General features: G+C 40.4%; 2 protein-coding genes across 11 annotated transcripts; one reads left to right on the plus strand and one right to left on the minus strand.

Moving 5' to 3' along the window:
- Positions 1-14,068: 14,068 nt before the first annotated feature.
- LOC120719116 (rho GTPase-activating protein 40) lies at positions 14,069-40,052 on the minus strand. 10 transcript variants are annotated; one of them, XM_040008060.1, is made up of 17 exons: positions 39,977-40,052; positions 39,789-39,884; positions 35,056-37,465; positions 29,791-30,017; positions 28,678-28,883; positions 27,995-28,073; positions 27,092-27,240; positions 25,902-26,067; positions 25,311-25,402; positions 24,941-25,018; positions 23,492-23,651; positions 22,653-22,735; positions 17,807-18,013; positions 16,910-17,050; positions 16,354-16,505; positions 16,162-16,217; positions 14,069-15,665 (listed from the first exon to the last, which is right to left on the minus strand). In XM_040008060.1, the coding sequence occupies exons 3-17, from the start codon at positions 35,127-35,129 to the stop codon at positions 15,559-15,561; spliced, it is 1,977 nt and encodes a 658-aa protein (XP_039863994.1). In that variant the 5' UTR covers positions 35,130-37,465; positions 39,789-39,884; positions 39,977-40,052; the 3' UTR covers positions 14,069-15,558. The 10 variants fall into 10 exon arrangements, with proteins under 10 accessions (XP_039863994.1, XP_039864022.1, XP_039864003.1 ...); XM_040008088.1 differs by lacking the exon at positions 39,977-40,052 and having other exon boundaries at positions 35,056-36,688; positions 37,385-37,462; positions 39,789-39,957; XM_040008069.1 differs by lacking the exon at positions 39,977-40,052 and having other exon boundaries at positions 35,056-36,688; positions 37,385-37,465; positions 39,789-39,957.
- LOC120719154 (piggyBac transposable element-derived protein 3-like) lies at positions 18,061-19,879 on the plus strand. Its single transcript, XM_040008141.1, has 2 exons — positions 18,061-19,216; positions 19,456-19,879. Exons 1-2 carry the CDS (start codon positions 18,645-18,647, stop codon positions 19,736-19,738), a joined length of 855 nt encoding a protein of 284 aa, XP_039864075.1. The 5' UTR covers positions 18,061-18,644; the 3' UTR covers positions 19,739-19,879.
- Positions 40,053-56,018: the final 15,966 nt, after the last annotated feature.

The following is a 56,018-nucleotide window of genomic DNA, read 5'->3' on the forward strand; positions in this document are numbered from 1 at the left end:
ACACGGTGTACCCTGCCTCTCACCTATGGCACCTGGGACAAACTTCAGTCCTTCAGTTCTGCACAATTTGTTTATTATAAAATGCTCCCAGATAAACTACAGTATCATTTGTGTCTCTTTTTCTCTAAAACACACAAAAGTTACAGTATAATTATTTCTTCGTGTCGTGTAAAAATGACTTGTTACTTCCTCGTGTGCATACCTTTAAGAATTTAAAGGTACATATAATACAATACATTCAAATTCCATTTAATTAGAGGAGTCACAGACTGCATCACAAGGTGCTACCTTTGAAGTAAATGTATCAAGATATAGGGTCAATATTCTCCCACGTCTTGTCCTCAATAGTAATAAAAGTATTATAATTACTTGTAACATTGGAGCATTATAATTGAATCTTTGACTCAAAATGTCTAATGCTCTCTGGTTATATGAAAGTTCAAATCATCACTTTCAAATTTAGCTGATGTTTTTGGACCAAATTGTTTGGTGGTTCATTTGGAAATTGGGTTTCTTATTAGCCACTAACACAATAATAATTGTTTAAAGCTCTGAAATTGTTGAGTATGTTTGACTGTGTCTGTCTCTTTGTTATTGGTCGTCATTAACAGTTCTGCCTTCTCTTTGTTTCCTTCATATCTCCTGCTTTCCTCTCTACAAGCCTTTCTTTTTCCTCGTTCATTGTCTTATTATTTAATCTTTATCCTCCCTTATCCCTCACTTGCCCTTGCTCCTGTCCCTCTCCTCCCTTCGTGCAAGCGCTCTCTTTCTCTTTCTTTGTTGTGATCATACCTCCATCCAGGCACCTGACTGCAGATAATCACCCAAGAAGAAGAAAGAGAAAAGCTCAGTTTTTATCTGCAGCCACAGCTGCAATTCATTGTAGAATTGTGAATGACAGAGATTAATAGCACCCCCTCACTCTCTCCATCTCTCCCTTTTTTCCCCTCCTTTCCTCCACTTTCAGTCAGTGCTTTCTCCTACAGCTGGTGCTTTCTGAAGGGTGAAAAGACCCAGCTTCATTTGAATGCCCCATTTTGAATTTGCTGCACAGCAGCTGTAAATTATGGGCTTTTGTAGGAGGAGATGATGATCATGTCACACATGAAGTTGCACATTATGAAAGTAGAAGTATCCCCTCCTCGTCTTTTACATATAGGAACACATTTCGTAACATTTTAACCTCTATTAACTATTTAGTTTAAATAAGTTTGTTTACAGGAAAATTAAAGTGACTTATCATCAAAGCCAGTTTAGATGATGGAGGGAGAAGGGAGGTGCTATTAAAAGACTCGTTTGCTCTTGCAATTAGAAAAAGGACAATTTTGACCCAAGGCAGCATAGCCCAGTGTGATTTAAATGGCAGAGGGGAGGAGTGGTTTGCAGAGCTCTGTGTAAATGGCACACTGGCAGGTTGAACAAAAACACTTTTCTGTGGCCGAGACAAGAGGGGAGACGGAACAGATCCGGGCTACAACCTGCACTGACTCCCTGTCCTTTTCTATAAACGTCATACTGGAACTTCATCTTTTTGATTTTTCCTCTTCTAAACCCTAAAAACAATGCAAATTTCTTTAAAAACGTATTTATTTTTTGCCAAAGCTTGGTATACGAAAATCGCAGCACCCTGATGAAAATCTGCCATCAGTGTGTTACGTTGTACCTCAATCGTTTCCTTTTAGGAAAATTTAAATAAATTCATTTTATTCTCCTGTCCTAAGTGTACATGCTTAAAGACCCTCTTTACTCAAAAATGAAACTAATAATTAATCAGTGTTGTTGCTCCTCACCGAGACCGTTTGAATGATGGCTTCTTCCTGTTTAAATGGAGTTCCTTCTCCAAACCCGCCATCAAATGATTGCTTTTAACCTTAGTGGGTTTCTAAATGTTTGATTCTACAAAACTGGACTGCATAAAATCCTTGTTTTCAGATAACTTTCTCTGGTTGAAAGTGGATAAAGCTGAAGTCCTTATTTGTGTCCCAGCCCGCTTCAAATCTGGGTTTGCGCTCTTCTATATCAAAACAACTTTTAGAAACCTGGGAGAGAAACTTCACGGGGGAACTGTTACTCTGTTTTGCATATCAAAGAACTGCTTCTGTTCTGTTTTCATCAGTTGAGAAAAATCAGTAAAATCTCATCTGGACATTTTTGTTCAGGCTTTTATCTCATCTCACCTGGGCTGTTGTAACTCAGTCTTCACCTGGCTCAGTAATCCTGCCCTATATCATCTACAACTTTTACAAAATGCTGCTGCAAATATTTCCTGCCTCACATCTCTGTTGATCTCACTGAAACAGCTTCCCACTAAATAGAAAATTCAATTTAAAGTTTTCAGATCACAGTCTGCATGGTGAATCACATGCCTACATCAGTGAACTTTTGCTGCATTATGCCATCAGCAGGAATCTTAGATGTTCAGATCCCAAAATCCAAAACATATTCGCTCTCTGGCCTTCAGTGTGAAATCTCAGTGGAAGACTCACCTTTTCAAACTCAGATTCATGTAGCATTTTATTTTGTTTCTGTCTTATTTCACCTGTATTTTGCTGTCCTGGTGTCATTTAAATCTTGGTCTTATGTCTGTAAAGCTCCTTGTGATTTGGATACTGAAAGGATGCAAACAGATATTTACTTATGAAATAAACCAGATAAAAGTTATATTCAAGAAGCAAAAAATTGTAAGATTTTAGTCTTAAAATGTAGGTGCTGATTATTCTCTCTGTGTGTAGGCTAATTATTTATTCAACTAATAATTGAATAATGGTCTGTGTAGCATATGCCCCGCAGTTTTTTGCTTTTCTCCTCAAAGTACGTTAAATGTGTCAGTCCTCATCCAACAACACAGTGCCTCTCATTGTGTTCAGATTACAGTGCTGTCGCTCCTGTCTGCAGTCAGAGGGGGGGAAAAACAGCAGATGACTCACTGATGTGAAATGATTACACAACTGTTGTGTGGTTTTCTTCTGCTCCTGACTAAATGTGTAACATCTGATGGTTGAATTCGTGCTCATGGGAATCAGTTTGCCCTCCATATTGCACCTGCATCACTCAACAAGAGAGCGGGAGGAGGTGTGAATGAGGTCTGTTTGCAGTGTGCACACAGTCTAAAGCTGCCAGTTATTCTCTTCTCACTCAGTCACAGAAACTGAGTCAGTGTGGCAGATTTATTTCACAGGTTTGGTTTCATAAATGAGAAAAAAAAACCCAGTTGCTGCCCAATTTTAAGAGACAAAGCTAACTGAGATTTTTCCTTGACAGAAAGTTGCAAAAATATAACTCGGCCTCGTAAATTGATTTGATGACATTGATTTTAGGAAATGAAGTCATACACAAGACATCACATGCATTAATGGTCAGATGGTGGTTCAGCCTGATATCTTGAAGCAATCTGTGCTGAGTTTATCCTTTTTCTGTGTCGTGGTTTGGATATTTATGCGTAAAGCACAGAAAACTCAGTTAATAGAATTGTTAAAAGGTCGAACAGGCTGATTGGTGAGTCACAGCTGAATCCAGTTACAGAGGCTTGCTGTAAGTAACCTGAACCTGAACTAATAAAGGCAGCATGTCTTTGAAACCATGTCAGACAAATACGCACAAAAAAATTCCCTTGCAGCCTTCAATTTTTTTTCTGCATAATCTCACTGATATTTACTCTCCAATATTTCCAGAATTCTGAACTTTTCTTTTATTTCCCACAAAGGAATCACGTACCATGAAAAACCCCAAACCAAAATGCTTTTTTAAGATTAATAAATAACTTCCATGTCTGGTTAAGTAAAATTTATCTCAGTTACACTGCCGTGCTGCTCTTTGCATCATCTGAGATCTGTTCTGTTCTCAAACACTCTGAGATTATTTCCGCCCCATGAAGTGGCGTGGCTCTCCACTCCACTGTGTGAAGGGGCGTCTGGGGACGTGGACACGGGTCGCAGGCAGCACCACATCAGGGCATCGAGCTCCAGCCGAGTGGGAATTCATGTTGATTTTCATGCTTGGCTAAGCCTGTTTTGCCAGCTGCCATTTATGTTCAGACATTCATTCTGTATGAGTGACTGTGTGTGTGTGTGTGTGTGTGTGTGTGTGTGTGTCCTATTTTGGCCAGTATAATGTAGCATCCAGATTAAAATAGAAACAGTGTCATCATCACAGCAGAGCGTTATCGTCAGACCGTCTCTGAAAACAAATTAAAACTCGTTTTTTCAAATAAAGCTGCAACTGTACAAACACGGCCTCTGCAGCATCTTCTTATTCCTATTGCTTCAAAAGAAGAGCTGAGAGCTTTTTCTTTCCTCCCCGACATAATTCAGCCTGGCGTCTAATTCATATTATTACTGAAATTGCCTCAAATTTGTTGCCATGGTTATTTTTCTCTCCTCTCTCTTTTAAGCTTTGTGCCTCCTCGGTGGCCAATGATTGGAGCCGACAGCAGCTAGAAGGAGTTTGTGTGTGTGTGTGTGTGTGTGTGTCTGAGTGTGTCTGAGTGTGTCAATAGGACGGCAGATAGGCTGCAAGGCAGTGACCTGGTAATAGTGAATGTATCCACAGGCCATATTCCAAGATAGTTGCCATGGTCACAATAATTGGGAAGCAGAGCAACGAGAGAGAGGAGGACCGTGTGTGTGTGTGTGTGTGTGTGTGATGTTTTCGTTATATCTTCAGACAGAGGGAAAGACAAAGAAAAAAAAAGAGAGCGACAACAATTGACTTTAAGAAAAAGAGGCTTGAGGCAACACTGCAGACTAGCAGCAAGACATGGTACTACATTAGCTGCTGATGAGTGCTGATAAAGACACACTGTACAGTTATACAATACAATATTATTGTATTGTAATTCAGTAGAAGTCCACCGGTTATAGACTAAATCTGCCCTGACAGCCAGGAAGATGACAAACTTCAAAAAGATTTAAAAATGTGCTGTTGGTTTTCAAGTCCTGTCTATGTTGATATTAGAACTGATTAAAGTTCAAATCCCAAAAAGATTAGAAACCTGTGACTCTTGTATCTATTAATAATTATTGTTTGTTGCCTCAAAATAAGCAGGAACGAGCCAGAAAATTCACATTTAGGCCAAGAACTGGAAAGTTTAAATATTAATTTGGCCTCATGGTGATGATGTCATGTAAATGCATCAAATAGACCACGCCCTTCACCCAATGAGTCTGACTGACTCTAAATTTAACACATATATCCAGCTCGATGTACGGATGCTTGTTTCTTAATCCCCGTAAGTCAAAACTTTAGGTTAATTTTTTTAAAAATTTGACACAAAATGCTGAAAAAATGACACAAAATTAGCAATTGTGACAATTTTTTTTCACTACTAAGCACAGCATGGTGGCGTGGTGGTTAGCACTGTTGCCTCACAGCAAGAAGGTCCTGGATTAAAATCCAGCATCTGGCCAGGCTGTGTGTTTCTTTTACATGTTCTTCCTTTGTCTGCGTGGGTCTCTCTGTGTTAGTCCTCGGCAACAGACTGGTGACCTGTCCGGGTGTACTCTGACTCCAACACTATGGCAGCTGGGATAGGCTCTAGTTCTTCTGCCACTGTGAATCAGAGAAATGAAGAAAAATGGACAGCTGGAGTTATTAAGCTAAAATTTAAATATGGAAATAGCAAAAAAAATTGTTTTCAGTCTCACAATGGTTACGTCAGTTTTTAAAACTGTGTATGATAAGATTATTAAAAGATTACATGTTTTAATACTGCTCACCGGGATACAGTGTTCTCACATTTATGTGGTGCTTTTCTAATCTCATCACAATCACCTTTGACAAGTCACATTTTAATAGCATTTAAAAAACACTTTATTAAATACATTTCAAGCACTTTATCTACCTTAAATCCTCAGCCAATTTGAAATTGCCAGTTAGCCTAGCAGAAACTGGAGGACCTGGAAAGAACACGCCAACTCCATGCAGAAACACTCCACCCTTGTACCACCTGAAAACCAAAAGTCTCTCAGGACCTCCTTGCTGATGCTCCCACAGAGCTGTGGAGTAGAGACTGATGCTGCCACAATGTGTATAAGCTGAACATTAATACACATATGTCTTGAGCTGCCTGACTCTGAAGCTAAAATATCTTTGAAACGGTGGCTGATTTTTTTTTTTTTGTCTAAGTTTCTTCCAGTGTGTGTGAAACATCGCACTACAATGTGGTCCTGAGGATGCCTGCTGCTACAGGAGCTGCCACAAACAGCTTTGTTGACAGGTGTTTATATGTCTGTCTGTCTGATTTGGTTAACCCAGTAGTGCAAGTTAAAACCTTTGGATTGTGGATGACACCAGCATGAAGGTTGAAACCAAAGAGGGGTGGAGTCTGACCCATGAGTAGAGAGTATAGAGCCCAGACGTTACACCCACCCTTGGGCCCTGTATTCTTTATTGGTGTCTGTATCTGGTGTATAAACATCATATTTTTAAATATGTGTGCTCCAAGTCCTCATTGGTGTTTTGGCCTCTCGCTACTTTTGCGTTAGCTTGAGATTGTGTAAAAACTGAAATCCTCCAGCTGTGTTTTCTGGCTGTGCCTCTCAGCATTGTGTGTAACCCTCTCTGTATGGTTGTTATCAGGCTTGCCACAGTCAGTCTGCAGCTGAATGAAGCGCTCTGTCCCGTCTCTCTGTCATAACAGAACAGCACAACATCATCCTCTCACACACTGTCATCACAGGGGTGTTCCCCACCCTGACTCATGCACACATACACACACGCACACACACACACACACATTTGAGACTGGTTTGTTAACCTCCGGCATCCAGCTGTCATCATTACTACTGTCCACCCACATGTCTTCCCCTCTCCCCTCCTTCCCCATGCCGTGGCCAGGAAAAGCCCCCTGGAGGGAGTCGTGCAGCGTGGGTGCTTCTCTACTCTACACATGCAGCATAAAGTGAAGTGACAGCCGGGACAATGAGGCGATGACGTGGTAGGTGCGTGTTGAGGTTGTGGTTTTTCATTGGATGACGGATTTGCGTTGCACGATCACGACTGTGGTGCAAGGAGGTGCTGGACATTTGAGGGCAAACCTGAAGGACAGAGCTGCATGTTCAGCTGTTCCACTTCTGCTTACTTTTAAAACTTGTATTTTCTTTAATTTCTACAGTCTATTCATCCATTTTCCTAAATGCTCTTTCCTTTCCTTTCCTTTCCTTTCAATGTCAAGGGTACAGTATTTGAAGTGTGGGGGCATTTGATGTGTATATTTATATGTGATGGTAGTGACACATTGTGTGTGTGTGTGTGTGTGTCGGGGGTGGAGGGTGTGGTGGTCATGAGTCATGTTGAGGAGGAGAAGCACAGCCCCCCTCCTCTCTCGTGGGGTTTTGGAAATGAGGAACGATGCACCAACATCATGCTTCAGGGTGAAAGCTCTCTATTGTTACTGTGCTGTACCGATAAGGTGTGTGTGTGTGTGTGTGTGTGTGTGTGTGTGTGTGTGTGTGTGTGTGTGTGTGTGTGTGTGCCAGCCTATGCAAAGACATGCAGAAGCCCTCCTTTTATTCTTTGAAGTGTGAATGCATGAGCTCATGTATACATACAGTCAGATTTGTTCAGATTGAGAACTGCTGCCAGTCTGAAGTGTCACTGTGTGTCTCCCTGTGTGTGGTGTGTGTGTGTGTGTGTGTGTGTGTGGTGTGTACATGTTTAGACATCTTTGTGAGGACAGAAAATTGGCATGCTACTTTACCAGACCAGCAGTCACTTATAGGGACAAAATGCCTGTCCCCACGAGTTTGAAGGCATTTTTGAGGCTAAAAATGTGGTTTGTGGTGTACATGTGTTTGTGTGTGTGTCCATTGGAGGCAGTGAAAGGTTATCAGATGTGTAAAAATGGCCCCAGTAACCCCAGTAAAGGCCACAAACTGAAACACACTGATCTGTAAATTAAGCTGTTTTATAAACCCCTTTTTATGTTTTGGCCATTTTAACACAGATGAGCTGTAATGTGAAAACAGATATATGAGGCATTAACCTCTATTCAAAAAAAATTGTCTGTTCAACACACTTTTTTTAGACCTGGGACTTCAATCAATTCATCCCAGTGTACTCTTGTCCTTTCTACGGCTCAAGATGGTAGAATGGGTTGGAGTGGGTCCATCCCCGGCTTCTCTAATCTGCATATCAAAGATACTTAATACTCAACTCTGAGTTTGTGCATCCATCTGAGTGGGAATGTGTGAATGTTAAGCTAAAAGCACTTAGACATCGTGAAAAAAAGCGCTTATGTGAATGTGTGTGTGAGTGGGTGAATGAGGGTTGTAGTAAGAAAGCACTTTGGGTGCTCAGAGTAGAAAAGCGCTATGTAAGTACCAGTCTGTTTATCTTTATTTAACACACGCTGGGGAGCCCGGAGTGATGTGCTGACTCTTCTCCAAACTATTTTACTTGCTTTGGAGTCTTCTGGATAATTTCAACTGGACATGTTGATGGTGTTGTGACATTTGCAAAAGACTCAAATTGTCCAGTCTTGGTCTAGAAAAAAAAAACCTCCTTCAAAAAATTCATAGATCTGGGATTGACTTCAAAAGATGAGCCAAGCTCCAGGTTAAACAAACAGCTAATGGAGGTAATTATGGCATCTATGAATCACAGGCTATATGAGCGATAAACATTCAGCTGATGTAAATAATTCAACTCTATTTGTTTTATTTTTCAAGTCAAATTCTTCTTGGTTCATTTTCCTTTCATTATAGCATGTAATTATTCTCCCCATGCAACATTTGCCATTTACCTCACAACGTTTCCTTGCTTTCACATATAGTTGCAAAGTGGGAGGGAAGATTTATTGTGCCCCTGTTTCTGCTAATAAAACTCCCATTTATTTTCTTTGTGGGCCATGTTCTGTGACTTAAAGCTGGAAGACTTTTATGTCCCAAATCGGCTTGAAACTGAATCTGACTCATCAGTACAAAGGCTCAACAACTGCAACATGGCACATTGCAGGTTTATGTATTTACTTAGTTTGGGGTCTGTGCTTTTGCATTACTTATGGTGCAAAGATGAAAACATCTGACCCCACTCAGAGTTGTTATATAGGGGAAATCTATGCATCAAGTCTAAAAATGTTTTTAGTGCCAGGGTGGAAATACGCGCTTCAATGCTATAAAGTTGGACAGTCTATGGGGATTTACTCCCTTTTGGAGCCAGCCTCAAGAGGCCAGTAGAGGAACTGCAGTTTTCAGAGGTTTCTCTGCAAACCACATTTTTCTTCTCTATCTGAACAGAGATCTTGGAAAAGCTTCCTTTGTTTAATTAAATGTATTATTTTTTATGTGAATGTAATTTGAAAATCATAATCTTGGCCTATTTTCTAACCTTTTGCTATTTTGTAGTGCCTCACCTGTTATTCTATTAATATTGTGGGTTTTTTATTTTAAATTTTTTAAAACTTGAATATATTCCCACAGAAGAACACGTTTCAAACAGAATGAACTCACATTCCTGTCTGCCTGAATAAATCAGTCAGCATTATCTTCACCGGAGGCAGCCTCCTTTAAGCATATTTGCACTGATGAATATTGAAAGATAAAAATGGGCTTTTCCATGTAATCATTTCATCTTTAATTATGTGTTTTATTAATGGCACTTTTTATATGGAAATGCGATTATATTACCACTGCATACATAGTGCAGGTTTATTTAAAGCCGCTCTTCTTTTAATTTGGCACATTTCCTTCAAAAAATAAGGGCCAAAGTGTCCATTTGAATATCTTTGATGTTCCTTTCAGTGCGTCTTCCTGATGCAGATTCACAATCAGCCTTCCGCCTGTCTGTCGGCTGTCTGCAGGAGTGATAGCACTCTCTTCATTACGCGCTTCATTAATTTAAATGCTAATTGATTCTGCGAGGGCCTTTCAGACCGAGGGCCAAGCCCTGTCTTCTCACATTGATTGTGCATGTGTGTGTGTGTGTGTGTGTGTGTGTGTGTGTGTGTGTGTATGTGTGTGTGTGTGTGTGTGTGTGCACCTGCTGGATCCTGGAGTGACACATCCTGACAGAAAAGCCTCTCCTGCCTGTCTGTCTGCCTCAAGTGTGGCACTGATATTGTTCGAGTGCTGCAAACCTGAGAGACGTAGTAGGGGGGGAAAAAGCCTACCAAGAACCTGATGAGAGTTTAAAGGCCTCAGAGGTGGAAAGAAAAGCAGAGAAAATGTGAATAAAGGCAGTTGGCATACTGCATGTAACAACTGGATGGATGAAACACAGGATGCAGGGGCAGTTAAATGATCCATGCTCTGTTGCTAGGAAACATCGGGGCTGGATGGTGGAGATAAACGCTTGGATCCACCCCTGGCAGCGAGCGGAGGGGTGGGATAGAGTCGGGGGAGGCAGAGGGTAAGAAAGAGAGAGTGGAGGGTGTGAGTCGTGTGATAGAGACAGAGGCATTTTTGTTCACGGCAGATAAGCTTCCCTGTTCTCCCTCCATTACCCCCCTTTATTACCTCTCTTGTTTTCTTGTCTTCTTGTTTGTTAATCAGTAAAAACTCATCCCCTCCACTCAGACACCTAGAAACCTAATCGTCTGTGCCAGATACAGTTTTCCTCCCCCAAAAACATATTGTATCTACTCCATCTTCCTTATTAAAAAAACTCAGAATCTTTAAATCAGCAAATTCATTCTTTCAAAGATTTAATTTAGTCTCCATTACTCAGCATTTATTTCCCATAAAGTTTTAGTGCAATAATGTAGCAGCACCTCTCGAGGGAGCCTTCAGGTGCTCACTGCAGAGCCAAATACCCGACCTGGTCCAGCTGCACCTAACTTGTACACTGCACTTTGTATTAATGCAAGCTTGAACACTATGACGTCACCCAGCAATTTGGCAAATCCTGTTTAGAACCCTTGTTTTAGGCATTTGATCTGAGTGGCATAAGCCCCAATGAAGAAAAATGTTTTAAAAAATATGTATTTCAAAGCTTTTTTTGAAAAAAAAAAAAAAAAGCTACACAGCACAAGTCAACAAACTGGACTCTGCACACGTCATATTGGACATCAAAGCTCAAATATCCGACTGAAGTAACTGCTGTATCAGGTCTAAACTACTGGACTTAATGAAGGCAATCTTGACTTTAAAACCTTCATCTGAGTGCCTTGTTGCACATGCTGGATTTTTCAGAGCTGTAAAATGAAGTGAAGTCTGATTATTGTGGTTCTGGTTTTACCAAAATAAAATTTGTTCAGTCATTTTTTGAAAAAAAGCTCTGCTGTTGAAGGCTAAACATGCTGCCATGCAAATATATGACATATAGGAGAAATACTGGCTTCAATATAATAATAATATTTGCTTTTCTCTTTGGGAGTCATTTGAGTAACATCTGTTCTTTGCTTTTGTTTGTTTAAATATAGAAATGATTAAAAGGCCTTAATTTGAGCTCCAGAAATCTTTCAGCTGTGTTTTTTAAATGTGTAATTTGTCACATAAAACATCCTCCTCAATTCAATAAAGCCCCCGCATTACCGAAGGCAACACAGTGGTGTTTAAGGCCCTGACTCACAGCGAGCAATACTTGACTCTAACTCAGCCGGTTTAAACCTGTAATCAGGACCGTGAGGTTTTCTTCTGGCTCAAACTCTCCGCTCGCTCATCCTGTTCCAATCAGGATGAGCTGCAGTCCCGTAAACCTGTTAATTTTAGAGCAATGCTGTTTCCTGCTTCACTTGAACTCATCATTAGCAGGAATTTGAAAAAAACTTTTACTTTTTTGTGCAAATTGTCAGCTGTCATTGGTGGTGGCTCCTCTACAGCCAGTGCCAGGAGGGAAACCGTGGCTGCCACCACGTAAGCACAGGAAGGAGCTTCATTTAAAACTGTCATCCCCTCTTCAATCCGGTCAACCTGACACAAAAAGATAAAAAGGAGGAGAAGAGCGCTTCCTCCATCAACTGTGAGGGAAGTGGCGAGCTCTGAGCGCACGTCATGATTAGATGTGAATGGGATGCGGCGGTCTGATTGGTGCAGAGAGCCGGGGGTCAGGCGTTCTGCCAGCAGCTCATACAAGGCTGCTGATTGCTATTCATCCGCTGATTACAGTAATTTAGATCTGGAGAAGGCCAAAGGGGCCTACGTCTGGCAGGCTGGCTGCTGTGTCTGATTTTTTTTCTTCTTGTTGTCAGAAATGAGTGAATGGGGCTTGAAAAGGAACCAAACACACAGCACATTCTCAGAAAAGTAGGGTCTGAAGGGATTATGTGTGAAATATTTGTCATTTTCTTTTAGATTTTGTTTTAAAAATCACAATTGTCAAGATATATTCTACACACTTACATTGGCATTACAAACTTATACAATAATAAGACAACGAACTCCATCTGCTGTTGCGGAAACTTAATACTTATCTCTAAAAATATCAAATGCATCTCTAAAATCAAATTTTCTGCAAACCAAAACTGAAAGAATGAATGATCGAACAGTATATGATACATCAGTTTTGCTCTTTTTGTCTTCCAAGCGCCCTTTTGGACACGCTGAGACCTTGAATAATTGAAGTTGATGAGGCACTTAGTCGTAAATGGTTTTTCTAGGCGAGCTGGTGATGATTAATCAAGGAACAGAGCAGCTCTGGCCTCTTCGCGCGCCCACATTACCAGGTTAATCTCTCTATTGATTATTGCAGCAGATTAAACTAATGCTTCACCACCAGATTTTCTCTGTTTTCACACACGTGTCTATGGTTTCCGTTTTCTGCTGGTGCATAAGCACACAGGGAATGGATGAGAGGTGGCAGTTGTAACTGTAGTGCTGATGAATGATGCGTTTGTTGATGCAATCTTTCCAACAGCCATTAACTCATATTGAAAAAATAAATCATGCTTCACACAACATGAGATTCACATTTATTGACAAAAAAAAGGGAACATTTTTCAAAAGTTTTTCTTTCTACAGAAAAGAAATATTTTCACAGATATATTAAAAACTGTAAATGTCCTTCATGTAGTTGTGTGAGAGTCCCTGGGTAATCACACAGATAACACTGTTTCAGAGAGGAAACGTCCTCTCTCTCTCTCTCACACACACACACACACACACACACACACAAATACATTCACATACAAACATAGATCATAGAAAGCTGCTGCAGTGTGAACCTGTGCCCCTGTTTACGCTGTTGTTCAGCGTGTGTGTTTAGACAATGCGTGTCCACGTGCTCTGCTCCTCAGGGTGCTCGCCCTCCGGGATGCTGCTTCAGAGGTGACCTAGTTCTCCTGATTGTCAGCAGAAGGCAGTTTCATCAGCTCGCTTTGTGCCGAGGCACTGAACTGTGCCCGGGACCCTGGGACGGGCCAATTGGACTTGTGTAATGAAGCTGATCACACACATGCATGCACGCACACACACACACACACACACACACACACACTGCTGTCATCAGGTCCAGGGCAGCAGAATTCATAACGCCCATTTATTACGTTCTGCTTTATCAAAGAAATGCGATTCCTCCGTGTGCATTTCTGATGCTGCGCTGCCATTATGGTCCATTACAGGGAAGTGACAGAGATGGAGGGGAGGGTGTTGATAGATGTCGGGTGCGGGCCGGCTGTCATTACCCCGTCTATCGAGTGGAGTGTGTGAAACGCTTCCCACAAAATGGCCGCGGCGCACCAACATGGCTCCGTCTGCGAGGAGCAAACGATTCACATCTGGCGATCGGTACAAAATATTAAATACATTCATCTGCTGCTCGACTGCGTTCGGAAAAAGCTTTGAGTAGCCTCACAACAAACAGTCCTACTGCAGAGGGTTATCCTTAAAGTGTGTATGAATGAGCCATATTTATACAACTTCTCCTACTAACAGATGTAAAGAGATCCATTAAAAAAAATGCCAGCATACGAACAATTATGAACACAAACACTGCAAACTCCCACACCGAGTATGGGCAGCTTAACACATCATACTGTTACACTGAGTCTCGCTATCCTACACAATACTCACTGAATAAGAAGCAACAACGGTATTACATTCATATAAATAATAACAATAATAATAATAATAATAATAATCCCGGTACACCCCATGAGTCACTGCTCGTTTTCGCCTTCATTCGTGTGTTTTTTTTAAAAAAAAGACGAGAAGACCAGCTTCACTGTGCGTCCTTTACAACTCCCTTTAGAGGTACAGTCACTGTCCTTGAGGTCACAACACCAAATCTCGTGGTGTCCAAGAGAGTCTCTTTGAGCGCTGCTCTGTGCAGCTCAGGAAGTCCGAGGATTTTTTAAATTTTAATGCCCAGGAGATCGCAGGGTTTCACAGATAAAGGGATATCAGTTCATCAGGGTCTCTTTCCCTCATTGAATGGCACAGGTGAAGAAGGGAGTTGACACCGACAAACCCCAGTCTTTGTTTACTTAAGTCATCAAAGCTGCAGAATCAATCTGGATCGATCTGGATCAACTGTCTGTTTCCAGGTTAGCTTCTGCTCCAGCAGCTTAAGTGCCCAGTGTCTTCTTTCATGCTGCTGTTTTCTCATTATTTTTGTTTCAAAAAAATGATCCAAGGGTTTTATGTTCAAATTTGTTTACACGAGGTTACGAGTAGCTCTAGATGTAAAGAGAATGTGTAAATAGGAAAACTTGCTGCTCAAGTCAGGATAGAAGGATAAGAATCAGCTTTTAAAAGCTGTGTTTCTCCTGATTTATGGTAAAGTAACACTGGTGGGTGAACAAAGAAATCAAGGTATGGAGCACCTCATGTATTACTTCATGGTCAACTATTTTTTTCTGACAAAAGTTGAGAAATCCAGAATTTCATAATAAGACTGAAAGTTGACCTGCTACATGTGTCCTTGTTCACTGAATACTTGAATATCCAGGGTCATCTGTATGAACTGGCTATAAGTGACTGAGCAGTGGTAACACTGGAGACTGATGATGTAATAATAGCTTAATCACTGGAGATGCAGGCGGGCAAATATTTACAAATGAAATCTTGTATTCCGCTGACTTTTAGCATTAGACAATAAATTTTCTTCAAATATGCACATAAAACTCTTGTATCACGTTTGAGCTTTTTACAAAGCCCTGATAAGTCATGATAGAAAAACACTTTTGTGGAGCAGATGCTGGCCTGACAGAGGGCGTGAGCTCTCTATAGCCAGAGGTGCTCTGCATCCCCATCTGCTCGCTCATGGTTGGATACGATTGCTTGAGAGAAAAGATGGCGAAGCAAACTGTCCAGCCGGTCGCTCTCCTCTTTTCTGTGCAGCAGGTTCTCTGTTGGAAGTAATGAGTCGCGTCGGCAGCTTTAGGCTCTCAGCGTTGCAACGCAGGAGAGAAATGATGTAGTGAAGGGAAAAGAAGAAGATGGAGAGAGGCAGGAAGAGAAAGACAGAGGGTAGTGTGTGTTCGTGTGATCGCAGACAGTTTTTAGGCTCTGCTCCAGGCAGATTCTCCATCTATCCGTTCCCGCTTCCTCCATCTGTCTCCCTCTCGCTTGTTGCTCACGGGATGAACAGGATATGAAGAAGTGATGGCTGTGTGGATTTGATTTTTCCGTAGACCTTGATGCCTTTATGTTTAGTCTGAAACTGAGTTTTCGTTCAGTCCATCCATCACAGCCCCCTGCTGCCGCTGGGTCTCCTTTTGATGATCCACTCTCCTCCAGGATTGCTGTTGTACAAATCTAGAAGGTGTGTGTCTGGATCTAGGCAGTGCTCACCTGCAGAAATAACACACAAAAAGTGAACTTCAAGACATATCAATTAATTAATTTACGGATCAAACAATTATGGCAAGGATCATTACAAAAATGTTCATAATGATTTTGTTTTTCCTTTAACAATAAAAGAATATGAACTTGTTTATATCATCTCTATGGTTTCTACCCATTTTTCTGTCAGCTGATTATGAATGTGCTGACTGTTAATCAATTCTAATCCTTGTACTTGTATTAAAGCATAAAGATTAGAGTTTTTCGACCACAAAAGTAGTGCAGATTACGAAAAGTTTCGGTTGTACTGTGTCAGCTCTCATGTGAGCGCGCAGACATGTGTGTAATAAGCATTTGTCTGCTCTGATAACTGCAGATGCACTGCTCGTGTCTCTTTGGCGCTTGTACACTTCATTACGTAAGACCTTGCTACACTCGTGGGCTCAGTGAGCAGAAAGACACGCAAATGTCAGTGCTGCACCGGTCGGAGAACACTTTCACTCACCGATATTCCCGCCCACTTCGTACAGGGCGCAGTCCGAATACGCCACCGAGCCGTTCCTGTTGAGAGACACGCACGCGACACCATGCATCAGGGTCTGTTTTTGTTTTTAACTAATCACATGTATGAGCAGACAGATTCGTGCAACACAGCTGGATGCATTAAAAACGTTTTTTTAATATTGTGATATCGTACCTCCGCATTTTGCCCTTTCCATTTTCAGGGCTTCTGAGGAACTGGCGGTAAAACTGGGCGAGAAGGTCGGAGGCTCTTGAATTTAAGTTAAGCTGATAATCCATCGTGCTGCTTTCCAGTTCTCCAACCTGGATTTTCACTGTACGATGTGGCTGCAGGACACAAAAAGAGCACAATTTATTCTTCCTGTTTGGTCATCATCTGGAATAACTTTGAATATCAAACGCATCGATACTTATATAGTATAAAATCTCACAGTTATTGTATTTGAAATTGATTTCTCAGTAGCTGAACACTTATGCCTTTCTTTCTACAAAGGGAATTTAGGGAACTGCTAAAACAGTTCACTGTAGAAGTTCCCACACACATGGTGCACTTGTTCATCCCAAACCGGCTTATGTCAGAAATCTGTCCGGCTCCACCACCAGCTGAAACCTACTGTGTTGCCTAAAAACCAACTGAAAGTTTCTAATACTTATAAATCAAATGGTCCTTCGGGCCTGGCATGCAGCGTCTCTAGTGAAAGAAGCAGTACAGCGCTGTGACACCAGCTCACCTCGGAGTTTTTCTCCGGTTTTTCCCTGCTGTCCGTGTGAATCTTTCTCAGCAGGTTCTTGAAGCGACGATCGTATAACTGGTAACGCCGGTTACTGTTCTCGTTCAGCCTACGCACCTGGCTCATGAGGAAATTAGGGATCTGGAGAGAGGAGCAACATGACACAATGTTTGTGACGAGTACATTTCTCATGCCAAGAAATGTTCACACACTGTTTGGCAGGAAAAAAAACAAAAACAAAAACACAGCCTCACTCTGGAAGTTTCTATAGTGAAGTAAATACAGCAGGAGTTGGCAACCTATCCCTACAAAAATATCTGCGTGGAGCTTCAAAATACATTTGGGACTTATAAAAGGGACGTAACACGTCTATTACGTACAAATGAGCCCAAAAGGGGCAAATAATTAAACTATTTTACCACATGACTACTCTGCAGGGGGTGAAAATACAAAATACAATAATTTTCTTTAGAAGTTGAGGAAAAATAGCTACTGCTTAAAACTGACCAGCTAGAAAGTTACGTCGGCTCTGAGTCCTGCCTGTGTTTGTGCAGTGATTTAAATTAAAATTAGCCCACAATGATAATGAATACAACACTTTAGAAGTGTACCAGCTGCAAAATCAGATTTTTGGTTGATTCGGACTCCAGTCCAGCAGCAGACCAAGCAGGCCAGTAGGCCAGCAGTAACATAAGCTTTGATGCACATTTTAGTTTGCAGAATACTAGTTTATTACGATACTATTAGCTTATTGGTGTATAGGCTGCATATTACTACATTTTGAGAATGTAAAGAATCACGTGCAACAACAATAAATCAAAAATGTAAATGTTTATGGAGATCGACAAAAGGAGTTGCATGTGGCTCAGGAGCTGCAGGTTCAGATCTCTGTCCTACCGTCCAGAGCAGGTCCTGGTAGCGGATGAGGAGCCTCATAACATCCGCCGCCTTCTCCGCCTGTCCTTTCTCTCCACCCTCAGTTAGTCTGCTTGGGACGGCCTTATGCAGGAACAGGTTGGGCGCCATGATGGTTGCGACGGCCCACAAGTTCATCCTGTTCTTCTTTTCCTTGGAGACCACCTTACTGAGGAACTCCAGCAGAGCCTAAAGCAAACACGGATGCAGATACAGGTTTCCTTTTGTTAAAGCTTGGAGCTTTAACCCGTTTTGCCCCACTGGCAACAATTGTTGCCAAAGTTTATCACTGTCATTTTCGACTCACAATAAAAAATCTCAAAGGTACTAATGCAACTTTTTCCACTTATATGCTAGTAGACAACTTAGACAAAGGTTTTGATTTTTAAAAAATCGTTTCCAAGTGCTTCCTATCGCATGACATCATCTGCTTCCCGCTCTTTCTGGCTGAAGACATGGCGGATGCAAATCATCCTGGAAAGAGGTAATTTTCATAAATTTCTTATGACTTTCCCCCCAAACATATTTATAATTATTTAATCATTCAAGTCTCTAGAGTAACCCTCCCCAAAAAAATTGTACCTAGGATAAATATTTTTTTGTTCATGGGCTTATTTCTGTGAGTGGCAACAAAAGTTGCCAGTGGGCACATAGCATGTCGCTAACTAAAGGAAAACACTGTCTGCAGGATTGCTCCTAATTTACTTATTTGATTGAGTATTTTGGAAGGCATGGGTGCAAACAGTTTATTAGAGGGAAGCCTATTCGTTTTGGGTATAAAATATGGAGCTTAGCATCCTCCTCCGGGTTTGTCCATCAGATGGAGCCATATGTAGGAAGCCACACACATCTGGTGGAAACTGGACTTGGTCAGGGTCCAAGTGTGGTTCTTGGCCTGGCAGAGAAAGCTGAAGTGCCACCTGGAGTCAAGTTTTACCACGACAACCTCTTCACAACCCTGTCCCTGGTGGATGAGATGACCCTGAGAGGCTATGGCAGCTGTGGCACGATGCGACAAACTCAGCTCCATAACGTTCCCTTCACAGCACCCCAGACCTTCAAGAAGACACCCAGAGGAGATGCTGAGTATCTGGTTGAGGCAGAGAAGCTGATTGTAAGGTGGAATGACAACAGCGTGGTCACCGTGGTGTCGAACATGGAGAGGGAGTTCACCGAAACTGAGGCGAAGAGATGGAATAAACAGAAGCGGACTATGGACAAGGTCAGACAGCCCAAGTGTATCCAGGACTACAACACACACATGGGAGGAGTGGACCTGCATGACCAGTTTGTCAGCCGCTACAGAGTCAACATCCGGTCCAAGAAGTGGTGGTGGCCATGCTTCAGCTGGGCCCTGAACAGTGCCATGGTGAACAGCTGGTGCTATTACAGGTACACAAGGCTGTATGTTATTTAGTGATATCACAATCGAGTTGGTGATGTTTGACTCGAGGTCATCGCTAGTGCTCTTCGGTCGACAAGAGCAACAGTGATGATATCCAGACCAACATCACAAACTCAAGTGTGATATTGCTTTTACAGAACATTCTACATATGGGGCATGACGTTGTAGAAAGGATGAAACGATGCACATTCATGCATCTATCATGCTTGTTTTGTCATTCATTTAGGTCCTGGAAAAGCGGGGAGAAGGATCTCCTCTCCTTCCAGAGGCTGGTAGCCCAGACCCTCCTCCTGCGCCATGGAACAAAGCCAAGTAGGCAGGGCAGAAGATCTTCAATGGCGGTGGCGATAACTGATGCCACCAGGTTTGATAATTTGAACCACTGGCCCTGCAACACTGGTAGCAGGTACAAGCGATGCAAGAACTGCGGCGGACGCACATCATTTGCGTGTGGAAAGTGTGATGTGCCACTACATGTGGAGTGCTTCAAGAAGTACCACACTGAGTAGAACATGCATGAAAGATGATGGAATGTATGGGAAGAAATATGTTATATATGTATATATGTTTTTAGAGGTTCTAAGAAAAAAATGTTTGTTGAGTTTTTGAGTATAAAAAAATTGAGAATAAAGAAATCAGTTCAAATTGTTTGATGTTTTGACGTTTCTCCCGGGGGCCCCTGAGGGCTCCACCTTTTTGGTATTATTTATTATGACTATATTATTATTTTTGTTGCTTATATCTATTAGAGTACTCCTCTATAATTATTATTAGGTGACATTTGACCTAGTGACAAGCTGTGTGCTCTGGCAATCAATTGTTGCCAGTCCGAAAATGCTATCTTCTTCAAAAAAAGTACAAAATGGAAAAATCAATGCATAACAGAGTCAGAGGGACCAACTGATAAAATGATATGCCTTACAACTCTGAAAAAAATCTGGGCACAAACGGGTTAATGCACTGATCTATAGCTAAATGTCTTTCAAAAAGAAAAGAGAGCACTTAGATGCAGGACAAAATACGATGAAGTGAATAATTACAGTGAATGAATCATCTGCAACACCTCTGCTGAGAAGTATGCACAGAAAGTTTCAGCTGTGACGCTGGAGTCAAAGTAATTAGTTCAGGTGGCTTTTAAGCTCCTGGTCGCTATAAATGGAGATGACTGCATACTTGTGTTTAGTGAAAATGAGTCATGGTTAATGCAAGCGGTTATATAACAGAGCAGAGTGTTTAAAATGTGGAATAGGAGCAGAGCAATACAGTAATGTGTTATGAAACAGTGCTTTTGGTCAAGTGTCATCCTGGATACATTTGTGGAAAATCTAAGTAGAGTCTGTAGAGTGTGACATCAAACGTGGCAGAGCCTGTTGTTCACAAGTACCGTTTTAACACGTGGGGTCATTCACACATTCTGTAACATTCATGTAGCGTTTTACACTTTGAACTTGGCTCTGAAACTTGGAGATTTTCTTCATGTGCATGCAAGTGAAAGGAACAATGTAACACTACAAAATACTAGAAATTTGACATTAAATTAACATTAAAAGATTAATACAATGCAGAAGGTGGTTTAGTATCATCTTGATAAAAAAAATAAATAAAAAAGGCTTTTCCCGAGAAAGAGAGAATCCTTAAATGTATTTACTGTTCAGTAGAGATGGGCAGTAACGGGTTACAAGTAACGGGTTACAAGTAACGCGTTACTGTAATCCGATTACTTTTATCAAGTAACGAGTAAAAGAAGGGATTACTATTGCAAAAAAGCTAATTAGATTACTGTTACTTTCCTGTAAGCACGCTGCGTTACTGCGTTACTAAAAACTGGAGTTTTTTGCGAGTGTCTCATGACAATGACGTAAGCGAGTGCGACGTTCGTGGCAACAGCTGTGTGCAGATCAACAACGGATTATATATAACGAATGCGGCAGAGAGTATGACGTGCAGCGTTTAAAGCGTGGAAGTACTGACCTTACTTTAAGTTTGATTCCGTAAAAAGTAAAGATTTCGCTGCTCACTGCGTGGGAAGGAAACTTCTTTTTACAGCGAAAAAACCCCCTAAACTTCCGCGCAAGCACCGACAGTACGCTGCCACGGGAATATGAAACTCCCAGATCCTTCCACTGACCGCTAGGACACACCTGCACCAGGGCAAACCTCCGCCTGCCCCACTCCTGCTATACAGGTGAAAATAGTGCAACAGGACCGCTGAGTCTTTGATTTTATTTCTTTTCTGCTGTGTTTTACGTGCATTTATTTGAAAGAGTGTAAACACAAAAAACTATTTTATTTTATATGCTGGAATATGCAGAAAAAAGTTAATGTAAATGTTAAACAAATTTCTTCCAGTCAGAGAATGTTGCATATAATTTAATGTTTGCTTCATGCGTAAATTTAAAAGATTAAAACTAATAAAACTAGTTTCAAAAAGAGACTTTTTCCATTTGATTACATTTTGTATGATGGATTATGCAGAAAAAATAGAATTGGGCTGAAAGATCTATCGCTTTATCACCTATTCAGATAGTTACTTTAAAAAAAATTTACAAAGTACTTTTGAAAATAAGTAATCAGTAAAGTAACGGGATTACTTTTTTGGGGAAGATTGCTTTTTTCAAGTAACTTGACCAACACTGCTGTTCAGCATTAATGAGACAGATGTGAAGCTTTCACACATTCTGGCCTTTGAACTGAGTGCTAATAATAAGCTAGTGTTCTTCCTGATGTTCTTCCAAAGCACAGCTTACATGAGCTCTGATCCAGAGGTTTAACTGGACTTGTTGGATATCAAGTTATCAGACAGCGTTCACTTACTAAGTATTCCTGAGCCCACGCGCCGACTTCCAGGACAGACTTGTGTCTGTTTTTAATGCAGTACTGCATGAAGATTACAGCATTTTATTTTCTTTAAAGCAAGTCACTGAATCTCTAAATGCTTTGATGAAATTTGCTTTGATGAACATTTTCTGTTTAAAATATAGTACCAAATGATTAAATCATTGTTGCTGTTATTTTATTTACATGTTAGGCAGCATTACAACTTTTTGCAAGTATCAAAAAATGTGACTAAAGCATTAAAAGTATGTGAGTCCTTTAGCACAAAACAATATAAAGTTATTAATATTTATGCCGTCAAAAGAACTTTTCTCGTTTTTGAGTAAAGACAAAGTTTGACTTTGACTTAACATGTATCAAATTCAAAATGATCTGTTTTAGCTGTGCTCCTAAACGAAATCATAACAAGTTAAAGTGAGTAAATATAGTAAATAAAAAGCACAAAGGTGGTATGTGAACAGAAAAGTCATATTCCATTATCAAACAAGCCCACAATAAGGAGCTGCACGGATTGCTGCCAGAACAAAAAGGCTTTACTGCGTCTGAGAGCACGACTCACTGTTTGTGTCTGTGTTGTGTTGTCTTTACCTTTAGTGTGTTTCTGTTGGGCTCGGGCAGCAGCAGGATGAGCAGGTTCAGCATGTGGAGTTTCTGTTTCAGCTCTGTGATTTCTAAAAGAAGAAACAAGTAGGTAAGACACACACACGCACACATAATTCATTTCCTCTGTTTGACAAAGAATAATGGTATGTCTAAGGATTAATGACAGTGTGACAGGTGGCCATTAGCTTTGTTAGCTTATGTCTCTGCGGTCGCACATCATTCATCATCGCAGTGATCCTCCTCGCAAGCTACACACCAGCTAGATTCTATTAATATCAATCTGTATTTTTATTAAAGTGAAACTAATGCAAATGCACTGATCTACAGTACAGCTGTGTCACTGCACATGTATTTGTGGCAGTGCAGGGATACTTCTTAAAATGGTATCAACTTGTTCATCTTAATTTTAATTTTTCAGCCAGAGTAGAATAGATAAGTGTCACACGGCGCTGCCGTCGAGGTGAAGAGACTTAGATAATTATGATGTGAATCCTGCTGAGCTGTCTGCGAAAGTGGGCAGCAGATTAGTGCGAAGAGGAGGGGAAGAAGAGCTGATGCTCTGTACAGTAATTTGATACAACCTGGCAACAATGAATGAATGATCCAAAGTTATACTCGGGTACTTTAGCGGTGAAATGCTGATTGACTGTATGGTTGCACTATAAATATAAAGCCTTGTCCTAAAAATGAAAACCTTTAAGGATTAATACAAACATCAGACACAGTTCTCGTCAGCACAGTGTGCTACAACACTGTGCCACAAATATAACACAAATACAAAAGATGTTTTATCCAGCAAGAGCTGTCACTTAGTCTTGACTGACCCCTGACGGCGCTAAAGTTGTTGAGGTACTCCGCGGTGAGCAGAGGAGCGGGCAGCTCCCGGATGAACTTCTTGAGCAGTGCAGCGGCGTCGTTCGGACTCACTTCATCCCATCTGACATGCTGTGAGTAGAAGTTGGCCTCCAAGTTCTGCTGCAGCAGCTGCAGACACAAAAGATGGCGGTTTAAGAGCTACGTGACATAAATGTTGATTCAAACTATCGACCCGGCACAGATAATGTCGAGGATCAGTCATCGTTTAAAATTTTCAGCGTAACTCAGCGTTGACAATTTGAAAGCACATTGACCTGTATGCATTTAAAACCTTTATAGTAATAAATTATGTATTCATGATGATGGACCTCAGGACAAAGGTATCAAAGGTGTTTCATGTACTTTCACACACTTCATCACAAGTGCATCTGTATATGTGCAAATTTAACTGACAACAGTCTTTATTTGTGCCTTGTGTAAGGCTGCAAACATTTTTCTATTATTAGCTCTAACTGTGTTTGAAAAGTCATGCAGAAAATATGTTACAGGACCAACTGGATGACTAGACTTAAACTAAAATCTATTTATAGTTTCAATCAAATTAATTTTGTTAAACTTTCATAGAATAATGTTTGTGCTAATTTTGTTCATCTTAATCTGTGTTCCCCGTCTCTGTCTTCATGTTTCACTGTAAGTTACTCTTTTTGGTTACTTCCTGTTCTACTCTGAAGGTTTCTCATTTCTGTTTTTGTTCCTGTTCCTCCTTTATGACTGTCTGCTTCGCCCTCATTAGTTTCACCTGTTTAATCATTCCCACCTGTGCCTTGTTTCCAGTCATCAAGTATATATTCCTCTCTTCATCTTAGTCAGATGGTCTTTGTTCCTGTACTTTTTGCATTTTGGACTCATGTGTTAGCATTTCAGTCTTCCTTAGCAGAAATCAAAACACCAAATGCCAGTGGATGCCGGTGGGTCACGCTGTGTAAGCATTAAATGCATTAATACATTTTAACTGTTTGATTTGCTGTCAAAACAATAAACTCAACAAATACCAATCCAGCTACATCTCTCTGTGTAATCGCTGTCATCAACCCCAGCATCTGTTCTAGCTGTTTTTCCTTCTTTAGAGCTAACTGGCACCCTCTAGTGGCTGCTGATATTTAATTGATTCACCGTCACCTGAGTGTGTAAGAAATTAAATACTTTATCGTGAGCGCTGCTTTACACCAGCAGCTGCAAAAGCAGTATTGATTTTGTCTCATTGGACCTTGTTTTTCTAAATGTCAGCTGTAGTTAAAGTCGGCAGAAGCCATTTGATTTTCCTCTCTATTGATCTGGAATTTCTGACATTTTACAGTGTCAATATTTTGGCTGGTTTGAATTTTTTTTTTTTTTTTTTGCTTTAAACATCCAGTTATTTATTACAGTAATGAGGTGTGTAGACCCTGCTCTTGTACCTTGATTCTGGACTGAGATCCTGGGACACGCAGGATCCCCTCCGAATCGATTCCCTTTTTCTCCAGAAATGACAACAACTGCAGAGAGAGAGAGAGAAAGACGTCAGCAGAGTTGAGCATCGTTAGATAAGAATCTCTCGATCACCTCTGCTGGTTATACTCAGTAACTGCTGCTACAAACAGGGTGTGGTCAAAGTGTTTCAGATGCAGAGGACACGGGGCCCGTTTTCTGATTTTGATTCGAAGACGTTCGTGAAGTTTGTGCGATCAACAGATTTGAATCATAAACATCATATATAGAACACAATATGCACAAACAGTATGTATGCTGTTTAGGACACATGACACAGATATTTTTCAGAGTTCTTACTTCCTGCAGCAAGAGAGGAATCGAAGCGCTGAGCTTCAGTTTCTGATCGTTCTCCAGCAGCGTGGCCAGTGGGACTCCAAAGAGCGGGCTCTCTGTGAAAGACCAAAGAGTCAGTCATGCCTGCCCTCATATAAACATCTGGCCCGAACAGAATACGGGGCAAAGTCTCAATGTTTTGTGTGAGACGGGTCACTGCTTTTGCTATACTGTTGCTAACCCACATTTTTGAAGGTTATTTATGACTGATTGTTTCTAAAGAATATGTAACCACAGTTTAGTCTAGTTTTTCGTGCTATTCTGTGTGGAGAATACGCATGTAAAAAAGATTTTGAATATACTCAACTCGTCAGTACACCGGACACGACCACTGTTAAACTAGTTAACTATCGGTTAAAGAACAGGAATAGTTGGCGGAAGTGAAAAAGCTGTCAGGTTTATATAGATGGCAAAATCTAAACACACAACATACAGTTAAAATCCATCATTTTCTCTCCAGTGTGTTTATTTTTAAAGCTACTACCCTCACAGTATGCCTCAAACATTTCTATGTGTGCTTTTCCTGTAATGACCTGATGGTGAATGAAATCACACCTGGGTTTTTCCTCTTGCCAGTTTTGTGTCTTTTGACCTCCAGCTCTAGGAGGTCGCACAGCGCCGTCATGTCGATGAGAGCCAACTGACGCACCTTCTTCATGTCAGCGTGGGAGAGATCTTGAATACGAGTCACTCCAAGACGGCACTTGGGGCAGATGACCCGCTGGGGAGACGATAGTGGAAGGAGAGGAAAAGCAGAAGGGGGCCAGAGTGCAGTTGAAAGTTAGAAAGTGGAGGTGAAGAGGGAGAGAATACAGAAAATGTACAAACAGGGAGAAAAAAAGAATGGAAGTGGAAAAATGAAAAGAACAAGCATGACATGCAAATTAATTTCTGTAAATAATACAGTAATTATAATGTACTTTACATAAGTTTATCTCTATGTAGTGTGTTAGTACATGTAACCTCACTAATTAAAACCACTAATTCTGCCCTTTTTCAGAGCAAACTTATTCAGCCTGAAATAGAAAAATAAAGCTGCTGGACTCTGTGACACAACAACTCTCCTTTTGTTTCTGGCTAATTCCATCATTCCTTATCTCCTTAACCCTGTTATCTAAGCAACAGCAGAGCGCTGATTGTTGCAAATGGCTTATAATAACATTTGTGTGTGTGTGTGTGTGTTTGTGCGCATGTGGTTTTACATGAAAGTCTTAATCCAATCAGCGACTGAAACGTACACTGGTTTCTGTTAGTGTGGCCCTCACCCCTTGATTTTTTTCTTATATAGCTGTAATTACTGTTTTTTTTCTGATAACAGCCTGCCGGTTGGTGATGCTGTTGAATATTTGAGGTCTCAAGATGTTGTAAGACTTAAAAGCTTTCGGCAAAACATGCTGTAACATTTAGAAAAAATCTGTTCTTGTCATTTATCTTCATGAAGGTTTGAGTGAAACAAGCCGATCATCAGCGCAGTGACAGTAAGTTCTTTTACAGCTAAGCTTAAATTGAACTAAACTGCCCACTTGATGCGTAAATCACGCTGTTACTAGCACTCTCTTATTCTTTTGAAATCTTTTCTGCCAACAGTTTTTCTTAACAAAAGAAATAAATGTACAAGTAGATATATTTTATCACCAGAACATTTATAAAGCAGAAAGCAACATATTTAAACCCCAGAAGTCTTCTGAAAGCTGCAGCTGTCCTAGAAAATGAGTGTGAGAGGTGAAAACTGTTTGGGTGCTTACGGGCAGGGTGCCGTCCTCCTTCCTGCGCTGGCTGTTATTCTGTGGCAGTTTGGCTTGTTTGATGAGGATGACGGCCTGTTCACAATAAGCCACATCAGTGATGAAGTATTCATCTTTGGGAGTTCCTCGCTGATGCTCTGGGGTCACAGCTGAGCAGAAAACATTTCCATAAACAAACACCGGCCTATTAGTTCAATCAGGCAAGACTACTGTGGAAATGTCACAAAACTAACCTCCAAAATAAAAAGGGAATGTATAATATGAAGAAAAGAACGATAAGGACAAAAATGTACAGGAAGCCCTGATATGAGGAAATGTTCTGTGAACAGACTTTGTGTCTTATCTGCTAAATCAGGGAAACAAATCATTGCATAAGCACATAAAAACAAGAATACTGACGTCACAACACCTTTAACTGTGCCAAAAGTTCATCTGTAAGACAAGTATGCTATTGTGTTAATCATGACTGTTCCTCGCTATCGGATGTCTGCATGTGTTCAATACTTTTGAAAAAATGAAAAATGAGAAACAGGATTGTCAAGTTGGCAAAAAAAATACACACAGGCAGCATTAAGCAGAGGCCAGTGGTTATCCAGGGATTAATATGAACCAATGAGAAAACAGATGACGCAGCCGTGGCCTGAGCTACCTTCATCAGGCCCCCAGAAATCCGAAGCTCACCTGATTTCATCATCTATTGCAGTTAAACATGTGAGTCATTATCAAAATGACACAATGGTGATGGAAAATCCAAACAAAGGGTTGGTTTGAGTCAGGTACTCAAAGAAAAGTTTAGAAAAGATTGAATTATTTTACTGAAATTACTTCAGCCAGCGTTTTAGAATAGACTAAAGAGCGCCTCCACCACTTTGTTATTTCCTTTAGTAGGTGAGCAGCTCTTACCTGATAAAGGTGACTTGGCTACCGATGCCATGCTATTTTGGGCTGGGTCTTCACTATGCTGAGACTCGGACACGAGGGTCTGTAGAGGAAGATCACGGACATGTTAGTTTCCACAATAAGTCACACTAATAAATATCAGCTTTATGTGTGTTCTCTACCCCTGGGAATTAAGTGTGTGTTTAACTGTGTCCACTAAGTGAAGGGACATGGTCTGTGCAGGGTGTTTCCTTTGATACAGCACTGATAAGGATCAGAAGAACAGTGTCTCTGTTCCCCTCTAAGGCTGTCTCTGAGGACAAAGCATGGCCTTTACATGTGATTTGCCTTCATTGTGACAGATCAGTTCTTCCATCAAACAAGACAGCATAATACGCTGGAACAATAGAAGACCCTGAATGTGTCACGACAGTTACCTGGGAACTGAGTCTCTTACATTTTACTGTATAATCTAACGCATGAGAAACAGATATTCTGCACTTGCGTTAACCTTCACACAGTTTCTGCAGCAGTGCTGAAACCGGAAACCCGGGAAACCAGCTGATGTGCGTGTATCAAGAAAAGCTGCATGCAAATTACCTGCTTTCCTTTAATTAGTGGCTGATATTCTACGATGTAAAACAATCATTACCGCACAATTTCCTTCTTCAGATACAGTCAAGGGTTCAGTATTTGAGCATCCTGACCTGTGAGCTGAATATGTCGCGAACGTCACGCGGTGGCGGTTTGTTCCGTTTGCGGAGCGTGTAGGTCTCTACTCGACGCTTAACGGCTTCGGCCTGCGTCTTGGTCAGAGTGGACAGCAGGGCAGTTTTGTCTACCGTCTCAGTGTCCTCACTGATGAGGGTTGACAAGCCAGCATCGGCCAACCACTGCTCCTCCTGCTCTCCTTCTGAAACACATAAATATAACGCTGGGATGTAAAAACACAAACAACGACATGATGTGGATAAAATGCATTTAAACATGCAGAATGACTCAACCCTATTAACTCTGAAGCAGTTTTGTGTATTTCAAATAATACTAAATTACTGCAACTAACTATGTAGCTTTACTAGAACACTATTTGGTAATATTTGCTTAAAATTGTAAAGAAACATGTAAATTGGGTACCAGGAAACCAATCCAATAGATTAAAAAAAACCTTTAATGAAACTTCTCTTTATATCCATAATTCTAAATAGGGAACATATTACAAGGCCAACAGTTCACTCAGTTGGCTGCAGTCTAAGTGATCTATAATAACTAAACTTGAAGTATAAACAACTGTAGGTGGTCCAAAGGCTTTAAAATGATAACTTAGGCTGAGTGTGAAGTTTAAAACAATTGCTCTTCAACACTTAATACAGCAGTTAGTGAATGTTCAGCCATAAGAAACATAAAACTGAACACTCACTCACTCACTATTCATTAGTAGCAAAATTAAAAGAGCACCCCTGTTACAAAGTGACATGAAAAGGATCCACTGAATTAACACAATCAGATCATCTGAATGGGCATAACAAAAAAGCACTCCTATTAGAAGTCAGTATTCATGAATGGCTATTTGGCTCCTGCATATAAAACAGTCTCTGCCACAGACTGTTTGATGGTGTTGTCATGGTGACGAGCGCTACTTTGCTGCATGAGAGAAACCTGATATGTTGCCATGGCTAATGCATCATTTCATGGAGACTCTTCACTAGCAGCTGCTTTAAGCACTAAATGTTTATAATGCTATCACATAAACTAAAGCGAGTGTCTTTTTCAGCTCTTTCTTTACATTACTCCTCAATCAGTGCAGGATCTGCAGTATTTACCTTCGGAGTGTTTCGAATCTCTCCTGCTGCAGTCGTCTGCGTAGCCACTCCCCTGTTGGATATTCTCAACCTCACTCCAGAACGAGTCCAGGCAGAGTTTATCAGGGTGCTGCTCCTGATCCTGAGAGGGCGGCGTGTCCGTGTGTTCGCTGTGAGAGAGTTCAGCGGCTGCCTGGTCCTGCGGGCTGGCCCAAGGCTCCACGCTCATCTCGGTGGGGCTGGGATCTCTGGTGCAGACATACACACACGTAAAGAAATCACACGCATGCATGCAAACAAATGGATAGAAACACAAAGGCACATACAAACGCAGGATGAATGGCAAAGACTGAGGTGGTGCAGGGAGGGTGAATCCTCCGGAAGAGCCCAGAGAGATGGAGAGACAAAAGGAGTGGGATGGAGGGAGGGCAGGAGTGTGGAGAGAGCCGGCGCAAATGGACACAAAGGGGGGTCTCTATTGTTCTTGTGAAATGTGGCCCAGAGGCAAAGTACCCCACAAATCCACTAGATGTCACTGTAACAATGTGAAATCTGTTTTCCTCAGGGTTACGCCCTTCTGTGAATGTCACATACTAACAATGGAAGACAAAATATGCAGCTCTATAATGAATAAATCTGATCGGAGTCTCCTTTCCGTACACGTGCAAGGAAAAGCAGCCTGTATTTCCTGCACAGAACTGAAAAACAAGGGTTTCTGCTCTGTGCCAACAATAGGACACACTCCGCTGACAGATGCACTTGCACCCTCCAGTATTAAATGTGACCCAGCGATCTCAGACACAGGAAGTAGCCTGACTGCACATCAATGATTCACTCCATTGGTGTGCAGCCTGGTCACATTCTCCAAGTCACCAAATGTTAAAACTCATACCAAAGCATGCTGGGGAATTTCTGTGGAATGCCTGGTGGCTTATCATTAAGTAATATTTATCAGAAAATACTCGTCATACTTTCAGCTGTAATTCTGGTGAGCTTATCGAAATGTTCCTCACAGATGCCCACATCAGCCACCAGTCAACAAAAGCTGGTTAGTTTTATTCCATATTGTGCTGTAGTGTTCCTAACCAGTTTCAGAGGAGGCGGGGCACGGGTGGTGGTGGCAGAGGTGTGAGTTTCAACAGATTTTCAATGATCGGTTCTTTTCTTGCAAAGTAACAGCACGGAGAAACAGAGACACAAAAGTTTATATAAGTTTGTTCTTCACTGATATTGCCCTTTGCACTCCAAGATCCATCACCATTAAACATGAATACATCAGTTACCAGATTATTAAAACAGATTATTATTAACAATAGAAGTGGTTCTACTGAATTAAAATAAAAAAATATTTTTTCGTAACTGTCAAATTGTATTAAGTAACAGCTCCACAGAGATTTGTGAACCAAATGGCCTCTTGCCATTTGTTTTCTGATCTCGAAACTAGAGAGGCTACATTCCAACACACATGCAGTACTCTAGGATACAGACTAGCTGACAGTACCTACCCCAATCCAATGAATTTCAATGGAAAATCTCAAATATTTCAGCAATTTTAGGAACATTTCCCAACAATGTTTCTTCCCAAAATATATCACAACCGTGAAGAATCCAGATCATGAATTATTTACAACAGACATTAAATTAACTGCAAAAAATGATGCATAAATCCACCTTCACAGATTGATAGTAAATGGTAAAATGGCCTGTATTTGTATAGCCCTTTTCTTAGTCCCTAAGGACCCCAAAGCGCTTTACACATCCAGTCATCCACCCATTCACACACTGGTGATGGCAGCTACATTGTAGCCACAGCTGCCCTGGGGCGCACTGACAGAGGCGAGGCTGCCGGACACCGGTGCCACCGGGCCCTCTGACCACCACCAGTAGGGAACGGGTGAAGTGTCTTGCCCAAGGACACAACGACCGAGACTGTCGGAGCCGGGGCTCGAACCGGCAACCTTCCGATTACAAGACGAACTACTAACTCTTGAGCAACGATCGCCCCTAACCCAACAGTTTTATAGTTGCAATGATCCTGGCAACAAGCCTTCAATAATGCGTTTGTCTGCTGATAACGATCAGAAAACAATGGAAAATACCACAAGGCATGCCAGAGACCAACTGTTTTATGCAGTTTGCAAGTGCTTGAGAAGCAGATGTCTGGCATATGTGTTAACTTTGATAGTTACATATTCCCGTCTCCTCTGATGACCAATTTTCAGTTGTTCGAGAGTTAGATAATACACACCATCTTGGTAACACCTACCTCTACCAGCTCCACTCAGATTTAAATGAATAAATTAATAATTAAAGATACTTTATAGAAGCTGATCAAAACTCTCCAGCCAATAGGAGTATGAATGTTAGTTTGACCATAAAGCGAATAATGATACATCCATGAAATAAATAATCAGTGATGTAATAAAGGCTATTGTTCACACAAAAGCTGCTTCATTATATTACTCACGTGCAGCTATGAAAACCATCACATACGAACCTGGCAGTTCATATGTGACCCAGGTGAAACTCATTTATATCTCACCAAGGACTGTCTGTAAACTCTGACACAGTTAGCACATGTGATAAATGTTGGGATAAAAATCTAAAGAGAGTCACCCTTTTAAAACTCTTCTGTAAGTACAGACTTCTCAACCAAAAGTAAATCTACCGTAACCTCACAGAACCTTTTGTTCTTTTTACCGCAGAACCTGTCATTTGCACCACTTCTCTTCAAGAACAGAAAGCACTCCAAACCTTCACCAAAGCTCTTGTGAGCCAGCTCCGTCTCTAACTCTCACACACCTACCTGGCTTTCATCTTGTGAAAGGATATCTTCACGTGCTTGCCCTTCCATTGAGTCTGTGGACGGAGCCTTAAGCGGCTCGGTGTGGAGCGTGAAAAATGCGTACTGGGCATGCTGGACATGAGCGTGTTCACCACTACCTCCGCTCTACCTCCCATATCCACATTCCTAAAGAAATCCAGGAATTAGAGTCTTGCACAAAATCTAGCTTTATCCAGTCCCGGTTGATGAACACTGTGTGAGAGCGAAGCAAATCTGTCCGCAGCTCTAGTTTCTTGTAAGGTGACAGGAAGCGTCTTTAGTGTGGCTCAGGCTGTGTGGCATGTTTCTGAGCTCGAGCAGGAATGCAAGAGGGAGTGACGACTTCCGTGAGCATCTAGACATCACTCACACCTGTCCCCTCCCATGTTACTCCGAGGTGACGCGCCCTGCCTTATACGCCTGACTGCCATCTTCTTCCCTGCTGGTTCAAACTGACATCTATGACCTGTCACATTTCAAAACCTGGCTTAAAATGCTTACCCTGAAACACAAAACAGTCATTGTTTTAGGACAGTAGTAGTCTAAGTGGACAGAAACAATGAACCCTTGAGCAAAAGCTTACTTGTTTTATGTTGTATCACATGTTTATAGCACTTCAGACACTGTACTGACCTTTGAACATGAGCCTGACGACGTTTGTTAAGCTCATTAATCAAGGATTCTTAGATGGCCAGATGAAGCACTTTAATCCCCTCTTCAATGTATGTGACAAGAAATAATTAAATCAAATGTTTCTAATGATGAGTCCCCCCCCCCCCTTTTGTTTTTTTAAAAAGAAAAACCCAGCTGTAAAGTGTTGACAAATTGCACAAACGTGCGGTCAGACAGCTAATGATGCAGTAGGTTGCATCAAATCATACCTTATATGTAGAAGAAAGACGCATTCGTTCAACTGCATACTTGGGCACGGGTAAACATTAGAAAAAGAATGACTGTAATGTGACCAGAGGATATGATGTGTGGGCTGTCTGTGCGCACAACAGAGTAAGAGGAACATAAAGTGAAAGTTTCTCAAGTTTCTCAAGTGCAACAGGTCTGTCAACATTGCCTGTGAGTATGTAACCCCCAAAGGCCTCACTCAATCAGTGACTCATCCTCGGTCTCTCAATACTCTATTGTCATGCTGATGTCCTACATATCAGCTGGGGACGTGAATACACAAACACCTGATAAATGAGGGGGAAGGGGCCTAAAACGTTTTTATATTGTCTACTGATAGATTATATATTTGTTTGTTTTAATAAAAGCTTGAAGAAATATCCTCATACATTAAAGTTGGCATGCCTGCTGTGTTCTGAATTTGTGCAAAGACTCATACAAACTGAAAATACTGCAGGACTCAAGCTAAAAATACCTCTAACTCCCCTCAGATGAGGGATTATAAAGAGGAATAAAGCTAGCTTTGAATTTTCTCCCACGCTGACTCAAGAACCAGGAGGAAAAGAATCATTGTTTAATTTTAAATCGGGTAATAATACTCCTCAGCTTGCCAGCAAGCCACGTAGCTTGGCCACAAAACAAAGAACATGCTTCATACTAATGCTAAAAAAGGAATACTGAAAATGTCATGCAGCTGTAATTGTTCTTTGTTGAATAGACCTCCTATTAAGACAGAGTATCAACAGGAAGCCATCCACTCTGAGAGAAGAATGGACAAAACGTGACCCTGTTGTCTACCGGGCAGGGATAGCTCAGTAGGTAGAGTGGTGGCCCCATGATCGGAAGGTCGGGGGTTCGACTCCACTGAACGGCTACCCTGAGGTACCCCTGAGCAAGGTACCGTCCCTACACACTGCTCCCCGGGCGCTGCACTGGTGGCTGTCCACTGCTTCACTGGGTGAATGGGTTAAATGCAGAGGAACTATTTCCCTATGGGGACTAACACGCACACTTTACCTTTATGCTCAGCACGGTGGGAAACACAAAGTAACCCCAACAACAACTCTGGTGAAGGAATACTGCAATCCACTGAAAAAGAGGTCTGTGTAGTAACACAGCGTTTCTTCCTTATAGCTGAATTCTACTGAAAGCCTCTTAGAGTACAGAGAATGCGACAATTAGCTCACACAGCCTTGAGCAAATGCTTTTTTTCCTAAGTCATCCCAGCATGTAAGATCTGTGACATGGAAAATCACAAACGCATGTAGCAGATCTATAAAGCACCGAAATCTTACAAAAAAGCGCACCAGAATAGAGATTCACCTACCACCAAGGTGCACAGAGAAGAGCATAAAGAAACAAATTTTTATATATTATTCGTCCAAATAATAAATATGAATCCATCAATAATGTTATATGTTTTAACTTCTTCAAAAAGGGAAAAATACAGAAAAGCAAAACAAAATTTTTAATCAAAGACACACAAACAAAAGTGACACCACATTTCAGCTGGTTTAGAGTTGAGCCGCAAGCCTCAGCGGACCCCGACAGCCTAATCCTACCTGGCCTTGTATCGTCCAATAACCCTGCCAGAGAACAGCAGCAGGGCCGCCGAGCCGCTTCTCCCCCATGGCATCCTGCTGTTGTCCCCCGAAACTGCTGCAAGCTGTAGGAAACAGCAGCTGCCTGCCCCTGGCAAGCTGTTTCCTTGTAATCTCCTCAATGCACAAACACATTAGAACAAGGACAGTCTGACTGTGCTGGCAGAAACGTCACTACTTCGCATCCTGAGGCAGGAAAGGAGGTCGCCATGGGGGGCTCGGCAAGGCTAGAAGCTGACTGGTTGAATAGCTGACGAGGCTGGGACAAACAGAGGAGAGATACCATATGAATGGTTTTTCGGGACGGCGCTCGAGCTGAACAAATGGATGGAGCACAGAAAGTAACATGTTTGTCTTAATAGCCCTATGGCTGGAATTAAGTTTTGGATTAACTTGTGCTGGAGATACATCATTTACTGGAACAAAGAAAAATGTGAAACATCCTTTATAATATTCACTTACTGATTCACTTAAACCCAAGCATAGTAATCTGCAAAACTGTGTCTTTAACTTGTCCTTTAGCCCTGAGCACGAAAAACAATTAGAGACACAGATGCTCGTCATTTAATGGTGTCTTCTGAGAAACGTAGAGACAGCTATGACATAACGTGGGACACCTATATGCTTCAGTTATGTTAAACATAGAAGAATCTTCCAGAAAACTAACTTCCTGCATATCTAACTAACATGCATTTCTTTGGACTTGCAATTGTTATGCTGTGAGTGGACAGTGCTAACCACTACATCACTGTCCCATCCATCAACATTTAGCCTACATAAAAGTGAGGTGTGGTGTAAAAATAATGAAATAGGTGCTCATTTAGATTTTTGTAAAAAGAAAGAGTATCATAACTAACACAATGAAAAAAACTCTGTTTGTAAATCTTATTTGAGTTCCTGTACAAGAATGTTCCCCCACCGAACAGCTTCCGTGTCTACTCCAATAAACATGTCAAGTCACGGCAGTCACTCAACACACGGCGTCCTCCTGTTGACAGTTTACCTGGCGGGTCTGATACACGTTCTGTGTTACTGGCATCTCAGCGCTTGGCAGTGGTCCCCAGTGACTCTCAAAGCTCAGTTTGTGTTTAACAAGACAAAACCAAATTGAAGGCCGCAGGGACACCTCTTCAGATTCTAGCTTTCTCATCCGCTCTGTGCTGACACTAACACACTCCTTATTTTTCTTTGTTTATTTTAATACGCCAACCTGAAGTCTCTGAGGTCCCTGTTTCTGTATTTGATTTCCTAAACTATTTAAATTCAATTCAATAACAATATAACACTAAATCACAACAACAGTCATCTCAAGGCGCTTTATATTGTAAGGCAATAATAAAATTATGTAGACACTAAATTGCAAGTTAGAATCAGGCTGTCTTCTTTGACTTTGACTGATGACTGTCTTTCCTCTGAACTCAAGCCCCTTTCACACCTTATCTGCCAATCCTCCTTGGCTCAGAGATACGCCAGGGAAAAAAGGAGAGTAGAGAACGTGATGGCGTGTCTTCATGTGACCCCGCAGATGGCATGTGACAGCCAGCTCAGCCTCATGCCCTGCTCTCTTCTACTCTTGGCAAACAGACCACTGAGCCTTTGCGGAGCGGAGGGAAAGGGAGGAGTAAGACAGGGAAGTGAAGGAGAAAACAGGTGGGGAAGAAAAACATTCAAAGATAAAAGATGACAGATTAGGATAAAATGTGGTTATAGAGCCACAAAGCCTCACAGTTTCCACAGATTTGTGTTTCTGGACAAAGGTTTTCATATCCTGAACACAAATTTTCATCAGACTGGTCTCATCAATTAATATACAAGGGAAGAATTTGGACCATTTAAGAAGACTTTTCCCATTAAAATACATCAGTTTCAAAGTCCTGCTCAGATTCTCTTAACGGAAACTGTCTCGCTAAGAGATTCTAAAAAATGTAAACTAAAATAGCCATGCAGCTCAGACTGAGGCAGACTCATCCACACCTCCAGATCCAAGCAAATGATGACACAGTGTGAGTGGCAACAGCTCATATTCACACACAGTCAAAAACCTGGCCGTGTATCAGATGCATGCTCGCTTATTTACTGACACAGAAGCTCACAGAAACAAAGCGATGTGGTGAACTGCATCATCAAATAACCATGCAGCCCATGCTAGCATGTTTTATGTTTTACAACCATAACCAGTACAATTCCACAGAAACCACTGAGGCAAACATTTGGTGAACATGTACAAAACACTTTCTTGGATGGGGAAAAAAAATGAGTCATGCACATGCTTTTTTCACTGTATACATACAGACGGGCAGAATTGAGCTGCAGCAATCGAATTCCACACTAGCTCGGCACACTAAGTCATCGGGGCCGTGTGGTTGACCTTCTGAAAGCACAGACGGGAAGTGAGTTGGGGAAAAGCTTTCATTATCTGCTCATATGAACATAGCGATGCATCACTCAGCGTCCCTGGGTGAAGCTCTGAGACTGAACCAAATGTAAAAACCTTAAAAGTCCGACTAAAACTGTACAGAGGCTCATGCACTACTTTGCTGTTCTATTTTGCTTCTCATGACATGATTAAACTCAAAGTAGGTTACCTGTAACAGTTCAGCTTCAGTTAATTAGTAAAGCATTTCCAATTTGGCTCATTGAGGTTTTAGAAAGATTTATTTTAGGCAAGCTGGGCTTACATGGACTAACTATGGCGAGTTCTGCTGTGTTTACAACTTCAAGAGACTATGCTTGGCATGAAAGACGCACAAGCCCGGTTGGTTCATAAGAAATAATAATCACCTTAAGGCTTATGATAACAGCTTGCATTCTTAGAAAAGATTCCTTCTTTCCCCACCCTACACAGAAGATCAGGCTCAAGGTATTTCATTGTTGACTTTCAGTTCTACTTCATAAACTGGCAGTGAAAGGGCAACAAAGCATACAATGATATTGTTTTCCTGAAACCCTACACTTACACGATCATAACCACAATAAATGATCAGGAACATGATCTGCAGCATGTAAACAGATCTCTTCTGACCAGGTTAAAAAAGAAAAACAATTTCAGTGACTGCATTTCGTTCACTGAGCATTTTCACAAACACACACTGTCTTCTCTGGTGCTGGCAAAGGGCAACGACTGAAGCGATGAGATGTCACAGGTTAAGTCTTAATATTTAACAAGTCTTTGGCATCATTATATTCTCTCTATTGAAAACAGACAGGCTGCCAGAACATAGATGTGTTCGCTGAGCAGAGCAGGGCTTAGTCTAATGGCAATGAAAGCTAGAATACGTTCTCCTCTGCCATATGGAGCTAAAGTGGATTACAAGACAGAGGTATTTTGCACTGACTCTTACCCTTACCCTTTGGACCTGGAAGCAAACACCGACTGGCCAAGCTTTTGCAGGTATTATCTCTTACCACTGCAGCAAAAATTGTTCCTGTTTACAGAGAACATTCACAGTGGCCACATCTTTTTATCCATGTGAATAGCAATCATAAAACCCAGGATATTAAAGGGTCTACCACTACAGTACACAAAACTGTAGACACATGCCAGTCTAAAGCAATGGATTGAAAGAGATTTTTTTTTTTCTTAACTTGAAAACCAACAGCAAAAAGCATTAATCCTGTTTTATTTTGGTTTGTTAAATTTAATATATTTCACTGTACTGATTTCAAATTAGTTTCTACATACTTGTTTTAACATATTGTGTTACACTTTACTGAGCTGTATTCTACTTATTTAAGGTATTTTGTGATAGGGAATGCTTAACATAATTGCTAACTGCTACAACAAGGGAATTCATGGAACAGGTAATTAACCAACTATGTCCTTTTTTTGAAGGGGGATAGACTCTACTACCCCGCCCCCCAAAAAAGAACTTGTTAGGCTTGTTATTAAATGGCCTATCACTACAAACATTTACAATGCAGCTGCATTAAGTAGAGCCGAAGTAATACTGTGTAAAGCAATGAAAACACTGATCCACCCTTAATGACTAAATTAACACTGAAATCAATATTTAAAATGTAAACAAGTAACTTTTTAAAAATTGTTTTTGCTGGAACTGCTCATGTTGTTGTGGTTTGTTGTGTCCCAAAGTAATGTAATGCTGTTTTAACTAAAATCCAGGAAGACTAGGACAGGTTTATGGGACTACTAATCGGGCTCATAATAAATAAACAAATACTACTGAAGCACCAAGGATGTGTTTGAGGTGATTTGGAAAGTGTCTACATAGTTTATCTATAACTGAACCCACGACCTGCAGTTTTTAGATGAAGCCTAAAATATCCTCCTCAACACATATCAATATATTCCAATATTAGATTTTATAAACTGTCTAAAAAGAGTATAGGCTTAAAACATGAACAAATACATACTGCTACCATAATATGCAGCGATTAAAATTAGGGGAATCAACGCTTTGTATAGGCTCGGGCTCTCAGCTGCACGTGAGGCGGAAAACGCCCATAGTAACAGGTTCAGAGACCCTAGCAACCAGAAACCTTTATAAGCGAATGCAATAGAAAAATTGCACAAAGCTCTAGAAATATTTTCAATAAAGACAGCCTTTTTGTGTAGGATAAGACTTGTGTTTTAACCAGAAAAAATATCACCGTGCTTGCCAAACTAGAAAAAAGGAGGGTAGGTGGCTAAGTGGAAACAAAGCGTCGCGTCCAACAAATAAAACCGGTTTCCTTACCTGTGAAAATGCTGTCGACGCCCCCGGTGTCCGAAGGCTCGACCGAGCGTGGAAAGAATGTGTTTCCATGTAGTCCAGCAGCAGCAGCGAGTCTTTCTGTGAGTGATAATGACAACAAGCAGATGGGACGGGATGAGATGAGCGAGGCTACACTCTCCTCCGCTTTCAGTCCACGTTATCCTTCTCACCTTGCGGCTGACGTCACTCCGCCGGGCTCATCAGCAGCAACCACATGATGTGCAGTTGTACCTCAATCTGCTCCTCTGGCGCTTTTTAGCTTAAACCTCAAAACCTAGCGTTAACATCAAAAACACCAGGGAAAGGTGCAGTTTTTTGCAGTTTCTCTGTAAAAGGATGATAATAATAATTATTATTATTTTAAGTGAAATGTTAGCATGAATATCAAGATAAACAAGTTAGGGGAAGAACATTTATACATATAACCATTTGCGTACTTGACATACATATAAAATATAAATTTATATTAAGAAAACAAATATTTTCTTTACTGATTGCTCACACGTGAGGAAAGTTCAAGATTTTATATCGCTTAATAGACAAATAGCCTCCTGACTACCAGGGAAAAAAAATGTTGTCCAATCATTGTTTTAATTATTACAACAATGAATGTTAGATTTCAGAGCTTTTCCCATCTTTTTATTTAACTCTCTCCAAAAAATGAAGCTTATCAGATAAAGGATATATATGTTTTTATGTAAAGTAACCTTTTGCTCTTTCATCCCCTTTATTCATGTGGATTCTTACAATAGTGTAGTGTTTCTTTGTAAAACTGTATCATATTATAAAATAAATATATTGTTTCTGTCACCTTGGTTCAACTTTTAATAAGCTCTGGAGGGGAGATTCTGCTGGTATCCGCCCAAATGACCTTAGCTATTAAAAAGAATATAGGGCTTTTATAGCTAAGGCACCATTTGTCTAAGCTTTTATGATGCAGTACATTTGGAGAGCAGCCTAACCTCTAATAGCTTATTATTAGTCTCTAGGGTAAAAAGCAACCCATAAAAATGACTATACTGGCCCCTCTGACTATGAAAAGTTGTGTGACTATATGCAAACTCTGCATAGATAAAGTATATCATATTTTCAGCTTTACAAGAAATCCTTTTTACTTGTCAGTGTACCATACCCACATGGCTATAGTACTCACAAAAAATAAGTCTCATAAGATTGTAAACAGCTGAACTTCTGCAGCTGTCACAATGAATAGCAGCATTGAATATGAAGAGCCTGACTCTGAATGACTAAGCAACAAAGCAATGTTGAAATAAATCTCACAAGCATCCGCTTACTGGACATTTCAGCCCTCTTTCCCTGTTGAAGGCCATAAGATGCAGCTAAAAATATAAGCATTTCCGGTAAGTGTTACTTATGCCACCAGTTTTTGTCAGACTGCCATTTGCGAGGTCAATAACCAACCTTCATGCTCACATTAAACAATGAATCAGCTGTGTAAAATAGCACGTTCACATCCAAAGTGCCATCTGTCTAAAAGTTTGACCACTACTTCCTGAGATACATTCACAGCTGTGTGAAAATGCTACATTATGGGTTATTTTCAGCTTCAGCTGGTCAAGACTGTAATATCTGAACACCTGCTGCGTGAGCTGAGATGAAAATTTGTGCAGGCATCCATACTGCCCGAAGGATGACTGGTTTATGAGCAAGCACCCATTGGACTAATGGCATTTCCATCTTTCTCACCTGGGTTTTGGGTGCTAACTGATCTGCTTTTGTTTAGCTCAAAGCACCACTGTGACTAAGCCTATCTTTCATTCTGCCCTCTCACTGCAATCTTATGTGAAATGCATCACGCTTCGTGCACACACTAAGGCACAAGGAATGACTTACTTGCAGATATCTCATTTCAAACATACTGTGAAGCCCGGTATGACTCATTCACTCCAACCCTGCAGCAGTCTGCTCACAGCATTTAGGTGGAAAGGATCCATCCTCCTGGACAGATAAATTCCTTGTGACATCCTGTTATTGTTTTTACTGACCTCTCAGCTTTCCTACAGACAGTCTGGATCATTGCAAGTCTCCCTCTCTTTGTTTTTCTGCTTGTGTGTGCGTGTATTTCAGATATACTGAGGAAAAAAAGCTGGCAGAGAGCGCCCCACAGCAATAGAGGGCACGGAGGGCCAGTAGAGCTGTCTGCTCTCTTCCTGCTATTGTTTCAAGGACCCAGATGAGACTATGCAAGGTTACGCCTCCTGGACATCAGCTTGCTAACCCTCCTGTTGGCACGCTCCTCCTACGGCTGCTGTGCGTTTCCATGGAGATTGAGAATTTGGCTGCAGATGACTGCATCACCTGCTGAAAGGCAAATTGCAGACAGTAATAAACAATAATCTAACCTGAAATTTAAAATCTGCCCATTAAAAAAACACAAGAAAACGTCAGTGGTAACTCATAAAAAGAAATGCATTTGTATGATTTATTTGATAATACTGAGGGTTTTTGTTTGTTTCCGTGTTTGTTTTTAGCTGTGATAATCACATGGCTATGGTAATTGTAGTTTTCTTCCATCTCCTCCTTCTTGTCCTCCTCTGTGTCCAAACTGAAATATCTCAGCATACAAATTGCATATAACTACATATGGATTTCCTAAAAATGCATATAGGCATCTATGGTGCCCAGAGGATGGATCCTAAATATGTTACATTTTCTCATATCCATAACATTAAATATATTTCAGGCCAATATGTCATGTATGAACTAAGATTAAATTAGCATTTGATCCATAGCAACACTTTGGGTTTTTTGACTTTTCACTATCATTAATTAAAAATATGGCATTTGTTCAATATCTTTGCTCATAAATTACAACAATCTCACCAGGTTCAGTGGTGCAACACATCAGGGAGCAAGTGTTGTGAGCATGGACTCAAAAAACATTATGGCCTATTATATATTTCAATTTCATTTCATTTATATAGAACCAAATCCCCTCAAGGTGTTTTGGACTGTAAGGTAAAGCTCCTACAATAATATAGAGAAACCCCAAAAATAAGACAACCCCTGTGAGCAAACACTTGGCAATAGGGGGAAGGAAAAACTCTCTTTTAACAGGAAGAAACCTCTGGCAGAACCAGGCTTAGGAATGGGCAGCCATGCGCATTTATGGGTTACACCAGGGAGTCAAGCACTTCTGATTTAGAAGTTTTTCTTTTCCATTTGAGATGCAAACAAATTGTCCTTCCATTTGGAAAGTGAACTGTAAAAGTCACAGATAAAACTGTAAAACAAACCCTTTGACTTTACTGTTTCACTGACGATTGGTAAACATTTATTAATACATTTAAAAATCATACAAAATATTGGGCTAATTCTTTAAGCATGCTATGCTTCCATTTGCTTGAGCTGACTAACTAAAGCCCTGCAGATCTGCTAATACACTGCATCAGGGTTGTGTGTGCATTGATGTGTCTGTGTGTGAGGGAGTGAAAGCTCATTTACATGTTAGAACTCCAGAAGTGTGCATTTTTATTACTTTGCACGTTTAAATTCCCTTTCTTGTTGGGTGTATGCAAGGCCAACGACTGAAACTCGATCTGGAGTGAGGAACTCTACCTGTGCTGACGATCAGGTTTGCATTCTTTAGCTGCCAAATTTCCTTCACTGAGCCATGCGTCACATTCGATGTTGTTATTTGGTTTATGCTAACAAAAAAGACTTATTGATAGGGAAATTGTTGATGCACTGGATTTTCATTAGCTTACACTGACATGTGTGCATTAAGCTGGATTGCTAAATCCCTCGGGCCTTCAGCTTTACCGTAGTAGACCTGGGAAAAGGGCCAGACATCTGCTGCCTAGCTCACGTCAAGCACGTGAAGCCTGCCCTTCTTATGCGGTATGCTGTACAATGGATTTTCGTGTGAATGACTTGCAAAATCTCCCGATTCTTGGTGTGAAGGGACAATTTGTGGATTTTTATCAAGTGTATGAACTTGGTTTTCATATTGCATATTAATATTGAAGTAATGAAATGATCTTTAATAACAAATTTCTCTTTGCCAAATCTAATGCAGTGTGCTTTTTTAGGAAAATAATAATGTTATGCCAAAAAAATTTAAAGTTATTCATCAATTTCTCACTTTATTTATCACAGTCATGCTTTAATGTCATGAACGTGGTTTAATGTGCTCAGACATATCAGACTTTCATTTGCATAAAATTATGGACTTTTTCTGTTGTTACTTTACAAGTGAGAGATTTAGCAGGAGTGTGGAGATTACATAAATTTTCAGACAATAGAAACTATTCAAGCTGGGCTGCACTTGATATATTTAACCAACTCGCCTTTCATTCAGATTAATATCCTGCTTTGGGATTAACCCTCACTTGAACACTTTGAACAAAGTAGCCTTGGTGAAATGTGAGCTCAGCAGCGAGTTGCAGTGTAATTTGACAGGGGAATTAAATATGTCAAAGGGGATGGGGAGAGGAAATAACAAGCAAATAAAAGTGTGCTTTGTTCTTCTGAAGTTACAGCTCAGAATGAACTCAGTGGAAATTCAGTGGAATGGGAAAAGTGATGACCAGTCTGTCTGTTGCTCTCCTTTTCACACATTGACCTCACGAATAGACACTTAGATGATTCAAAAATAATTAGTAAAAAGTACATATTCTCTCTTATCACTTTATTATTTACACTTTATTAGTGTTCAGCTGGACCTTCTTTTACCTTTAGACCCATGTTATTCTTTCTGGCATGGGTTCAACAAAGTGCTGGAAACATTCCTCAGAGATTTTGTCGACACTGACATGATAGCATCATTCACTTACTGTAAATTTGTTGGCTGTAGATCTACGATGTGAATCTCCCGTATTCCAAAGATGTTTTATTAGACTGAAATCTGGTGATTATGGAGTGAACCCATTTTCATGTTCAAGACACAACTTCAACTTTGAAATGATTTGAGCTTCGTGACATTGGAAGGACACGGTGAGCAAGAATACTCAGGTAGGCTTTGGTGTTTAACAGTGCTCAACTTGGGCCACAAAGTGTGCTGAGAAAACATCGCCCACACCATTACACCACCGCCATCAGCCTGAACTGATGCTACACGGCACTCTGGCTTCGTTCTTCCATGTTGTTCATGCCAAAATCCGACTCTACAATGCAGCAGAAATGGATTTCAGACCAATCTTCTATGCGACACTTTGATAAGTTGCATCATCAGTTTTCCATTCATATTCAACAGCAGTGGCACCTATCAACAGACCTGAAGTACTCAGACCAGCCTGCCTGGCACCAACAACCATGCCATTTTCAAAGTCATTTAACTTAACTCCCACAATTGTTGCTGTACATGTACAATGGCAATAAAGGGCTGTTCTATTCTAATCTATTCTGGCTCAGTTGGAACTTCAGCAGGTCAGTTTGACAATGTCTACGTGCCTAAATGGACTGTGACGTGTAGCATCACATGGAGGCATTTCAACTGCTGCCACGTGATTTACTGATTAAATAGCAGTTGCTAATAATAACGATGATGGTAATAATCATAATTAACTAATAAAATTATTTTGTAGGTTTTATGCTGTTCAGTCACGAGACCACAAGATCAATATTAAGTCGTCTGCTTGTAACTTTAGCATCTCTTTTCCCCACTTTGTTCACAAATGGAATGATAAAGTGTTATTTATGTTCACTTTTCAATCTTCAGTTAGTATACACGCAGATTTTAATGCATTACTGCAGCGCCATCTCATTCCTACACCAACTACTTATTCAGAAGCTTGTAAAACTATTGCGCAGTTGCTGAGGTAAGTAGAAAGTGTAGGGAGGGATTGCTTCCATCAGCATCACTTTGCCGTTCGGGAAATGCAGTGCAACACCACACCAGCACCCCTCTGTGTCACAATGTGGGCACTACAGTTGAATCACAATTAAAATGTGATATCCTTCTACACTTAAAAGGTTCTCCGAGGGCATACAGATACACAGCGTGTGAAAGTTATATTCCATTTCTCACATATTGGTAACATGAGTATTTTTGTGCTTCTTTTAGCAGCGTGACAATAATTATTGAATTGCTTCTACATGTAACTTCTTGAATAAGCCACTAGAAGGAGCCCTTACCTTTCTGTATCTCTACATAAAGCCGCAGGCTGCAATCAAAGAGCAATTGAGGGTGAAAGGAACGCTTTCATCATTCCTTTTTACTAATTGCTGGCAGTTCCCTGAAGATTTTTAACTTGTATAGGCATGAACTGTCACCATTGAGCTGTGAATAGCAGTAATATATGTAAAGCAAAGGAGCAGAGTATCTGTTTTGGTTGAAGAGTCAGTTGTCCAGGGAATAAGCAGGGATTCTTTCTTTTACTGCACACTTTTACTTTGTAACCTTTGTATATGATCCGGTTAACTGTGTTCACAGGTGTTACTTCTTCAAATTTCAGTCAGAATCTCCAAAGGAAGCTTTACTGCAGGGCGGACAGCAGCACGGCTCCAGCTGAAAGAAAATTACCCCTCTGCTGTTATTGCTGTTATGTGTTTTAAGATTTGGAAAGGTGCTATGTCATTTTTGTGCCTGTTCAAACAGGAAGAGCAGCTTTCGTACAGTCATTGCCAGAAATGAAAGGACGTCTCGGCCAAATTCTAAACATAGGTTTACATTTAAAGCTTTAACAGTTACTGGCATAGCCTACAAGGAACAGCAATACAAAGCCGAGAAGAAAAAGAGGCCAGAGGAGAAATTATTTTTATTGTTGCCAATGCAGACGAGAGAGAATGACACAATGTTGAATCACAACATAATCTGGTTAAGTGTCAAATCTGCCAAAAGAATGCTTAGACCTTCAGATCTTTCTTCAGAGACGGAATATTGTTCCTCTCAGCATGTGCGTGATGATCACTGATTGCATTGGCAGGGTGGAGAGGAGCTCAATATTCAGTTCAAGTGCCAGAATCTGACAAAGAGTGAAGATGGAGCCTGCAGCCAGTGGTGGGCAGCAAGTACTTCACTTATCTTAATTTTATGCCACCACCTCTACTTCACTATATTAAAGGGTGAAATATCATACATTTTACCCCTACTACATTTATCTAACAATCATGGCTACTAGATATAGTTAACATCATGGTTTTACATTAAAAAGCCCCATCCTGAGCCAATAAAGTGTAAAATGTTGTTAAAGAACAATCCTGGGCCTCTCCGCCTCAATTCCTTATAAAAACACTTTTTCATTGAGGTCTACTGTCATATTTCACTTGTCTGTGTGTTCTTAGCAGTACTACCAAAGAGACCCTTCAAAGTAAATTTTTAGGCATTGGCGATCTCATTTTTTTTCTCTTTTCATACATCATTAATCAATCAGCTCACAACCCGTCTAATTTCTCACTGGCAGTTCCCAGTAGATCAGCTGCTCTCAGCACTGGTCCTGCTAAGCGTCCTTTCCATACTATTCCATTCTATTGGGTTTTTTCCTTTTCTTAATTTTTACTGCTCTTATCTTGTACTTTCTGCCGTGACCAAAAAATTTCCCACGTGTGGGACTAATAAAGGTTGGTCTTATCTCACCTTATCATACATCGCACATAGTGCACATTAGATACATATATCTCCAAGCCACTTTGGAACTCGACCTCAACCGCACCTCCACCTTTCATATTGTGTCTACTTAAATCAGTGTCACGTCTGTTATCACTGATTGCACTGATACAGGGGTCTTGCTGCTCACCTCCTGAACTCATGCTTTCCACATTTGTGCATGGAAGGGTGGGGAGGTCGAGGAATGAACTATGTCTCCGAATGCAAAATCCTGCAGTTTGATATGACTGTCATTTTTAAACTATAGTGGAACTTAATGAACAAATTTTAAGCCATTCTAAATCTGTGGATGACAATAAGGTCTTACAGTATATTACAACAACAGCAAAAACAACAAAACCAGATAAAAAAAAAAAGCTATCTATCCAAAACCAATGCACCACTTTCCTTGTGCTTGGAAGTCTTGGTTTTGTTTGCTTAAGTCGATGTTACACATCAGCAATATGCAAATAGCCATAGTATAAGTGCACTCAGGAAATACAGTCTTGTGTGCATTCTCTTTCCTGGGGCCATAATAATGACACTGTTTTCTGTACTCAGAAGAATCGCTGGTACAGCATAATTTCTGCAGAAAAAAAGTCCTGGTATTTCTAACAAAAAAAGAAAAAAGTCATGGGTGTGCGAGTTGTAATTTTTCTACAGGGTGGGCCATTTATATGGATACACCGTAATAACATGGGAATGGTTGGTGATATTAAAGTCCTGTTTGTCTGTACTTGAGCGGTAATAAAAAAGTTTGTGAAAGTAACCATAAATATAAGGTCAATTGTGTGCAGTCATTTCTCTGTTCATTAATCTCCATCCATAGCTTAATTTGGTGCATTCACAGTTCATTTCACCTTTAAAAGTCTCTGCCTGCAGGAGATGTTCCCCTCCTTTGGCGCTAAGGGACAACATGTGTCATTTGCAGCTGTCACTCACACACTCTTGCTTTTGCTTTGAGACTCTATGCAGGCTGTAGAAGTCCCCTCTTAGATTTTTTTTAAGTGCTTTGCATACTGTTACTTCATCTCGATGTTTTAGCTTCAATGTGCAGAATGATGCATGTGCAGAGCTTGACACCAGACGCTGAATATGAATTTCAAAATGTGTATATGAGCATAATTTTGTGACATGACTAGTTTGGAAATCTAACTTGTCAGTGAAGAAGAAGATGTCTTGCATAAAGTATTATTGCATATTTAAACTGTAAAAAACTATAGTGTGATTTTAAAGCCTGTGACTAATAGCGTTAACAAAACACTTTGTATGCTGAAGTTATTGATCAGGTAGCAGACAGAGATTAGATGACATTCTCATAAGCACACTTATCATGACAGAGATGAGGGGTGGCTGAATCTGGGTGAGGGGTTGTTTGGGGTGATTCAATCATACTCACACAGCTCAGACACACACTACATTAAAGCTGGCAGCACCCAGACACCGATTCTGGATTTGTAATTTTACTCAAGACAATACAGAAAGAAGAGAACGACAACAAGTACTTTTTGCACTCCACCTCTGCAGTCATGCTTAATGATGGTACATTTAAACCTCAGCATGGGATGATTTTTACTGTCTGAAATGTTGTTTAAAAAATTGTTTTAAAAACCACCTTGGCTTTACATGTCTTTCTTAATGTGTTTCCCCTCATTATTTATCAGTTTAAGATCACAAAATAAGCAAGAATCGAATGTTGATGAAAACTCTCTTTCAGCTACAAATATATTTACAAAGAGATTACATTAGTTTAAGTTGCAAAAATAATTAGCACGGTTGATACTTGGATATGGATCAAGCAATGTAGCTGGGTCAAAAAAAGAAGTCTTTATTGACCTTGCTAGGTTATGTTCTTCCAAAGGTTCTTTCAAAAGTTATCTTATTTTATAAAGGATAATCAGGTCAATTATGACAATTATAGCCAAAATGTACCTTCTTCCAAAGATGCAAGAAGCATAGAGATGTTCATGCTGCGATATGTGCAATCAAAATCTTACTTAAACAGAAGAACACAAGCGTAGGGTACCAGGGTGGGGCAGTGGTGCACACTGTTACCTCACAACAAGAAGGTCCTGGGTTCAAATCCAAACTGAGGCTTTTCTGTGTGGAGTCACTGCGCGTTCTCTCTGAGTACTTCAGCTTCCTCTCGCAGACCAAGAGACGTACATTGGGGTAGGTTAATTGGAGATTCTGAGTTGGCTGTAGGAGTAAATGTGAGCTTGAAAGGTTGCCTGTCTTTGTGTGTTCTCCCAGAGACAGACTGACAACCTGTCCAGGGTGTAGCCTGCCTCTCGACAGCTGTGACAGCTGTGATAGGTTCCAGCACACTCTCCAACTCCGAATTGGACAAGTGGAAGAAAATGGATGGATGTAAATACAAAGTAAGAATTTGATATGTTGTGCCATTATGTGTAATAATATTTTGGGTGGCACAGTGGTTAGCGCCTTCGGCCGGACAGCAGAAAGGTCCTGGGTTCCTGGTCTAAGAACTTGTATGTTCTCTCCACTACTCCAGCTTCCTCCCACAGTCCAGGCACATGCATGTCGTTAGGTTTAGCCATTCTAAATTGGCTGTAGGTGTGAGTGTAAATGGTTGGCCATCAGCCTGTCCATGGTTTGCCCTGCCTCTCAGCCTATGATAGCTGGGACAGGCTCCGGTAGACAAAAGCAGTACCTTGAGAACACTTTCAGAAATATTACATTCACTTCAATACTTAGTGTAAAGCCCATTATGACACTGACAGTCCTTTTTGTTCACTCTGTTGTAAACCACACGAAGCAGCTCGATAATATATGCTGCAGCGCTCCGCAAGAAAGTATGTGACTGTATACATTACATTATGATTAATAACAGTCTGATTCATATACAATTGATTGAAAAAAATTAAGTGGTTGATAATAAGAGCACACTCCATCCTCACTGATGTATTAATATCTTAATGTGGGAGTTAACAATATGGACTCATTGCTCGTGGCAGCTTCTTGGCGCCAATCCAGTCTTCACAACAGAGCGAGAAGACAAAGATATGGAGATGCATAAAAGAGAGGGTGGATCACTGCGGGGCAGAAAGACGTGCTGTGTGCTGATTTATAATACATTTTTAATAGCATCACACAAAGAAAAATGATCTTGCCCGAGTTGCTCTTCCAAGAAGAGTTCAGCCATAGCATTGGGTATTATCTGTCTGTCTTCTGGTTTCATCAGTCAAGCAGTTTGTCTTTTTTGTCCTCTGCCTGCTTTTTTAAACTATGAAACCAATGATGATGGAGCGCTTCTGAGTGCAAACTTACTTTCAGTTCCATTGCTTAATGATCAGATTAATCATTTTTAAACACGTCACCATAAGCAGCTCCATGCTCTCCTCAACAAGGTTAAAGAAATCAGCTCCACATGACTTTCATGTCTGTCCACTGAGCTTAAAGCTGGAGCCAGAAGATGGTGAGCCTAGCTTAGCACGGACGCTTAAAACAGGGGGGAACGAAACCTCTTTCTCTGCTGATACTTGTGGGCTTTGTTTTTTGAGTTATCAACAAAACAACTACCCCTTTCTGTTCCTTGGGAGAAGTGGGCCAAGTGCAAATCCATTAAATATGTAGAGTAAAGTCTTAAGCTTGCACACCATTTACAGCCACCATGGGACCTGGAAGATTGGGGTTAAGAGGCAAAAGGGGGGCACATAGGTATGAGCAAATACTTAACTCCATCAGCCGTTGCTGACCCAGATTCTCAGCTAGGGTGTGTGGTGTTAACACTTTTACAGTTTACATCTTTAGGCACAGATGTTTCAATAAAGTCTTTAGATTATCATGATTGCGAAGATGCAAATTAATTTCACATTATATATGTAACTGCTTGTTAGAAGTTCTTACCGTAATACTGAGATCATTTCATTTTTCATCAGGTGAAACATCTCGCTGAAATAATTATCACCATTTTTTGAATTTTCCCTTTCAGATTGCACAGAGAAGCATGGGTGAAGAATGGCTTCACATATTTGTGGAAGGCCTCATTTTGTGCAACGACACTCATAAAAAAATAAACCGTTTAGACTTTGCCTGGAAAAGAGTGATCGCTGCAGTTGCCCCCCTGCCACTGAGAATGAAAAAGGAGCCTCAGCGAAGCACAGGCCACGTTTCTCAGTAAATTTTAAGTACAGCTTATCCTAGCGATGCAGTTCGATGAAGCTGCAATCAATTTAATGTGGCTGCATAATGATAAAAAAATGGTTTGCCATGAATTTAGTGATGGATGCTGAGCATTTCAAATGTGACATTTAAGTGTTTTCTAATTACAAGTGTGCTGGTAAGTAAATCATACAGTGTAGCGTCCTGTTTGGTTATATTGTTGCTTTTATATACACATATTTCCATGAAAGACGTTAAAAGTTTGAAAACCCACTTCAGTCTGCGAGAGATTGTTTGAGGTGTATAACCAGAGATAGATATGAGACAGAGGAGAGAGAAAAGATATGTGCAAGAATCAAAGATACAGAAATAAAAAGAGTGATACAGGAATCACAGTGGCTCGTTTCCTTTTTCATATGCATCACATCTGATCCAAGGTCGACGTTTTGAGTAGAGAGACGAGGTGGCGAAGACAAAGTCAATTTCCTATTCAGCTTCAGACTGTTACTGACAACTCCTGAGCCTTTAGATGAGTAAGAATACTGGCAATTAATAAATGTAATGTAAAGCTTACAATAAATATTCTCTCATTGGGATAAAAGGTTTAAATTTAAATTAAACGTAGCTGGAAAACAAACATTAGTGTTATTAGAGCAACAAGGCTGATGTGTAGGGGGGGGGAAAGCTAGAATTAGAAACAGCTTTATTGGTCAAATTTTTTGACTGCAATAAAGATAAAGACCAGTAGTGGTTTACACATTCACCTAATAAATGAAACATCCTCAGTTTAATCCCAGGAAGAAATACAAATCTCTCTGGGGTTACATGAGGAAGGGTAGGAAGGGTAATGCAGCGCTGAAAAGGCTTACCTCTCTGCTGCGTTACCCCTACACTCTTATTGGGTAAAGCTGCTTCAGGCGACTGTTGTTGTGATTTGGTTTTATATAAATAGAATTGCATTCAACTGAATTGAACTGTCTGAGCTCTCTGGACGTCTGACCAGTTGCTCCTACATATACAAAAACCACAGAAAATTCTCCATGGTTGTCCCTAAGTTGTGGATTAATTTTGTTTAAATGTTAGACATCGGTCTACAATCTCCATTTTTAAAACTCATCTTAAAATGCACTTATACTCTTAGGCTTTTGATCCAAAATCAGGCACTGATCTTACTTGTTATTTTTATATTGTAGTTCTTTCTATCAGTGTTGTTTTTATTAATTTTTGTCATTTTTTAATGTATTTATTCCCTTTCTTTGTACAGAAAAAAAGGGTATTCCTGTGGCTGTTTTAAAGTGCTTTATAATTAAAGTTGTATGGTATGATACTCGCTGTGGTGACTCCTGTGAATAAGGGAGCAAAGCCACCAAAAGTAGCTTTCATGTAGTTATTTCAGGTTTACAGGCTGCAAAAGTAGTGCAAATGAGTGAATCCAAGAATATAGATAACATAATTTTATGCGTACCTCTAAATGTAGTGATTTAATGTCATAGAGAAAAGTAAATAGCCTATAACATAATCTGCACCCAAGACCATTCTGAAATCTTTGAGGTTTTTCTCTAATCATATCTGAAAAAGCAGATGCGCAGACACACAGAGAAGAAATTGCAGCCATAGTGCTAAAAGATGGTGCACAGTTCTTAATGTGGGAAAGCTCAGGCTGAAATCTGGGACACTCATTAGATGCCTTTTCTAAAGGCCTAAATCAACGCATGAAATCGTGTGGTAAAAAACGTCTCTGGTCTCATTAAAAAAATTAAAACAAAAAACAAAAACCTGTTAGGCATATGTGTGAGACGTTTGAATCAACAGGCAACCAGAGGGCTGTGTCAAACTGCAGAGTGTTACATTGTTTTACGTCACATCGAATCACGAGATAATTTAAGCTACTAGCACTTTAAATGTGTCCAATTTTGAGCTCTGCGGGGACGATCGTGCCACCTGCTATTGTGAACAGGAAGCAATATAGTTCAATTCAGTTCAGTTGGTCTGTCTGTCTGTCTGTCAGCCACCCACCAAATAAATATTCAGTATATGAAGATGAATACTACTGATTATCTGTATGTAGATATATGTTTTGTGTCCATTTATGTGATTAAACACATCTCCAATCTAAGAATGGCCCTTAAAGAAAGAAGTAAAAAAAATAAATAAAAGCATATTTTACATGAATTATCACAGCAGCTTGGCTTGTGAAAGATTTAGTTCCAACTTTGAACACACTTGTGTTGTGATTAAATTGTTGCCTGTCAGCATTTACATAAACGGAACTCACAACAGTCTACAGTTTCCAGCTGTTACTAACACATCCATGACGTCACGATTGCAACTTCCTGTATGAAGACTGTCCCATTTTTATAGAACCACATGTGTAAAGTCGAATAGTTTCATGACTAATCTTGACACCCAACAACACAGACTGTTAAAAGACTCTAACTCAGTGATCTCACTTGAAAACTGTAGTCAACTGTCTTAGTGTGCGGTGGGTTTATTGGGTATAATGATGATAATTATAATAATAATAATAATGATGATGATGATGATGCTTCACAGGACAAGATCAGAAACAAACAATAAATGAAACATTTAAGAGATCAAAGTGAAACAATAAATAAGGTATAGAAATTCTGGCGTGACAAAAAGACAAAAGGGAGAAAAAAGGAAAAACGGGTAATTAAAGAAAATATAATTCATCACTAGGAGAGGGCGATCAAACAAATCTAAAACATGACATAATTCAACATGTCAGGACCCGGGCACCCCAGTGCATTCTCTGTTTCTGTATGTGTGTGTGTGTGTCTCTCTCTCTGTGCTTTGTGTTCAAGATTGTCCATAGGCAGGGCTCCTCTTGAGTTTCCACCCAACTCACCTGTGGCTGGTTCCCCACATGTGGAAGATGAGCAATTAGGGGCTCCTACTTAAGGCGTGGGTAGACGGCCAGTCATTACTGGAACATTGATCTGGATTGTGTGGAATGGCTGCTGGCTTGGTTTGCAAGTCGGACTCCCTCCTGTGTGGACACCCCTGAGTCCCCTTGGAGCCTTCCCCTTCCTGGATATCCCCCACGCCACTCTGTGTATTTTCATTATACTGATCTACCTGTAAATAAAAACTTCAGTCTGCCTTTGTGAGCTCTGCCTTTGAGTCCATTCACCTAGTGCCTTTTTCAGTGGAGGCTGAAAAAGGCTGTCCATAAAACACATTTCTTTAAGAAATCCCAGTAGATGAGCAGTTTCTGAAATACTAACCTATTTGCCATCAACAATCATGCCAAGCTCAAAGTCATTTAAATCACCTTCCCCATACTGATGCTAAGTTTGAATTTCAGCAGGTCATCTTGACCATGTCTACATGCCTAGATGCACTGGGTTCCTGAAATTTGATTGGCTGGTTAGATATTTGCATTAACGTGCTATACACCTACTGTGCACTCTACATTTGCCTGGAAAAGAGTGATATATCTATCTATCTATCTATCTATCTATCTATCTATCTATCTATCTATCTATATATATATATATATATATATATATTGTCTCTTTTTTGATTAATATCAGTTCACATACTCATTTGCTTTTTCACTTAAGTCTGAAATAATGGTCTTAGTTTTTATTTACTGATCACAGATTTGGAAGGGACAAGGGGTGGTATCACTTCCCCTTAGAAATATGATTGGTCCCCTCCTCGTGCCTCCCCACCAAAACCGTTGCACTAGAGTACCGTTAATCTTACAATGCCCAACAACACCATTGGATGAAAGCACTGATTGGATGAGTAGGAATGTAGCTGAGTACATTCAATCAAGTACTTGAAGTAGTACTACACTGCTATCTGATTTTTCTCCACTGTATTCTGAATACAATTACTTCACTTTGTACTCTATACTATTTATTTTAAAGCTTTGGTTACTTATTATTTCTGGATTGCATTATTATGGATCAAGTTACTTAGAAACTTGATCCAAATATTTAAGGTCTACAAATACTGCAAATATTTAAGGTCATGAACATTACAAACATATATATATCTCAGCAATTCAATAATTATAACTTACTAATATCGTGTATAGCAGCGGTCCCCAACCCCCGAGTCGTTTGGTACCGGGCTGTGAGAGTTGAGGCTCGGGTGTGAAATTTGTGGTTTTCAGGGCTTTTATCTGTTTTTAGTGTTATTTTTTTAAATTGTTTTTATCGTTAACTCGGTTTCCCTGGGTCTTTTCCTGTGTCTTATGAATAAATCTTCTTTTTTTGGTACCGGTACTGGTCTTATTTTGTTATATTTATCCGCGACACCTTAAAGGCCAGTCCGTGAAAATATTGTCGGACCGACAAAGGCGCAAAAAAGGTTGGTGACCGCTGATGTATAGGATCCTAAAGTTGACTTTCACATGTATACATTTACTTTATGTACTTTAAATATATTTGAATATACAATCTGTGAACTATTAAGCTATTTAAATAGGATTATAACCTTTAAAGAAGTAAACAAATCTATTATTTATAAAACTGTTCATCACAAGGTTATGTTTAAATTCTTTTACA

The sequence above is a fragment of the Simochromis diagramma genome, unplaced genomic scaffold (assembly GCF_900408965.1).
Source record: "Simochromis diagramma unplaced genomic scaffold, fSimDia1.1 OVJJ01000320.1, whole genome shotgun sequence".
NCBI lineage: Eukaryota > Metazoa > Chordata > Actinopteri > Cichliformes > Cichlidae > Simochromis > Simochromis diagramma.

What these genes read in the sequence shown, in the direction of transcription:
- LOC120719154 (XM_040008141.1), top strand. Translation starts at nt 18,645, where the DNA reads ATGGAGCCATATGTAGGAAGCCACACACATCTGGTGGAAACTGGACTT. An exon ending in AACAGCTGGTGCTATTACAG is followed by an intron (nt 19,217 to 19,455) that starts GTACACAAGGCT and finishes TCATTCATTTAG; the next exon opens with GTCCTGGAAAAGCGGGGAGA.
- LOC120719116 (XM_040008051.1), bottom strand. Translation starts at nt 32,730, where the DNA reads ATGGGAGGTAGAGCGGAGGTAGTGGTGAACACGCTCATGTCCAGCATG. An exon ending in TTTCACAAGATGAAAGCCAG is followed by an intron (nt 30,018 to 32,575) that starts GTAGGTGTGTGA and finishes TGTCTGCACCAG; the next exon opens with AGATCCCAGCCCCACCGAGA. An exon ending in CAACTTTAGCGCCGTCAGGG is followed by an intron (nt 22,736 to 23,491) that starts GTCAGTCAAGAC and finishes TTCTTCTTTTAG; the next exon opens with AAATCACAGAGCTGAAACAG.